Source organism: Aquarana catesbeiana, linkage group LG13 (genome assembly GCF_042186555.1).
Source record: "Aquarana catesbeiana isolate 2022-GZ linkage group LG13, ASM4218655v1, whole genome shotgun sequence".
Classification (NCBI taxonomy): Eukaryota; Metazoa; Chordata; class Amphibia; order Anura; family Ranidae; genus Aquarana; species Aquarana catesbeiana.
In genome coordinates, this window is record NC_133336.1 from 30,054,048 (window position 1) to 30,114,995 (window position 60,948).

General features: G+C 46.1%; 1 protein-coding gene across 1 annotated transcript; it reads right to left on the minus strand.

Annotated features, from left to right (window-relative positions):
* Window positions 1–10,938: 10,938 nt before the first annotated feature.
* LOC141117421 (cholesterol 24-hydroxylase-like) lies at window positions 10,939–58,423 on the minus strand. The gene is made up of 15 exons (XM_073610282.1): window positions 58,179–58,423; window positions 54,356–54,433; window positions 46,158–46,239; window positions 41,848–41,918; window positions 39,536–39,622; window positions 34,508–34,646; window positions 33,613–33,723; window positions 32,256–32,412; window positions 29,215–29,277; window positions 29,065–29,137; window positions 27,493–27,577; window positions 22,741–22,851; window positions 15,274–15,362; window positions 15,102–15,168; window positions 10,939–11,178 (listed from the first exon to the last, which is right to left on the minus strand). The coding sequence occupies exons 1-15, from the start codon at window positions 58,313–58,315 to the stop codon at window positions 11,032–11,034; spliced, it is 1,497 nt and encodes a 498-aa protein (XP_073466383.1). The 5' UTR covers window positions 58,316–58,423; the 3' UTR covers window positions 10,939–11,031.
* Window positions 58,424–60,948: the final 2,525 nt, after the last annotated feature.

The window sequence follows — 60,948 nt, forward strand, 5'->3', positions numbered from 1 at the left end:
CTGTAAAAAGGCTGGGAGAGCGGTGCGGGATTCAGGAACAGCCCAGGATTTTGTGACACCTGGCAAATTGTCATTCGACCCCCAGGTTGAGAACCACCGCCATAGACACACTCCTAAACCTTGTGGACGGCCTTCCCAGAAGAGTTAAAAGCTGTTATAGCTGCAAAGGGTGGGCCAACTCAATATTGAACCCTACAGACTAAGACTGGGAGGCCATTAAAGGTCATGTGTGTGTAAAGGCAGGTGTCCCAATACTTTTGACAATATATGTATATAATGTATAGTAAATGTCAAGAATGTATTTGCTTTAGGTACATCTAAGTTCACTATAGCATTGCTTATCTTTTTAACTAGGACAAATGAAAAGTAATGGTACTCTTTATATATATATAAAAACAATTTACACAATACAGAGGATATATGTGTTGTGGATGTTGACCATTAATGTTTTGGGCCCCTTTAAGACATATGTACCTCCTGTTATGTTGGAAATATAGAAGACCTCTTAGGGAGTTTTGATATATATTCCATATCTAATATACGGGTAAATACATTAAGATATTAATGGTTTGGATCCCTTCATGGTAATGGGTATTCCCAGGCAGGTTGTAAGTTTTGAATGTATCATAGTAAGTTATGATAATAAATAGATATTGTTCATGTACTTATGTGGATGTTTAGTTTTTATTATACCTATGTGTATGTATAATTCCTAACTGCTTACATGTTCTGTATTGCCCCGTACACACGGTCGGATTTTCCGACGGAAAATGTGTGATAGGACCTTGTTGTCGGAAATTCCGACCGTGTGTAGGCTCCATCACACATTTTCCATCGGATTTTCCGACACACAAAGTTTGAGAGCAGGATATAAAATTTTCCGACAACAAAATCCGTTGTCGGAAATTCCGATCGTGTGTACACAAATTCGACGCACAAAGTGCCCCGCATGCTCAGAATAAATAAAGAGATGAAAGCTATTGGCCACTGCCCCGTTTATAGTCCCGACGTACGTGTTTTACGTCACCACGTTCAGAATGATCGGATTTTCCAACAACTTTGTGTGACCGTGTGTATGCAAGACAAGTTTGAGCCAACATCCGTCAGAAAAAATCCTAGGATTTTGTTGTCGGAATGTCTGAACAAAGTCCGACCGTGTGTACGGGGCATAAAAGTAATGTGATGCTAGTTTTCATCTATTGTCACTTTTTCATGGGTTTGATGAACATGTGACCTGCTTTTAATCATAAGATACAGAGGCATTGATAACTGAGGTGACCTCTCCGCTCCGGCGCCATCTTGGCCAGCCTGCCGGAAACGGCCATGAACAATTAGCGATTATCCAAACACAGGTTACAATGATTATTGGGGGTCACAATTCTTTATTTAAATGAAATGACCACTAGGGGCTCCCACCCTAGATTATGTCTAAGTAGACGAAACACGTCGAGTCCTGCCCAAGCCATTGCTTACTACATGCTGGTTTGCATTTGGATTCATTGTTAAGTGCTTTATTACCAGCTGAATGTAAGTGTTCTGACTTTTTAAATAAATCCTCGTTGCTACTGTTTTACATTATGTGGAGGTGTTCTGTTCTTTTTTCGGATGGGATACAGTTGATGTGCCACTAAGAGAGAGGTGACTCGTTTTTATGGTGGAGTTGTTGCCCCTGCAAGTCGCTATTTGGAATGTGCCTTTGGAAGTGTCCCATGGAAGTCGCTATTGAAATATTCTCCTATTGATACACATCTGCCTGTCTGACCCAGCACTGACTGGTTCTGGGTGACTGGGTCCTCGAGTTTTGGTAAGCGCATTTAACCCCTTAAGGTGGTGGATAATCTTCACTGCGGCTATCTGTATATGAAGCTTATGATTACCAATCGCTACCATAGGAGTATGGTCTAATTTGGCATTGGGACTTTCTACACCTTATACAGTAAGTGGAGTATTTTCTTTGTATATTTTATCTGCATATGGCACTTTGTTTATTATCACAAAAAATTATTTATTTCCTTTATTATGATTTTTGCACTACTTAAGCGGACTGTTAGTCTGTTCTTGCACTTCACTATTGCACATATCACTTTGTTATATTAATTTATTGGTACACTTTCATAAGTTTATGTAAGAGGTGTACTGATAACACCTTGTATATGTATTAGTAGTGCAGTATGTTTATTATACAGTATAATGGTACTGTGACGGACCCCCGTACTCAAGAGGAGTATGTCTGCCGTATAAGCTTCCTTTGTCCGGTACCAGCACAATCCAAGGTCCCTTAGACCACCCAGTCAGAGGCGACTCTAGGCATTGTGAGGCCTTAGGCAAAACTTCGACATGAGGCCCCACTGATGCCCTTGAACTATGCAGCAGGCCTTCCCAGATTGAGATGCTCGTGCGGTGGATGGGAAAAGTGACGTGCGCAGACGCAACATCACTCCTCATTGGCTGGTAGGCAGAACATCAGGAGTCTTAGGTTACGCGAGAAGTGAGTGTAACAGGGCTTTTAACGTTGCCTGCATACAGAGGCATTAAGATGTCCTGTCATCTCTAAAATAAAGGGCGCAGATCAGATGTTCGGCACACTTAAGTGAGACAGGGCTCTTAATGCTGCCTGAGCACAGCAGTGTTAAGGTCCCCTGTCAATCAAAACTGGGGTAATGTGTGTTGCACTACCCCTGAAGGAGCCGCTTGGTAATTTTGGGTTCCCTGTTCTGCGCCTCAACTCCAAGAACACCTTCAGCCCCTCTGACACACCTGGTTGATTGAATCACTACAGACACACATAGCGTATAGTACCTTTCACCTTACCGTAGGATATAGGCAATAAACAATTACACACGTGTTTAGTGGTAGACACTATTTGTCTAGAATTAGGAACTTGCATAAATGATAAAAAAAATCCAGTTCACAAAGCAGAGTAGAACTACCCTCAGGTAATAAAGGTAAACAAATATATCTATAAAAGCAGCTCTATATCAATAGCAAAAAAACAAATACGAGAAAAGGTAAATCAATATTTAGCAACACAACTGTAATCTAAACATGTTTAAAGAAATAGCAGTTTCCTAATTGTTTTCAAGTGCACTCGAAAAAATGAGAGAAGGTGGGGTCCCCCTTTAAATGGCAACAACAAACTGTACAGGGCCAGTGCAAGGATTTTTGTTTACTTATCCCTGGTCCAAGAAGTGATGTCATACAGGGGAGGGCTGGCAGCCTGTCCAGTCAAGTGGCCCATTGAACCACCAAATCAGCTCATCCATGCTCACCTGGTTTTTCAATGCAGCCTCACCAGTGCCGCCTCATCAGTGCCCATCAATGCCGCCTCATCAGTGCCCATCAATGCCGCCTCATCAGTGCCCATCAATGCAGACTCACCAGAGTTGTAGTTTCCTCTGCCCTGTTCGGGAGCTTGAGCGCGGACTACAACTCCCGGAATACAACAGCAGCCGGATGGGCCGCCGGCCCAATTTCCTACAGAAGAAAAAAAAAGGCAGCGGGCAGCAGCTACCAGCTGTTTTCAACATAGATTAGAGTGGCCTAGGGGGCACTCTGCCCCCCCCCGGCCCAGCCTGCCCCTGACGTCATACATGACACTTCACGGTCTGTGTACAGGAGGGTGGCTGAGTGGATGAAGGTCTGCTGAGTTACAGCCGCCCTTCCCAGTGCCACCCATCATGACAGCACTGGGCCCGCAGGTGGGACAGTGGTGCCCGGTAAACATGGTGAAGGGGGTTGCACATTGTGTCAGTGGTGGAAGTGATAGGCGGCTTCCCAGCCACTTGTAACACTTCCAGATGAAAGGCGACAGTCAGGATTACTATAGTACACACACTTCGAGCTGCTATAGGGGCTGGGGATTAGGATTTTACTGCCCCTCTATCCTGGTGCCCTGAAGTGTCATTAACTTTGTATTGACACTTTCAGCGGTTCGCATAAGGCAGTGTGAACCGAGTCAGGTGCGATGCAGGAACCGGCAGTGGATTCACAGGGTTCTCGCATCGCACCAGTGTGAACCGAGCCTAAGTGTTGGTTCACACTACAGCGATGTGGGATCCCGGTGGCAGTTCACACTGCCCTATGCGAACTGCTTGGAGGGTCAATACAAAGTTAATGACACCCCCAAATCAGTTTGCATATCGCAGTGTAAACTGCAAATTCGGACAGGAATCAGATCACAAGGATGTGAACACCCATGCGTTGCGATTCTGCTGCAGATCAGAAAAGAGGTCCTGTGCGAGTTTGGTCCGAATGCGATAAAAAATCAGGCATACAATGTGTATGGCTGAAATCACATAGAAGTCGCATGTGATTTGCACTGCAGTGTGGTACAAATCACATCCGATGTTGAACATCGCTGCAGTGTGAACTAGCACTAAGTCCTAAATCTTCATCTCTTGCAGCTGTGAATAGGGCCTGCGGGCAGTATTAGGGCCAAAGAATACCAGGGTGGGAAGTTCCTATAGATGGCAGAAGATAATGGCCGACTGGCTTTTTTACCTGACCTGGGGATACAGCAACAATGGTTCCTCTGATCAGGAGTCAGCTCATTCTGGGTTGCTTGTGGCGACTCCGCTGGGTGGTGCCCAGATCTGTATTCTGGAAATAACTTCATGCCTTTCTTCAGAAGTGATGGTGATAGGCAGTGTGGATTTCTCTGTGGTGGTGCAGTGCAGTGGGATTCTCTCTCTCTCTGATGGAGTTCTGGGTGCACTTCCCCAAAATTCCCCCGGCATTCTGGATCTCTCTCCCTCCTCTTCAGCTGGGCATGCTGGGGGCTGCAGTTTCTTCCCTTAGTTTTGCAATGTCCACCACTCGAGACTACATTTCCCACAATCCTCCTCTGTTTCATTTTAGTGTTTTTTCCCCCTTGTCCAATAAGAAGGAGGGGGAAGAAACACAGTACAGTGCTGAGAGGAGGAGAGGGGGGAGAAGAGCCCACAGCAGCTTCTCTCTCCACACAGACACAGACAGCTGCTCTGTTTTTCTGCTGCTCTGCCCAACTCTGACAGGAGGAAGGAGGGGGGATGGGCAGGAAGCAGAGAGAGAGAGAGAGAGAATGCCCTCCAGTCTTTTAGTGGCGGCTCGAGCAGGGGGGTGAAGGAGGTCTCCTCGGACCCGCTCCTGTCATTTGCCGGCGGCATATATCAGGCAAATTCGGCGATGGCGAGGCCCCTATGATGGCGAGGCCTGAGGCGATCGCCTAATTTGCCTAATTGGAGAGCAGCCTCTGCACCCAGTCACTTGTGGAGACATCAGTGTAGGGTGAAGAGAAGCATAAGAATGTTCATTCAAACACAAGCACAGAGATATGCACTCAGGGGACAATCCCCCTTTCTGGGCATAATGACACAGGGCGGGTAAACTACACTCAGTAACAAGAGACACACAGACAGGAGGGGCTTCTGGAGAAATCCACCCTCCCCTCTCCCAGCTAATCCACATACATATATACATCCCATAATACTTTGCTCCCAAGGCAGACAGAAACAATAGAACAATAGGATACAGCCACACCTAAAACGATCTAGTAAAAAGTAGGGACACTCAGTCTAGGAGAACAAGCTAATACAATATTCCAGCAGTCGGAAAGGTGGAATTCATTTATCTTCATATATTTCTTGAGGAATATTGTTCAGAAATATGACTGTCCCAAGTGAAAGAGCCCCTTCAATCTTTCAACACAAACCACACATATAGAACCCTGGATAACAGGTAAAAGGAAATGCTGAGTGCGGTGTGGTTGTACGGTGAGTCTGGTTAGTGCAGACCCGACTGGAGTTCTCGGTCACCCTGTGCCCCTAATAGACACAGGATGATTTACACATAGGAGGGGCCGGTGGAACTGGACAAGGAGTTTCCAGAGCTCTCCAAGGTAAGTTGGGTTCCACAAGCCCCCCGCCCAAAGTGACTCCCGTCACAGGTACTCTTTATAGAAAGTGGTGAAATGTTTATTTTCAGTTTTTTAGTCACTTTGGGAATATTCTAAAATGCGATGACCCTTTTATAAAGGTAAATAAAGCAACTGGACCAGATTGCATAAACCCACGAATCCTTAAAGAATTGAGCTCTGTCCTTCCAAGCCATTGTTTCTAATATTTAGGGACTCTGACGGGAATGGTACCACTGGAAAGAAATCAAAGTCTTTACCAAGTAACTATAGACCTGTTAGTTTAACTTCTATAGTCGGGAAGATGCTGGAGAGTTTAATAAAAGACCACATAGATGAGTTCTTGCTGGAAAAAAATATTTTAAGCAACAGACAGCATGGATTCATGAAAGACAGAAGTTTTCAGACAAACCTGATTTCTTTTTATGAGGAGGTAAGGAAAACCTTGGACAGAGGGGTGACTGTGGATGTGGAATACTTGGATTTTGCAAAAGCGTTTTAACACAGTTCCCCACACACGGCTCATGTGTAAGGTAAAGTCTACAGGCTTGGAAAGATGAATTTGTAAATGGATAGAAAACTGATGTAGCACCCTGGTGTTTAGGCAGGGTTGCTCCTAAATTTACCTGCCAGGTATAGCTACCTGGTCCATTGTTAGGGATCAAATGATTTCACTCAAAGTCTGTGATTGCTGCACTTCTCTCTTTTGCCACTAGGTGGCTGGGCACTTAGTGGCATTAGATAAGACAAGGGCAATGCAAGGTCAGATTATGAGTATATGGGGTATCTCAGCCAATGGGAAGGAGTTTTTCTTAAATCCCTTGGCCTGCTGGAAGAACCTATATATTTGGGTGGAGTCAGGTGATCGGTGTTCTGTGCCACCTGGACGGCTGTCTGGGTGGACGTGTGTTGTACTGCCCGGGCTGCTAGGTCGGAGCTTGGGCCTATCCCGGGCACATCTGGCTGCTTAGCTGTCTGAGGGCCTATCCAGAAGCAAGAGAAAGCAGCGCAGGGTTGGGATTGAGGGTTGCAGTCCAACCAGAAGTGACGGTTCTGCCGGCCGGAGGTAGAGGGGAAGCACTAAGGGACCAACCACCTTTACCAGGGACCACAGTGAGAAGCTGAAGCAAGTACCGGAGCAGTATTCTCACCAACCGGGGATGGTGAAGAATCAGGAAACTTCAGCAGGTGTCAAGCCAGGGACCCAGCCAGCAGAGATGACGCTTGCTCCAATTTACAAGCCAACCTCAATACACTGTCTAATTGGGCAACTACATTTACAATAAAAAGTATGTGAACCTTTTGGAATGATATGGATTTCTGCACAAATTGGTCATAAAATTTGATCTGATCTTCATTTAAGTCACAACAATAGACAATCCGACAATGGTCAAGAATTACTCCTGACCGTTGTGCATGTCTGATCTGCAACTACAGGAAATGTTTGGTTGAAGTTATTGCTGCCAAAGGAGGTTCAACCAGTTATTAAATCCAAGGATTCACATACTTTTTCCACCTGCACTGTGAATGTTTACATGGTGTGTTCAATAAAAACATGGTAACATTTAACTCTTTGTGTGTTATTAGTTTAAGCAGACTGTGATTGTCTATTGTTGTGACTTAGTTGAAGATCAGATCACATTGACTGACCAATTTGTGCAGAAATCCATATTATTCCAAAAGGATTCACATACTTTTTATTGCAACTGTAAGTGGCAAATGAGGTTTAATGTAGATAAGTGTAAAGTTATGCACTTGGAGGCTAAGAATATGCATACATCATACATACTAGGGGAGTACAACTTGTTGTGCAGAGTATTGAAATAATGTATTTTACATTAATCTGTTTGTTGTTCTTTCAACACAACTGGGGGAATCCATAGTGGAGAAGGATCTGGGGGTTTTGGTAGATCATAAGCTCAATAATAGAATGCAATGCCAAGCTTAGGTTTCCAAAGCGAGCAAAGTCCTTTCTTGTATTAAGAGAGGTATGGACTCCAGAGAGAGAGAGATAGCATTTTGCCCCCCTGTACAAATCATTAGTAAGACTTCATCTGGAATATGCATTTCAGTTTTGGGCATCAGTTCTAAAAAAGGATATTGGGGAACTGGAGAAAGTGCAGAGAAGGGCAACCAAACTAATAAGAGGCATGGAGGAGCTCAGCTATGAGGAAAGATTAGAGGAACTGAATTTATTCTCTCTTGAGAAGAGGAGACTAAGAGGGAATATGATCAACATGTACAAAAACATAAGTGGTCCATATAATGAACTTGGTGTTGAGTTATTTACTAAGGTCATCACAGAGGACAAGGGGGCACTCTTTGTCCTCTGAGATCGAGAGAGCATGCACATTAGGGTGACTACACTGGGGATCCAGGGAGACCCCAAATGGCAGTGTAGTCACCCTATAGGAGTAAGTACAGCAGTCATCAATTTGGATGGAAGATTTTTTTCTGAAAAGAAAGGAAGCATAGAAAAACCCAACAGCAATATTTAGAAGCATGTGAAATATCATTTTACATTTATACTTTCATTTTGAGGGTTAAATAACACTTCAAAACCTAAAGTGGTTGTAAACCTCAGACATGAAATATGAACAAAACATATCCCTCTATAGTGTGTACTTGTCTTAATTCACTCAGGCCGGGTTCACACTGGTACAACACAACCACTTTGGATCTGACTTTGCCCTGTGACTTGAAGTCCGACTTCAATGAACTAGGATCCAACTTTGATCCCCGACAATACCAGGCACTGTGTCTGGTATGAATCTTTAGGGGGAACTCCACGCACAATGTAAAAAAAAAAAAATAGCATGGATTCCCCCTCCAGAAGCATACCAGGCCCTTCAGTCTGGTATTGATTTTCAGGGGAACCCCCACGCCCAAATAAGGCATTGGGGTCCCCCCGTAATCCATACCAGACCCTTATCCGAGCACACAGCCCTGCAGGTCAGGAAAGGGGGTAGGGATGAGCGAGCGCCCGAACCGTACCAGGCTGCATTCCCTCAACATAGGGGGCGTGGGTGCTTTGGGGCAGGGGGGCCCTGCGCCTGTCCCCCCACCCCAAAGCACCTTGTCCCCATGTTGATGAGGACAAGAGCCTCTTTCTAACAACCCTGGCTGTTGGGTGTTGGGGTCTGCGGGCAGGGGGCTTATCGGAATCTGGAAGCCCCCTTTAACAAGTGGGCCCCCAGATCCCAGCCCCCCACCCTATTTGAATGAGTATGGAGTACATTGTACCCCTTCCCATTCACTTAAAAAAAAGTGTAAAAAGTAAAACAAAATAAAATAAAAATATGTGTAAAGTAATTTATTAAGGCAGCTCAGTCTCTTCCAATCTCTTCTCCCCTCTCCGGCTCTTCTGCCTGCTCCACTGACGTCTTCTGCCTCTGCCGGTTCTTCTCCCCTCTCCGGCTCTTCTGCCTGCTCCACTGACATCTTCTGCCTCTGCCGGTTCTTCTCCCCTCTCCGGGTCTTCTCCGCTGATGTCTTTTAGCCCTGTCCGTTTATTCTCCCTCTGCCCGCTGTCTTCTCCGCCATCTTCTTGCTCTTTTGCTGGGTCTTCTCTCTCTGTTCTTCTTCCGATTTTGACTCGACGCTCTCTCTAATGCTGGGTGCGCAGTGTGCCACTACTTATATTGGCATGGGGTGGGGTCACCGGTTATGTAATCTGGAGACCCCGCCCCTTATGACGTCACTGCCACATCATGCCCTGAGCGGTGATGTCATAAGGGGAGGGCCTCTGGTGACCCCGCACCATGCCAATATAAGTAGTGGCACACCGCGCACCCGGCATTAGAGAGGGAGAGAGCATCGAGTCAACATCAGAAGAAGAACAGAGGGAGAAGACAGCGGAGAAGACCCAGCAAAAGAGCAAGAAGATAGCGGAAAAGGCCAAGGCAGAAGACTGTGGACAGAGTGAGAAGAACCGGAGAGGGCTAGAAGACATCAGCGGAGAGCAGAGAAGACCAGGAGAGGGGAGAAGAGATCGGAAGAGACAATGGAGCTGCCTTATTAAATTAATTTAAAAACCTGTGTAATGTGTTTTATTTTTAACACTTTTTTTTAGGTGAATGGGTAGGGGTACAATGTACCCCATACTCATTCACATAGGGTGGGGGGCTGGGATCTGGAGGCCCCCTTGTTAAAGCCCCCTAAGTGACTCACCATGAGTCACTTCTCACAAGTATTCCTGAAACCAAGAGAAAAAAGGTGCCAGGGGAGAAAGCTCCAGCAGAGTGACAACCTCAGCTCTGTTCCAGAGTACTGTGAGAAGTGGGATGTGTCTCTTCCCTCCAATCAGCAATCAAACATCTCCTCACTGAACTCTGCAGAGTGTAAATTCAGCTCTTTGCCCCCCCTTTTCTAACAGCTCAGACAAGCTTAATAAATCCTGGACTTTGAATGGCTGTAGAGGAGAGAAGACTGCAGATAAACAGGTACAACTTATGAAACAAATGCTCCTACATCTCTGTGTATCACCTGAGGCCAGTCACTTCAATGGGTATACATAAGGATTTACAACCGCCTTAATATCACTTTATTTATAAAACATTTGTTGCACGAATGTCAGAAGCATTTGTGCAGGCAGAACGAAATGTCCCATAATTTAAGAGATGAATGCCCGCATCTCCAGCTCCACCCAGTGGCCAAAATGCAGCATAGCTCCCAGTGAGAAAACCATTCCGTATTTTGGCCACTGGAGGAAGCTGAAGATACAGGCATTAAATCTCTTACAAAAATTACGGGACATTACATTCGGCACATGCACAAATGCTTCTGACATTCGAGCAGCGAATGTTTTATAAGTAGAACTCAAAGTGTTTTGTGATTTTTGTAATATTGCCACAGTGTTGACTCATGCAGATGCCTGAAAACAGATTATAAACAGGACTATGGCTTCTCCCTCCTTCCCTGCACTGGCCCACAGATTGTCTCACACCTCCCTGGATATTGATGGCACCTTCACTACCATTCATTAGCTTTGCAGAAGAAGAAACTCGTTGTACCAAAGTTTAAAAAATACTTCAAAAAGCAGGAAAGGATTCTTTAAAATATCTATATTTCTGCATTTATAAAAACACATCTATGAATGCTAGTAATGACTAAATGACACAATAACGGAATAAAAGTTTCAATTATTTATGTCCTCGGGGCCGTAGCCTACAGATGACGCCATCCTTGGGGCGAAGAGTCGCGTTGTCTACTATGTCAAAGCTCTGTCTCTCCACCAACTCAAATTCAAACCTCTGGAGTAGTTTTGACATGACCACTTTGGCTTCCATCTGTGATAGAACAAAGACAGGGGTTAGACCCAGGGCTCCCGCAGATGAGTGGAGCAGAGGAGCACAGGAGGGGGAGCGTCAGTGGGTGGGGTGACCTATTAGGAGAACCTGTCACTTCACCCAGATTCTCTTTCAAGGCAAATTAACATAGTTTATATTGTAATGGAAGGACATATGAAGTGAAAGTCTTTGACTTCTTTATATCCCGCAGTCAGCTTCTCACAGTCCAGTATACAGAGGAATTTTCACACACACAGCTTTTGTGGATTCGCCATGCCCAACCTTAAAGTTCAGCTCCAGCTTACATTTTTATTTCTTTTTGGGCAGTGTATAAAAAACAAAACAAAAAGGAGTACTGGCTGCAATAACAACCTTAGATCCGGAGTTGCTCCCTGTAGTATCTCTTTTTGGCCACATGATGCCCTCAGTCTTCCAGGTTAATACTGATACCTATTGTGGCTCCCTGCAGTACCTCTCATTGACCACTTGATGCCCTCAGTCTTCCAGGTTAATACTGATACCTATTGTGGCTCCTTGCAGTACCTCTCAGTGGCCACTTGATGCCCTCAGTCTTCCAGGATAACACTGACACCTATTGTGGCTCCCTGCAGTACCTCTCATTGGCCACTTGATGCCCTCAGTCTTCCAGGTTAACACTGACACCTATTATGGCTCCCTGCAGTACCTCTCATTGGCCACTTGATGCCCTCAGTCTTCCAGGATAACACTGACACCTATTGTGGCTCCCTGCAGTACCTCTCATTGGCCACTTGATGCCCTCAGTCTTCCAGGTTAACTGATACCTATTGTGGCTCCCTGCAGTACCTCTCATTGGCCACTTGATGCCCTCGGTCCTCCAGGTTTAATGCTACCTATCTGGGAATACCAGGCAGACTGCACTGAGATGAAGAGGACCTTGCAGCATCACATAACTGGTCCAAAGACATTGAAACAGTTATTAAAACATAAAAAGGGTAACATATGGCCACTAGGGGGGAGGGGACACATTTTGAATGGGGGGGTGATTTTTAAAGCGGACCTTTAGTCATTTTTCCAAATTTCCATCTATTAAATCTTCTACCGTATTAAAACATTTTTTTTCTGCTAGTAAATACCTTATACAGCCCACTTCCTGTTGCTTGTCTGGTTATTAGCCTAGGCTTATGACATCATGCACAGCTCTCTCACTCTTGTGAGAGTTTGCCAGGAAGGGAGGGGGGGGGATGAGTCATAAAAGGGCCAATGAGAGCTGCAGAGCTGGAGGTGTGCCCCTGTGTAAATCCAGGAAGTGAACAGGCAGCAGCTTCAGCTGCCCACAGTTAAAATGGATGCAGCCAGACTCAGTGGAGGGAGATTTCTGCTGCATATTTGGCAAGCACAGAATCACAGTATATATAAAATAACATGCAAAGTGGTTGGAGGGAAGCTTCAGAATGGCAAAGATGTTTTTATTGCAAATTATGTGAGCAGACTGCAGTTCCTCTTTAAGCTGGCCATACCACAATACACTGGCATTGCTGACACCCCGGCATCTCTGCCTTGCGGCTGTATTCTTGACAGCTTTGGGTGGAAAGGAAGATGCTGGGTGGCACAGGGGCTCACTGGATAAGTTGAAGCCACTTACAGTGTGCATTAAAAGCTGCAGCTATTCGAATACAGCCCGCCTCATTAAATCCAGCATCATCTAGCTCTTTCCTCCCCAGCCTGATCATCTCTGACCCATCCCTTTCATTCATTGGATTTCAGTTCTTGCAATCATAGAGGCCCAGCGTGACATGTGGGTGTTGCTTAGGGTGGCGTGCATGGAAATACAGCCTGTCGAGGAAAGCCTACACCTCCACTTATGGAGGCATTTTGATATTTGCATGAAAGAGCCAGCCCACTGCTTGCATAAGGGCCGAGGGTTCTTGAAAGGACTACTAAGGGACAAGTGCTGTGATGTTTTCAGGAACCACCCTGCAGGCCCCTCCCACCAGCGATGATCTGCCTGCATTGCAGAGAGAGGCACAGAGATCCAGTGATGACATTAATGGGTCTAATATAAGGTATGCAATCAAATTGGAATTTTTTAATTGACTGGCATGACTTTTTTTTTGGGGGGGGGGGGGGGGGGAGTATAGGCTGGGGCGTACCTACAGCGAGGTAAACAAGGCGTTTGCCTTGGGCCGTATTTTCCAGGAGGGGGGGGAGGGGCTTCCTCTCCCTGCCACTTCACCTTACTGCACTGATTTTCCCCCCCGTCACAAACCTGAGTGCCCCCCACCTCCCTGATTGCTGGGCGCCCCCTTCAGTACGATTCATCCAGTGCAGCTCAGGCTGCAGAGAAAGAGACTGTCTTCAGTCCCTTTCTTGCTCTCAAAAAAGAGACATTAATTAGAGGCAGGGGGCAGCCCTCCCCCGTCCATCGCCACCCCCCCATCCATGCGTCCGGTCCCTTTCAGGACACCGGTGCATGGATTCCAATGCGGGCGGGGGGGGGGGGGGGTCTGTTTTTTTGAAGCACCGATTAAAGCCAGAGGCTCTAATAGGCTTCAATATAGGGTGGTCTCTGGTCGCAGAGAGTGCGCTCCGATCCCAACCAGGTGTGTTACAACAGCGAATTAATAATATTCACTGTTGTAACACTGATCCTCTTCCCGGCCAATCAGGAAGCGGGTTTTGACACCAGTCACCCAATTGGTTGAAAGGACAGGTGATCCTATTGGATGTGTACGAGGAGGAGGGGAGGAGCTGGAAGCCACCGTGGAGAAGAGGACACGGAGCTGCTGCACCACGCTGCCTGCTGCCTGTCACCCGCCACGATTGGGTAAGTGCCGGACAGACCAGCAAACGGGGGGGGTGCCACTCGGGGCGGGGGGGGGGGGAGGTGATGGGTGGTTGTTTGCCGCCCCCCCCAAAAAAAAAAAAACACCAGCCGCCACTGATTAGAGGTCTGTTTAGACCCCTGATGCCTCTCCATAGCCCCCCTAATCACCAAGAAAAAAAAAAAATATGAAAGAAATAGAATTTTACCTGTACAAAAAAATATTAAAATAAACATAGTAGGAGCCTTTTTACACAGGTGGGCTCTGTAAAGTGGATCCGCCTGCTCAGTGGGGGGATCTGTCTGCTATGCAGAGCGGACATGGACACAGCCCGCTCTCATCTATGGGGATAGGTGGTCCGTTTCCATCAGACTGCCATCCGTACCGCCAGACAGATGGGGAATAGATCCCCCCCATCTGTCTGGTTTTGGCGGACAGGATTGGATCAGATGGTGGTGGATGCCAACGGACAGGAAGGGGATGGACAAACTTAGCTTGGGGGAGGGGGGAGGGGGCGCGATTTTAGTCTCACCTAGGGCAGCACAAAACCAAAATACACCACTGAGTATAAGAAACTGGGAATGCAAAATGTAACCGGATGAAAGGATATGTAAACGTTCCTTTTTTTTTTTTTTTAAACATACATGTCATACTTACCTCCTCTGTGCAGTTGGTTTTGCACAGAGTTGCCCTGATCCTCCTCTTCTGGGGTCCCTCAGCAGCACTCCTGGCTCCTCCTCTTCTCGGAAAAACGCTCTCCCTCGGGGCACCCGTGCGAGCGCGCTCCCGTGTCCTGCTGCTGCGTTCATTGATACAGACAGCAGGACTCGACTCCCCCCCCCCTAGCTCCCACGTCATTGGATTTGAATGACAGCAGCGGGAGCCAATGGCTGCGCTGCTATCAATCTCTCCAATCAGGACCCAAGACACCGGCTGGAGCAGGTGTGCTCGTCCCCGGCGCAGGAACGATCGGGCTCAGGTAAGTAAAAGGCGGGTCTCTGGGGGGCTGGTGCACTACAAGAGGTTTTTCACCTCAATGCATAGAATGCATTAAGGTGAAAAACCGCAAGGGTTTACAACTCCTTTAAAACATCCACTTTAAGCTTGGCCTGCTCTTACCTGAGAAAATACTTGTCCAATGCAGGATCGAGGCCCCAGAGAAAACGGAAAGTATGTGAAGTTTTTCCTAGATAGAATGAAGAACAGTATCACCAACACATTTCAAAGTATAGCAAGAAAACTCTTGTTACCTTTTAAAGCACACATACCATGTGACAGGTAACACTCTTACCTCTGGGAACCCGGACCAAATCTTTCCGGGTCAAACTTCAGTGGATCGTTAAAGAATTGCTCCGTCCTCCCATAGGCATAGAAGTTAAACTACAAAATAACGCAAGAAAAAAAAGAAAACGGTGATGTTGGCTTTCAAGAACCCTTCTTAGATAATGGAAATGCATGGCAGCAAAGCACAGCCAAGGAAAAGTAGGAAAAAATGGGTATATTCAGCAAAAATGTCATGCATGTGAACACTGCATTGCAACAACCCAAATTCATCTTTTATAATAAATACCATCATTCCTTCCTTCATTCCTAACTATTAAATTATAAGTATTGGAATTTCCTTTAAAATTTGCCTGTTAGTGAACCTAACGAATACGAACTTATCGGAAGTTACGAATTATCCGAAATAACGAATGCCTCATCTAAAGAAATGGAACAAAACGAATTAATAATAAATAATATTGAATAAAACGTTTCTAATTATTATTATTGTTTATTATTATTAATGTGTTACATTACGTTCCTATAGATTCGGTATTTCGGAATAATTTGTAACTTTGGATGTATTCGTTAGTTATTTCCAATTTTCGGATTTTCAAATTTACAAATATTTACGAACGTATGAATTTACGAATTTTCAAATATTTGAATTTACGAATATTCGGAAAAAATCATTTAACGGGTTTTTCGCTAATTCTGATATTTCCGAATTAACACATTTTGTTAAAAAATTGGTTGATAAAAAAGGAATTCGGAAAGAAACAGGGTACATGGTACAGATTTACTATATCGTAATTAATACCGTGAAAAATTACCAAAATTATTTATAACCACTATTGAATAAGTGTATAAAATTAATAGTGTCAAATGAACCAAAAAGAACACATAAAGAGTCCCATCACAAATAGTGCTAAAAAAAAAAAATCAAAAATAAAGTTCATAAACGTAGAAAGGAAGAAAAGCTGATACAAAATCCGTGATAAAGGAAATCCAATCTTCCAAACAGTGAATACACCCAAGTGAATATGAGGCTCCTTACCGACTTAAAAGACCAACAAAGGTCTATCCAGGCAAATGGGAGATTACAGGTTTCCCAATAACCTATATCAGCATCTGGGTCTGTGGCTGAGGCTGTATGGCTCCGGAAATAAAAGCAAGAAAGGCTCCCATAGTGTAATCGTTCCAATCAATAATATTTAATGAATAAAAAGATGCACTTACAAAAGGTTCCAATAGACAAATGTCAGAGTAATCTCAGTGTAAAAGCGTCTCCGCAGGCTTCCCGCTGTGCATACACTTCCCATCCAATTCAGCAAAAAGGAACAGCGTAGTGACGTCAGCGTCATAGGCCACACCCTACGCGTTTCGTCACGATAGGACTTCGTCTGGGGGTTGGGCCAAGTACCGCTCGTCACCACGCTCTGGATATAAATAGACCCGCGGCGCCATTTTAAGTACTGGCCGCTGTAGAAAATAAACCCGCGATGCCATCTTAAGTACTGGCCGCTGTAGAGAATAAACCCGCGGCGCCATATTAAGTACTGGCCGCTATAGAAATAAGATGGGAAATAAAAAATGGCGCCGAACTAACGACACACCATCCAGAGCAAAGAAATAAAATTTAAAAAAAGGGAAGCCATAAACCAATATTACAATTACCGCCATCTAGCGGCCAAAAATCATACCATCGGGATGAAAGGATATCCTGAGGCTGAGATAGATGATACTATTGTGCAGGTGGGTAATCTAGATAGAAATACTATGCTCAGTGGGGATAGGATGGTGAATCATGTTCCTGATAATCGACTTACCTGCTCTTTGGTAACAAGATACTCTAACCAACATTTCTTGGTCAAAAAGATACTGAATAGACATTGGGGCCTGTTGAAGAATGATAAGGTACTTGGCCCTACTTTGCCGGATCATCCAGTAGTCATTTTTAGAGGGGCACCTACTTTACGGCATATGATTGCTCCCAATATTGTAGATCCACCTAAACCTATTTCTTTTTTTCCATCTTTGAATGGCTTCCATCCCTGTAGAAAATGCGAAATTTGCCAGCTTAATGCATTCAGAGGCCGGAGATGTGAGAGTTTTCAATCAACCCAAACTAATCAAATATATAGGATTGAGTCATTTATCACGTGCACTACTGAGTATGTAGTGTACATGATACAGTGCCCCTGTTCAAAGTAATATATTGGGCGCACAAAGCGGGCTCTCCATGTGCGGTTATCTGAACATGTGGGCAACATTAGGCGTGGATTTACTAAACATAACCTGTCTAGGCATTATGCCAAATACCACGATAAGAAGGTAAACTCGACATTTTTTGTAGCACTAGCCAAACCCCAGTGTCATTGGAGGGGTAGTAATAAAATCAGAGCCATTTCTAGGCTCGAAACGAGATGGATATTCGATATGATGAGTTATGTGCCCTTTGGGCTTAATGTAGACTGGGACATCAATTCTTTTATTAATAATTCTTAATTAGTTTAGATGCTTTTTTAATTAATTTTTTTGCATATGTTTGCATTTTTTATTTTTTATTTTTTTTATTTTTTTTTGTTTTTATTCTTATTTTTTATATTCATTTGGATGTTTTATCAATTATGTATTTTTTATGTGGGGTTAATTACTCAGATGTACTTCTTTGCTTACTCTGTAGAGGTTTTTAAATAATTTATTTAATTATTGATATGTTTATTATGTGGCGTTCTCTCTGGAATTCCTGGCTGTTGCATTCACCTTTCATCCTGATGGTATGATTTTTGGCCGCTAGATGGCGGTAATTGTAATATTGGTTTATGGCTTCCCTTTTTTTTTAATTTTATTTCTTTGCTCTGGATGGTGTGTTGTTAGTTCGGCGCCATTTTTTATTTCCCATCTTATTTCTATAGCGGCCAGTACTTAATATGGCGCCGCGGGTTTATTCTCTACAGCGGCCAGTACTTAAGATGGCATTGCGGGTTTATTTTCTACAGCGGCCAGTACTTAAAATGGCGCAGCGGGTCTATTTATATCCAGAGCGTGGTGACGAGCGGTACTTGGCCCAACCCCCAGACGACGTCCTATCGTGACGAAACGCGTAGGGTGTGGACTATGACGCTGACGTCACTACGCTGTTCCTTTTTGCTGAATTGGATGGGAAGTGTATGCACAGCGGGAAGCCTGCGGAGACGCTTTTACACTGAGATTACTCTGACATTTGTCTATTGGAACCTTTTGTAAGTGCATCTTTTTATTCATTAAATATTATTGATTGGAACGATTACACTATGGGAGCCTTTCTTGCTTTTATTTCCGGAGCCATACAGCCTCAGCCACAGACCCAGATGCTGATATAGGTTATTGGGAAACCTGTAATCTCCCATTTGCCTGGATAGACCTTTGTTGGTCTTTTAAGTCGGTAAGGAGCCTCATATTCACTTGGGTGTATTCACTGTTTGGAAGATTGGATTTCCTTTATCACGGATTTTGGATCAGCTTTTCTTCCTTTCTACGTTTATGAACTTTATTTTTGATTTTTTTTTTTTAGCACTATTTGTGATGGGACTCTTTATGTGTTCTTTTTGGTTCATTTGACACTATTAATTTTATACACTTATTCAATAGTGGTTATAAATAATTTTGGTAATTTTTCACGGTATTAATTACAATATAGTAATTTTGGTATTTTCATTTATTGGCTGTCCTTAGCGCTGCATAATACTGTTACTAATATCTGGAGTATGTGTCTGACTCTTTTATGCTGGCTGCTTTGGTAATTTGGGTTAAAAACTCTGTGTTTCACTAATGTGTTTTTTAGTCTGTGAGGATTAACCCCTTATAGTTACCAATCATTTATTGGGTTTCTAGCGCAGCGTTAGCCCTTTTTGGGTTTTTTATATATACATGGTACAGATACAGGGAAGGAGCAGTCAGCAAGCACACCGGTAATTTGTCTATCAGGCAATAAAATAAAGCCCCAGGAAATAGAGAAGGAACTATATACCCTAAATACCCTCCCAGCAGCCAGCATCAGGTGGAGACTGCTTACTGGGATCTGCTGGCTGCTGGGAGACACCCGCTGGTGTACATCGGAACTACAATCTTCTGCTCTGTGAACTACAGTGCCACCAGCAGGGGATCCAGGTCCTGGCAGCTAGCCGTAGACAGCAGCTAGGAAGATGGGACAAAAACAAACGTAGTCCTGGGGAGCAGGACATAATAAAAATCCAAGTAAGCTTTCTTCTTTAAATGTCAGAGGGGCAGAATGGATTATTGCCACAAACCTTAAAAACCTTTTCAAGCTGCAGCTCCAACAGAGTGATGTTTCATGTACTGGGAATGAGTATGAGAGAGGTTTAGAAAGGGGTTTATGACTCCATAAAGAAACAACTCAGAAAGAAAACTGTTTCTAAAGGAACAAACAATTAAAAAACATAGAATGCTCTACTCTGCCCCATCTACAGTGGACAAGTTATAGAGTAACCCATGAAAGGCATACAGCATGGACATTGTACAAAGCTATTGCAATCAATTTATTAAAAAGGGAAAAAAAAAAAAGAGTGTCTGTGCAGCTTCCACCGTCCAATCAGGGGCAGATTCTGTTTTCCAGCCTGTACTAGAATAATGAAATCTGTAATCTGATTGATTGCTCTGTGCCAGGGGCGGACTGACCAGTCGGTCCATTCGGACATGGACCGAGGGCCCGGCCGCTAAAGGGGGCCCGCCAGCGCCACCTGCTGGAGCCTTTAGGGCTGGTGATCATCTTTTCGGGCCCGCACGGGCCCCAGCGCTGCCTCGGAGGGTAAGTGGGAGGAGGGCAGGCGCCGCCGCATCACATAGAGCGGGGATCTCCCGCTTACCGATGTCATCCGATGTCCCACCTCCTTTGATGAATATCTCACTGGTCCAATGCCGGGACGTGTGATGTCTAACAAAGGAGGCGGGACATCCGATGACAGCGGTCGCCAGGTGTCACAGCGGGGAGTTACCCGCTCTGTGTGATCCGGCGGCTATTCCCCATGCACTGATCAGGCTGCATAGAGGGGGGAGGGGGCATTCTGAGGCTGCATAGAGGGGGGAGGGGGCACTCTGAGGCTGCATAGAGGGGGGAGGGGGCACTCTGAGGCTGCATGGAGGGGGCACTCTGAGGCTGCATGGAGGGGGCACTCTGAGGCTGCATGGAGGGGGCACTCTGAGGCTGCATGGAGGGGGCACTCTGAGGCTGCATGGAGGGGGCACTCTGAGGCTGCATGGAGGGGGCACTCTGAGGCTGCATGGAGGGGGCACTCTGAGGCTGCATGGAGGGGGCACTCTGAGGCTGCATGGAGGGGGCACTCTGAGGCTGCATGGAGGGGGCACTCTGAGGCTGCATGGAGGGGGCACTCTAAGGCTGCATGGAGGGGGCACTCTAAGGCTGCATGGAGGGGGCACTCTGAGGCTGCATGGAGGGGGCACTCTGAGGCTGCATGGAGCGGGCACTCTGAGGCTGCATGGAGGGGGCACTCTGAGGCTGCATGGAGGGGGCACTCTGAGGCCGCATGGAGGGGGCACTCTGAGGCCGCATGGAGGGGGCACTCTGAGGCCGCATGGAGGGGGCACTCTGAGGCCGCATGGAGGGGGCACTCTGAGGCCTCATGGAGGGGGCACTCTGAGGCCGCATGGAGGGGGCACTCTGAGGCCGCATGGAGGGGGCACTCTGAGGCCGCATGGAGGGGGCACTCTGAGGCTGCATGGAGGGGGCACTCTGAGGCTGCATGGAGGGGGCACTCTGGTGAGGCTGCATGGAGGGGGCACTCTGGTGAGGCTGCATGGAGGGGGCACTCTGGTGAGGCTGCATGGAGGGGGCACTCTGGTGAGGCTGCATGGAGGGGGCACTCTGGTGAGGCTGCATGGAGGGGGCACTCTGGTGAGGCTGCATGGAGGGGGCACTCTGGTGAGGCTGCATGGAGGGGGCACTCTGGTGAGGCTGCATGGAGGGGGCACTCTAGGTGAGGCTGCATTGAGGGGGCACTCTAGGTGAGGCTGCATGGAGGGGGCACTCTAGGTGAGGCTGCATGGAGGGGGCACTCTAGGTGAGGCTGCATGGAGGGGGCACTCTGGTGAGGCTGCATGGAGGGGGCACTCTGGTGAGGCTGCATGGAGGGGGCACTCTGGTGAGAAGGCACTCTGGTGAGGCTGCATGGAGGGAGTACTCTGGTGAGGCTGCATGGAGGGAGTACTCTGGTGAGGCTGCATGGAGGGGGCACTCTGGTGAGGCTGCATGGAGGGGGCACTCTGGTGAGGCTGCATGGAGGGGGCACTCTGGTGAGGCTGCATGGAGGGGGCACTCTGGTGAGGCTGCATGGAGGGGCACACTGGTAAAACTGTATTGAGGCTGCATTGAGGGGCACTGGTGAGGCTGCATTAAGGGGCACTGGTGAGGCTGCATTGATGGGCACTTTTCAGGCTGCATTAATGGGCACTGATCAGGCTGTATTTATGGGCACTGGTGAAGCTGCATTCATGGTGAGGCTGCACTGATTGGCACTGGTGAGGCTGCACTGATTGGTACTGGTGAGGCTGCACTGATTGGTACTGGTGAGGCTGCATTGATGGGTACTGATGAGGGCTTTTTCTAACATAGACTCTCAAATGGGCACAGAGAGGACCCGCACACGCAGGCAACGTCATTATGTGTTGCGCCACGTGTCTCCGCGCACAGGGCCTGCTGCAAAACCTTCTAGATCTACCGTCCCGGATAGGGCAAAGGTCACCAGCCAGCCAGGGTGCCAGCCAGCCACCCACCCACAGCAGGGCCAGGGTGCCAGCCAACCACCCACGGTGACCCACCCACAGTGGGGCCAGGGTGCGTGCCACCCAACCACCCAAGGTGACCCACCCACAGCAAAGCCAGGGTACCAGCCACCCACCCACAGTGACCCACCCACACCAGAGAGCCAGCCAGCCACCCACAGGAGCCAGCCACAGAGGATGCGGGAGCCAGCCAACCACAGAGGATGTGGGAACCAGCCACAGCTACAGTACACATAGTTAAGGTAAGAAGAGCTCTACACAGTGCCAATTTTATTTCTACTTTGTGAGAGGTTGGGGCAGGGGTGAGAGTCATGGCACAAGGAGGGGGTCCTATGAGGACCAGAGTGAATGAAGGTGTTCACTGTACACTCTGTTAGAAAGAGGCCCCCCTCCAGTTCCCATTATACTCCTTTGTAGTCTCTAATAGGTCCTGGAGGGGGGTCTCTCTCTCTAACAGAGATTCTCTAATGGACACTGTTAGAGAGACCCCCCTCCAGGTCCCATTAAAAAAAAAGGCAGAAGTTGTACTTTGTGCAAAATGTAGGGGCGAGGTCAAGGGCAGGCCATGGGCGGGGTTAGGGTGAGTCATGGGCGGGGCCTGACAGGGGGCCCTTGCTTTATTTGGTCCGGGGGCCCTGAGTGTTGTCAGTCCGCCCCTGCTCTGTGCAGTATTTTTCTCAAGCATTTCACTTACCACTAAAGTGGCGTTTGCAGGAACAGGAATCCCTTCAATGACCATTTCCTTTTCCAGCATGCGGGAGGTGCCGGGTGCTGAGGGATATAAACGCAAAGTCTCTTTCAGGACCTGAGAAATGAAGTGTAAATACCATGAAGTGTTTTTTTATTGTACAAAGTAGGGCACTGAAAAGGAGGAACCACAGCGTGTGGTGAGTATCTGACACATTCGACACATGGATATCTCTATCCATGGCAAAGCGACAACACAGCTAGCAAGGAGACAGCCAATTCGATAAATGCCACTTTTCTTGGTGGCAGAGAACAGTGTCATCTTTTAAAGTAGCCACCTCCCTATTAGCTGTGTGGTCGGACAACTGTGGAAGGAGGGAGGACGCCCTGTCTGACTATGCAGCTAGCAAGGAGACAACGGCTTTAAAAGATGGCACTTTTCTCTGTCTCAAAGAACTCATGAGGAACTTATCTAAGGCAAGTGCTTGGAGACCGAGAAAAGTGCCATCTATTGAAGCAGCCGTCTCCTTGCTAGATGTGTTGTCAGATGGCCATACAGAGATAAGGGTTGGACAGGGCGTCTCTTCTCCCTCCATGGCCATCCAATTACACAAGTAGCAAGGAGACAGCTGCTTTAAAACATGACACTTTTCTCTGCCTCCAATAACTCGTGAGGAGCTTACCTAAGGCAAGTGCTTGGAGACAGAGAAGAAAAGTGCCATCTATTGAAGCAACCGTCTCCTTGCTAGCTGAGTTGTCAGACGACCATGGAGGGAGAAGGGACGCCCCGTCTGAACTCACAGCTAGCTTTACACAGCATATAGGAAGATGGGACAAAGTACTACATGTACTTGTCCCTGGGGAGCAGATCACTTTAATAAAAATTGAAGAGAGGGTTGCACTAGCAAACACTGATAAAATTTTTTGCATTACCTCTAAAAACCATTGTCCATTTTTTAGATACATGTCATGTTACACCCATATTTAGGGTGCAAGTAACATGAAGCATGGTCGCATACACCAGCCCCCAAACCCCAAACCACCCTCCCTTACTCGAATTCCAGGAGGATTCCTGCTCTTGGTAGTTGCTGTATTTTGGGTTTAGCATGATAGTGCATGGCTTCACCCGCAGAGGAATGGGTGAATAAAAATACTACAAGTCCCATATGCCACCGCGGAAGATAAATACCTCTGTGTGAACCTGGGGCTGGGGGGTACAAAAGCCTGTGCATTGCACCTGTAAGACAACTGATACAATGCACTGCCGGCCTGAATGCAAAAAATGTAATACATGCACATTCATCATTTTCCTTGTTCAAACATTTTATTAACCACTTCAATACCGGGCACTTACCCCTTTTCCTGCCCAAGCCAATTTTCAGCTTTCTGCGCTGTCGCTGTTTAAATGACAATTGCGCGGTCATGCCACACTGTACCCAAACAGAATTTTTATCATTTTGTTCCCACATATAGAGCTTTCTTTTGGTGGTATTTGATCACCTCTGCGTTTTTTATTTTTTGCTAAACAAATAAAAAAAGACCGAAAATTTTGAAGAAAAAATAAAAGTTTTACATTTGTTTCTGTTATAAAATTTTGTAATTAAGTAAGTTTTCTCCTTCACTGATGGGCACTGATAAGGCGGTAATGATGAGGGGGCACCAATGAGCGGGCACTGACGGGCACCAACGGGCACTGAGGATGGGCACTGATAGGCGACACTGGGCACTGAAAGGCCGCAAAGATGGGTACTTATGGGTGGCACTGATAGACGGCACTGATGGGCATTGATACGTGACATTGATGGGCACTGATAGACATCCCTGGTGGCACTGGCAGTGCTAGGCATTGTGAGTGGGCACTGACTGGCAGCTGCCTGGGCATTGATTGGCAGCTGCCTTGGCACAGATTTGCATTTCCCTGGTGGTCCAGTGTGGATGGCCATCCTGGTGGTCCTGGGCGGCATGATGGTGGTCCTGGGCGGGATCCGGGGGGGCTGTGCTGATAAACAATCAGCGCAGACCCCCCCTGTCAGGAGAGCAGCCAAACGGCTCTCCTCTACTCACGTCTACACCTCACTCGAGGTGAGGAAAAGCCGATCAATGGCTCTTCCTGTTTACATCGTGATCAGCCGTGATTGGACACGGCTGATCACGTGGTAAAGAGCCTCCGACGGATCACGTGGTAAAGAGCCTCTTTACCGAGATCAGTGTAGCGGTGTGTCAGACTGACACACCGCACCACAGATCGCTGCGATGCGCGCCCCCACGGGCGCGAGGCGGCTGTTATCCTGCTGGATGTCATATGACGCCCAGTCAGGATAACTGAACCACCGCCCGGCCGTCATTTTGCTATAGGCCGGACAGGAAGTGGTTAAAGAATAGAATAAGTTGTGGAGATGCGACCCCATGTCACAGGTGCATATGAGCAGTGTATGCCTGATTGTGGTAGGCTTGCTAATTGCACACCTGTGCTCATCCTTGGAGACAGCTCTGCCCGGCAGACAGGAGGTCTGGCCTAGGAGTCAGGAGGGAGCCAGTGCAGCACGAAGCTGCAAGCACAGAGGTGCTGAACGTCAGGTCTAGGGAGGGCAGACCAAGGCCTAAGGTGAAAGGCCTGAGCAGGAGTGCTGTGTTTTTAGTCAGGAAGGCTGAATGCTGTTTGTTCTGAAGCAGGACTGTAATGCTGAATACCCCTGCGAGGGAATCTGCTGTTTATTGTTGAACTTTCTGTTTCTTTTGAATAAAAATGGGCTGCCATGCCCTAGAAAATGCAGTCGGGACTGACACGATTTCTTCAACTCGTATGCACCACTAGAGCTTAATCACCCCGGATCGTTACAAAGTATACAGAGGTAGTGAACAAAAAGGAAAAATCCCCATGGTAGAAGGGGTAAGACAGAATGTACGATGACAGGGATGCAGCCCACATAGGAATAGGGTAAGTGAAGGGATACATACAGGTGGACTATCAAACATCATACTTTACACTGTTACCTATATCGTTTCGCATCTATATAATCAGTGGCGACTGGTGCTCCTTTTTTTTTTTTTTTTATGGGCAAAAAAAACCCCTCCCCCCTGGTTCAGTCTATCCGTCAGTACTCTGCGCCCCGAGCTCCACCCTTTTTTTTAAGCCAATTAGAGGCTCAGGCTCTAATCATGTGCTTCAAAAAATAAAAACCCCATTGAAATCCATATGTCCGGCACCATGCATGTAACTTAGGGGCCGGGCGCATGGATTAGGGGGGCGGCGCCCCTGCGGATGAGTGGAATGTTTTTACAAATAAGTGTGGTGCACATTTATCATTTTTAATTGTTGGGGCATATATAAAATTTTGAGAAAAAAAAAAAAGTGAACTGTGACTTAGGCTCGGTTCACACACTGGTGCGATGTGAGAACCCGTGCAAATCCAGCACGGTTTCCCGCATCGCACCCGACTCGCAGGCAGTTCACACTGCCATATGTGAACTGCTGGGAGTGTCAATACAAAGTTAATGACACCCCCAGATCGGTTTGCATATCGTAGTGCGAACTGTCAGTTCCGACATGAATCGGATCGCATGGGTGTGAACACCCATGCGATTTGATTCTGGTGTGGACCAAAAAAGGTCCGAATGCGATGTGAATTCAGCCATACAATCTGTATACCAGTGTGAACCCATCCTTACAGTATAATAATAATAATGCAGGGGCAGACTGACAACTCATGGGGCCCCCGGGCAATAGGAGATCATGGCCCCCCCCCCCCCCCTGTCCCTGCCACACTGCCCACATTACATACAATGGTCTCTACCCCCTTTAGCTGCAGAGGATGTACACATGCTGCGGCAGGAATTATACCCCCCTGTTGCTTTTGGTGGGTAATCATGACCCAATCAAGTGAATAGGGCCACTCTGCAAACACCCAGCAACCATGTGTAATGCACGCAGTAGCAGCATGCTAGTGTGGGACCCGAGGGGTTAAAACAGGTTATGTGATAAGGCAATACAATGCCTCCTTATAGCCTGCTTTAGCCACTTGGTCGCTGTACTGCATAAGGTTGCACAACCTTTGCAGAGCAGCCCCATGCCAAGCATGACAGTGTATAATTTCTGCTGAGGCTGCAACATGTGTACACCCATGGACCCCTAGGATGGGGGCAGGAGGGGCCCCTGGGCTGGAAGCAGAGAGGGGCCCCTGGGCTGGAAGCAGAGAGGGACCCCTGGGATGGAGGCAGAGAGGGGCCCCTGGGCTGGAAGCAGAGAGGGGCCCCTGGGCTGGAAGCAGAGAGGGGCCCCTGGGCTGGAAGCAGAGAGGGGCCCCTGAGCTGGAAGCAGAGAGGGGCCCCTGGGCTGGGGGCAGAGAGCTCCTCCCCTCCTGTCTGTGTACTGTGGAGCCGAGGAGGAGAATCCTCAGTGAGCTGTGTTCAGGCTCAGGAGGGAGAGATGTCAGCTCAGCTGCCACAAAGGGGAATCACTGCCCGGGCATAGAAGATATCCTGACTCACTGCCCGACACTAGCGAGCCCCTGTCAGCCTAGTTACTGGAGCTCAGTGCTGGGCCTTGTTTTGGCACTTGGCTCTGGGATAAGCAGAGGTTGGGACGGACAGGGGTAGTCTCATGGGGCCCCCTGCTGGCCCACCGGGCCCTTTGGCGGCACCCAAGTGCCCTAATGGTCAGTCCGCCCCTGTAATAATGTATTCCAGCCCTATATAACGTTGTAACCAACATTGCAGCAAAGCATTAAACTACTTAAATATAGAAGAGGTTCTTATATACCTGGGAAAGATAATTCAGTTTGCTCAGGTCTTCATATTGAATGTCCCTTTTGGAACCAATCACCTCTTCCACTTCCGCCTGAACTCTGACAAGTAAAAGAAATTTTATCATTAATTTTCCTTACAAAAAAAAAGAGATAACAGTGCAGCAATAAAATGTATACCTTAAATGTATAAATTTTAGCTAGAAGTGCATTTTGGAAATGCTTGGTTTGGATTAATTTAGAATTAATTTTATTTCCTTTAGAGTAGCATTTCTTTTTTGTTTTAGTTTGCTTTTTAAGCTTTATTATGCACATAGATCTCAAGTGTACTGACGCATTTCTCCACTGGCCGTCAATAACATAGTTACATAGTAAGTCTGGTTGAAAAAAAGACACGTTCATCCAGTTCAACCAATAAAAGGGGAAAAAAATATATGTAGCACCCTCTAGTGTGCTAGAAGAATATTGTAGTTTTTTTCCAGAGTAGGTAAATTTCCAGGCTTGGCTGCCTATCAAATGCAGCCCCTGTGCCCATCAAATGCAGCCCCTGTGCCCACCAAATAAAGCCATTGTGCCAATCATGTGCAGCCACTATGTATATTCCTAGCCCCCAAGTGCATAACTACATTTATCAACATTACACCTCATTTGCCACTTAGTCGCCCAATTATACAGTGCTTTCAGGTCAGCTTGTAAATTGGATTTTTCCAACCCTGTAGACTTTACCTTACACATGAGCCGTGTGTGGGGAACTGTGTTAAACGCTTTGGCAAAATCTAAATATACTGCATCCACAGCCACTTCTTTGTCAATGTACCGGTACATACAGTATACGTCTCCACTGACCACCACTGTGCTGATGCTGTTCTCCATTGACCACCACTGTACTGATGCTATTCTCCACTGACCACCACTGGGCTGATGCTGTTCTCCACTGTACCATGACCACTTCCATTGTAATAACACACTTCTCCAATGCCTGCTACCTGTGCAACAGCACACCACGTACCATAAATTACCAGGGCCGCTGATAAGGGGGGAGCACCCATCCTCCTGTCCCGAGCCCGGGCCAGCAGAGGGGCCTAGGAAGCAGAAGAATCGGGTACGAGCAAGAGAGGGCAATTATAGGAACTGATCCCTGTGTGTCTCTCCCTGAAGCAGCTAAAAGCCGGTTTCTCCACCTCTCCTTCTTGCCAGCTTTTAGCTGCTGCAGCGACCTCCCTCTCTGTGCACCATCCTTTTTCCCTGGTTGTCCCCACCCTGCGGGCTTGTCTGCTCGCCTGCCAGCTGTTGCTACTGCTTTCAGGATGGAGAGTGGGGAAGGGGCTGAGAAATAAGTCATATTTACCAGCCCCTTGCTTTTGTGAATGAACACCCCTTGCTTTTGTGAATTATTGGTACCTAATTTTTCTCTACATGTGATATAATACATAAGCAAAAAAATAAAAAGGCAGAAGTTGACAACATTTTCCTCCTAAGAGAGACAAATCTAAAAGCAAGAACATTTTAAAGGATGGTATGGGGTACCCAAGGCTCTGCTATGTACTGCCACCTTGTTTGCACCTTCTTAAGGCTCCTCAGTGACTTACCTCTCTAATATTTCTGGGTTTCGTGCCAGTTCCATCACGGCAAATGATAGCTGGTTGGCTGTCGTCTCTTGTCCTAGAAATTAATAAACAATAACTACAGCAGAAGACTGGTTAATGGAGTGTTATTTGTAAGATAAACCTTTTACTTACCAGCGATGAAGAAGGTGAGAAAATTATCCAACAAATTTTCCATATCACACGTTTTTTCCAGAGCTGTGAGGACAAAAACATGTGATGTTAAGTGGGTATCATGGATCTTTTACATGCTGCCATAATGTTATGCTATTTGGCTTATTAGGGTTTGGCACATGCCTTAGGCGCCATTTGAAGGGGTGTCGCTTAGGGTGGAGTCCTATCCATTTTATATTTGGATTTCAAGATAAAAAGCTACGTCTCACATTGCTTCCATACAGGATACAGTTTTTTTTTTTTTTTCCTTAAGGTTGCGGTGGTGCAAAAACCTGAAACGGAAAAACCATTAAGTGAACAAAAAACGTGCATGTGAAACGCACACTAAAAAGTGCACTTAAGGGTGTGCATTAGTCCACTGCCTGAAGGGGTAGGACCTCTCCCTGATCCCCCTGGGGTGCAAGGCTCCTGACAGGAACAAAGGGTTTCCATGGTCTGCCTAGCCAGAAGGCCTGGCAGACCCCGTTCTTCTAGGTCAGCCGAAGCCGACCATCGAATACTTGGTCAAGGGGCTCTCCTGAATAGAGACCCCCCACAGTGGCAGGGGAGGAAGGAACCTAAGGGCCACACATCCTCCCCCTAGACGTCAGGGCAAGCGGAAGCCCGAGGACCCGCACCCTTAATCCAGTGAGAAAACACACACAAAAGTGAAAGTGAGACATAACCTGGGAGAAAATAAAATAAATAGATGGCCCTGCAAAAATGCAAAGGCAGGGCCCTGATACAGTTTATCCCATAAAATAGTGCCACCAGGCCTCATGTATTTGCAAGGTGCAGGCAGGCCAGCTCACCCACACCATGAAAATGCATTATGTTGAGCTAGGGTGGGCTATATCCAGAGCTACCCCCAGCATTAAGAGGATGATTTAAGAAGTCTGCTTCTGTCTAGCACTGCTCTGCCACCATCCAGTACTGCTCTGCCTCTTTCCAGCACTGCTCTGCCCCCTTCCAGCACTGCTCTGCCCCCTTCCAGAACCGCTCTGCCCCCTTCCAGCAGCACTACTCTGCCACCATCCAGCAGCATTGCTATGCCTCCTTCCAGCACTGCTCTACCACCATCCAGCACTGCTCTGCCAACTTCCAGCAGTGGTCTGTCTCCATCCAGCAGCACTACTCTGCCTCCTTTCAGCAGTGCTCCACCACCATCCAGCACTGCTCTGTCACCATCCAGAACTGTTCTACCACTATCCAGCACTGCTTTGCCTCTGTACAGCCTTGCTCCTCCCCCCACCTCTGCCATGCTGGCACAGCTGTGCTGTGGTGAATATTTCAAGGGGGGATTCTGATGTAAAGTGGTGCTTTAATGGAAGAAGAAAACTGCTGTAAAGGGAGACTCTGATGGAAAGTGGACACACACGTGCTAATCTGAGTGTAAATTCATCCAGAAATGTACTTACAAAAGGTAAGTCAAATTGTAAATAGTTGTGCGTCAAGCAAAACTCAGTTGCCTCCACTACGAATTGTGCCTGTCGGGGATTGAGCGTTGGGTCATCCATTAGGAATTGTGTGGCGGCTTGGAGACCTATTGAGTGGGGGATGGATGTATATAAGGAGTTGATGTCCAATGAAGCCCACATGTAAGTGGATTCCCATGTATAATACTTAAGAAGTTCCAGGAGGTGTACCCCATCCCTTACATATGAAGGAAGGCTTTGTGCAAATGGCTGAAGGAACTGGTCAATGTATTGCGAGAAAGGACTGGTGATGCTTTCCGGTGCTGCCACTATTGGTCTACCAGGTGGATTATCTGAGTTTTTTTGTATTTTCAGTATGTGGTAAAAAATAGGGTGTGGAATAGAAATCTGTTGAAGAAAGCCAATTCTTGTTTAGTAATAATACCAGCCTCTTTTGCCCACTTTGTAAGATTGGTGGCCTCCGTGGTGAAAGCTGGTAGTTGGTCTGCACATAATTTTTTGTATGTAGCTGTAGTTTTTCACTTCTATTCATTGTTTTCATCGAACATTGGTTTAGTATATACATATGGTTCATTTAGTATTTGTTTCTGTATATGATTGTGAAATGGAATTGTGTGTCCCGCACCCTCTTTTTAAAATCCCACATCAAAGATGGTGCAGCTTAGGCCTGAAGAAGGAGCGCATGCTCCGCAAACGCGTCGCCTTGGTAACTCCCCACATCCCGGAAGTGAAGTCAGGATCTGTCGCCCTTGCGTTCCACAGCCCCAGGAAGCGCCAGAATCCACCGGCCATGTCCCCCGGAGCCTACAGCCGCATAGGACTCTCAGTACATGCCACTACATGGATGGGGAAACCCTGCAGTGCAACATGCCTTTTTATAATTCACCTTTCTGAGTAAATTTCTGGATAAATGTATTTATTAAATTACAAAATGCTACACTCAGATGGACGCATGTGAGTTTTCTCCCTAGCTTACTCCAAGTCACTTCTTGCTTGCTCACAGAGCTGCCACAAAGTGTACAGCCCATGGATTTTATGGACATTCTCTTGTTTTTATTTCATTAGCTATTGGCATTTACAGGATCCCAGTGACACTTTGGCGTCCACCCTGATGGAAAGCGGGGCTCTGATGGAAGGAGAACACTGCCGTAAAGAAGGATTCAGATGCAAGGGAGATTCTGATTTAAAGGGGGACTCTGATGTCATGGAGGATTTCTCACGTAAAGGGGGTTCTCTGATGTAATGGGGGGGGGGGACTTCTGATGTGAAGCTAAACTCATCAAGAGTGAGCAGACTGACAGAGAGATGAGCTCATCACGGTATTGCTTAGACTTTCACTGTCCAATCACAGGCTGGGGGCGGATCCAGGACAGTCTGGGCTCAGAGGAAGCAAGTTTAATGATGCTGGCCATTAGGCTGTGGACATCTAGTGGCCAAAAACAAAAGTACCGCAGAGGAAATCTCTGTAATGAAGGTACATTTTGCACATCTACAATGTGTTACAGTAAAAAAACAACATTCCAAATCTCAAATATGTTTCTTACTTTGTTGGCAAAGTAAATGATCTTTTGCAAACATTTCACTTACATGCGCCTTTGAGGATCTGTGATAATATGTCTGTAGGTATCTCCTCCCCATCCTCTATGGCCTTCTGTCTCTTCTCTATGCATTCCTTGCCTGTCTGGCGGAGGAGCCGAACACTGTCCTGGACGTCTCTGATAAAACCTCGTTTTCCTGGGCTGTACTGTTTGGAAAATAATAAAACATTTACATCAGTTCATAAAACATCAGTTCACCAAAAACTGATATTTGGTAGATCCTGGAGAGTTAAACATCCTGACCGTCTTCATTATCTCTCATGAACACCATTGGTGAGATCTCTGTGCTGAGCTCCCTGGTCTGCACGTCTGATGTGCCCATTATGAGGGGTTTTACCATCCCTGCACTGTGCTTTCAGGTTTGCACACCTGCTGTGCCCATTATGAGGGGTCCCACCATCCATGTGCTGAGACACCTGCTGTGCCCATTATGAGGGGTCCCACCATCCATGTGCTGAGCTCCCAGGTTTGCACACCTGCTGTGCCCATTATGAGGGGTCCCACCATGCCTACACTGTGCTTCCAGGTTTGCACACCTGCTGTGCCCATAATGAGGGGTCTCACTGAGGCCGGAACCAAAATGGCTGAATTTAGAATAGGATGGATAGATATTCATGATATTGATGCTGTTATTATCTCCCGCTTTATCACCATCCCTACACTGAGCTCCCAGGTTATCACACATGCTGTGCCCATTATGAGGGGTCCCACCATCCCCGAGCTGAGCGTCATGGTTTGCACACTTGCTGTGCCCATTATGAGGAGTTCCCACCATCCCTGCACTGAGCTCCCAGGTTTGCACACCTGCTGTGCCCATTATGATGAGCTCTCACCATCCCTACACTGAGCTTCCAGGACTGCACACCTGCTGTGCCCATTATGAGGGGTTGCCACCATCCCTGCTCTTAGCTCCCTGGTCTGCATACCTGCTCTGCCCATTATGAGGGGCTCCCACCATCCCAGCTCTTAGCTCCATTGTCTGTAGACCTGCTGTGCCCATTATGAGGAGTTCCCACCAACCCTGGGCTGAGTGTCATGGTCTGCACACCTGTTGTTCCCATTATGAAGGGTTCCCTACATCACAGTGCTGAGTTCCCAGGTCTATACACCTGCTGTGCCTATTATGAGGCGTTCCCACCATCCCTGTACTGGCCTCTCCGGTCTGCACACCTGCGGTGCCTATTATCAGGCAGGAAGAGTAGAAGGTAAGTGCACGCTGCTTATGTTTCATATAGTAGAGTGAACCTGTTACTTCTTCCAGCTTTGCCCAAAATGCAGGTTTATTTTTATTTTTTTTATAGCACAACAGGCCACAATTTCAAACAGAACACCAAAAACACACCAACCTTTATCAAAGGATTCCGGGTCTCGCCCACACCTCTCATGACCATGGAAATTGCTCGAGGGAAGGGGGTCTGGTCATCATGCATAGAGTTCATTTCCATTCCAAAAGCGACCTGCAAATACCAAACTAAATCATTGGATCTGGTGACATCTGGTCCCTTCTAATGAAAATCTTGAAAATGCACTAAAATATATTTTATCTCAATGATATTGTTTAGTTATCTGTGAATTTCTCCATAGTACGGATTTCACCAGAATATAAATCAGCAATATGGCATAATTAACCCGCTAGACAAGTGTAGCACCATACTAGCATAGGATGCTAGGAAAATACAATTTTTGGATTTCTTCTGTAGTCAAGGGAGCAGTGATTGGTCTGGTCTGTTTAGGGTTTCACAGGCTGGGAGTTTGATTGCTTCCCCCTGCCTCTGGAAGAAGCTTCCAGAACATAGGAAGGGAGATTAAAATGACCAGCCTGAATATTTATCATGGCCTGGTTAATCCCTGGAGAAGAGTGCCCAGAAGGTGGCTGGGGAGGTGATAAATTGTCTGGAGCTTTGGAGAGATTCTTTTCTCAGGGGGGTGCCAAGCTTTGGGGTGGGAGGGGGGAAGAGAGGGGCTGCTGCCCCTCTGATGTAGCTTGTGTAGCTGCCCTTGGGGTCTCAGCGGTGTCAGGGCTGAGGGCCTGCAGTGATCTCCCTGAGGAGCTGGTTGTGGGACTTCACCATAGAGACAAACATGAAGAATGGCAGTTTACTTTTTTTTTTAGTTACTAGCTACTTGCTCATTCCAGATGAGCAGATTTCTATGTAAGAAGCCAGGATGAGCATGACAGTCCAGGGTTTACAACTTTAACCCCTTAGCATTCCGAACAACTTTTTAATACTTCTCAGATACCTTTGCAATGACATCCAGTGTTACTTTACTCATCATCTCATGCATTGAAAACTCTGCTTTCCCATCTGCTTTCTCTGACAATTGCTCCATCAGCTCCTCTGCTTTTTCATTGAAAGTCCCCATCAATCCCATCAGATACCTGCAAAAAAGGAGACACAGGTTTCCAGCAATGATAAACTCTTACCTGTAGACTGTAGTGAAATATATACTATGAAAGATAGAGGTGCATTGTGCATAGCTGTTTGTTCATCAAAACTGCGAAAAAGAGCATATTCAGATGTTTCCAGGCTATAGTCTTTGCATTTCAAATACGTGAAAGCTGAAAATACTGTATTATAGCCACTAGATGACTAGATAACACAGAAAGGTCACTAGATTTTTGTCCCATTTCCACAGAACAAGCAATTTTGATAGACAAACATCGATGCAATTTAAATTTATATATATATATATATATATATTTAAATTGCATCGATGTTTGTCTATCAAAATTGCTTGTATATAAACTGCTTCTATATATATATATATATATATATATATATATATATATATATATATATATATATGTGTGTGTGTGTGTGTGTGTGTGTGTGTGTATGTGTATATACATATACATATATACATTTTTGTAAATATTTTCTTCCATCTTTTCATGTGACAACACTGAAGAAATGACACTTTGCTACAATGTAAAGTAGTGGGTGTACAGCTTGTATAACAGTGTAAATTTGCTGTCCCTTCAAAATAACTCAACACACAGCCATTAATGTCTAAACCGCTGGCAACAAAAGTGAGTACACCCCTAAGTAAAAATGTCCAAACTGGGCCAAAAGTGTCAATATTTTGTGTGGCCACCATTATTTTCCAGCACTGCCTTAACCCTCTTGGGCATGGAGTTCACCAGAGCTTCACAGGTTGTCACTGGAGTCCTCTTCCCCTCCTCCATGACGACATCACAGAGCTGGTGGATGGTAGAGACCTTGCGCTCCTCCACCTTCCATTTGAGGATGCCCCACAGATGCTTAATAGGGTTTAGGTCTGGAGACATGCTTGGCCAGTCCATCACCTTTACCCTCAGCTTCTTTAGCAAGGCAGTGGTCGTCCTTTGCCGCGTACACACGAGCGGACTTTACGGCAGACTTTGCCCGACGGACTTTACAATGGACTTTCTGAATGGACGGACTTGCCTACACACAATCAACCAAAGTCCGTCGAATTCGTACGTGATGACGTACGACCGGACTAAAATAAGGAAGTTCATAGCCAATAGCTGCCCTCAGGGGCGGACTGATAACTCATGGGGCCCCCGGGCAATAGGAGATTATGGGGCCCCCAGGCAATCAGAGATTATGGGGCCACACAGTATACACACACACAGTATACGATCACACAGTATACACATACATGTACACACAGTATACACAGACAGATGTAAAAAAACACAGATTTACACATACTGACCCTGGTTTTACTGAGGCTGGCGACCCTGATGGGGCCCCCTAGTGGCCCAGGGCCCTCGGGCAGCGCCCGAGTGGCTCAATGGTCAGTCCGCCCCTGGCTGCCCTAGCGTGGCTTTTTGTCCGTCGAACTAGCATACAGACGAGCGGACTTTTCGACCGGACTCGAGTCTGTCGGATAGATTTGAAACATGTTTCAAATCTAAGTCCTTCTAACTTTTGAGAAAACAAAAGTCCGCCGGGCAAAGTCTGCCGTAAAGTCCGCTCGTGTGTATGCGGCATTAGAGGTGTGTTTGGGGTTGTTATCATGTTGGAATACTGCGCTATGGCCCAGTCTCCAAAGGGAGGAAATCATGCTCTGCTTCAGTATGTCACAGTACATGTTGGCATTCATGGTTCCCTCAATGATCTGTAGCTCCCCAGTCCCGGCAGCACTCATGCAGCCCCAGACCATGACACTCCCACCACCATGCTTGCCTGTAGGTAAGACACACTTGTCTTTGTACTCCTCACCTGGTTGCCGCCACACACGCTTGACACCATCTGAACCAAATAAGTTTATCTTGGTCTCATCAGACCACAGGACATGGTTCCAGTAATCCATGTCCTTAGTCTCTTGTGCATCATCTTTAGAAGAGGCTTCCTTCTGGGACCACAGCCATGTAGACCAATGTGATGCAGTGTGCGGCGTATGGTCTGAGCACTGACAGGCTGACCCCCCACCCCTTCAACCTCTGCAGCAATGCTGGCAGCACTCATACGTCTATTTACCAAAGACAACCTCTGGATATGACGCTGAGCACGTGCACTCAACTTCTTTGGTTGACCATGGTGAGGCCTGTTCTGAGTGGAACCTGTCCTGTTAAACCGCTGTATGGTCTTGGCCACCGTGCTCCAGCTCCGTTTCAGGGTCTTGGCAATCTTCTTATAGCCTAGGCCATCTTTATGTAGAGCAACAATTCTTTTTTTCAGATCCTCAGAGAGTTCTTTGCCATGAGGTGCCACGTTGAACTTCCAGTGACCAGTATGAGAGAGTGAGAGCGATAACACCAAATTTACCACACCTGCTCTCCATTCACACCTGAGACCTGGAACACTGAGTTACATGACACCAGGAAGGGAAAATGGCTAATTGGGCCCAATTTGAACATTTTCACTTAGAGGTGTACTCACTTTTGTTGCCAGCGGTTTAGGCATTAATGGCTGTGTGTTGAGTTATTTTGAGGGGACAGCAAATTTACACTGTTATACAAGCTGTACACTCACTACTTTACATTGTAGCAAAGTGTCATTTCTTCAGTGTTGTCACATGTAAAGATATAATAAAATAATTTTACAAAAATGTTAGGGGTGTACTCACTTTTGTGAGATACTGTGTATGTGTGTGTGTGTGTGTGTGTGTGTGTGTGTGTGTGTGTGTGTGTGTATGTGTATATATATATATACACACACATATAAATACATACATACACACACACACACACAATGAATGTACTGAAAATTCTTAGTCTGATTTCACTGCACATTATGAGCGTCTCACAATGAGCAATACATGCTGTTGCAAGTCAGATACAGCCCGCCCTATTTCAAAGCTGGAGGATGTGCAGCATCATCTAGATTTTTTTTTCCTCTCCAGCCTGACGCCACCCAACCTTTTTCATTCATTTGATTTCACTTCTCTTAATCTCTTCATGCCGGCGCCTCTCGGCCCTTTAAGAGGTTTAGGAAGTCGGGAGGCGGGGCTTAAGATCACGTGACCACCATGTTTTGCTGTCATGTGATCCGAAAACTCTCAATCGCGAGCTTTCAGGCCTCACAGACCACTAACCTCACAACTTTCAATCCCAGGGACCGCTAACATGAATTTTACATGCCTTATGCACACACAATGCCCTGGCTCTCTGCCCCCTACCCCTGGATCACACTGCTGCCTTATACACACACAATACTCAGGCTCTCTGCCCCCCCCCCCCCCCCCGAGGGGAGGTTAATTACCAATGGTATTTGTAATATGCAGCATGAAGGGGTTAAATCATTTGGTGGAGGGGGGATTATGGTGTGGGGTTGTTTTTCAGGGGGTTGGGCTTGCCCTCTTATTTCTAGTGAAGGGAACTCTTAAAAGGTTTGTTAAGTCTTTTTTAAAACTGCCAGCCGCTCTTTTAGAGGCTGGCATAGAACACTGTAAATCCTTTCTAAAAACGAGCAGTGTAAATAGCCATTTGGAGCTGTATTCAGGCCGGTCACGTGACTTGCGGCCGCTTTTCAGCTCCGATACACGGCTACTGCAGGAGGGACCTTGATCTCCCTCTGAAGTCAGCCCGGGGAGATCACGTGGCCGTTCGTCTCCTCCCACAGAAGCAATGTCTCGGAGCTGTAAAGCGGCCGCGAGTCACGTGACCGGCCTGAAGACAGCTCTAAATAGCTATTTAGAATGCTCGTTTTTAGAAAGGATTTACACAGTGTTGTATGCCAGCCTCTAATAGAGCGGCTGGAAGTTTTAAAAAAAAAAGGCTTAACAAACCCTTTAAGAGTTCCCTTCACTGGAACTAAGGGGCCAAGCCCAACCCCTGAAGAGTGACAATTTTAGTTTTTTTTATTTTCAATAATGGCGGCGGAGCGGAGACAGAGATGGCGCTGACAGGCAGGAAGGAGGGGGTGAGGGGTGAGAGAGGAGAGCAGAGCAGAGCAGGGCAGCATACAACAGAGGAACGCACTTTGACCACGGTGATCAGGACTGAGTAGCCCTGGTTATCGTGGTCAGTTTAGAGAGGGGCAAACAGGAAGTGGCAGGTTCAGGGAGATTTTTTTTTACAGCTTAGAGGGGCGGCAGATTACACAGCACAAGCACTGTGCTGTTTAATCTACTTTAAAGCAGATGGGTTAACAAACCAAGACGTTTTGGACAATTTCATGCTCCCAACTTTGTGAGAACAGTTTGGGGATGGCCCCTTCCTGTTCCAACATGACTGCACACCAGTGCACAAAGCAAGGTCCATAAAGACATGGATGAGCGAGTTTGGGGTGGAGGAACTTGACTGGCCTGCACAGAGTCCTGACCTTAACCCGATAGAACACCTTTGGGATGAATTAGAGCGGAGACTGCGAGCCAGGCCTTCTTGTCCAACATCAGTGCCTGACCTCACAAATGCTCTTCTGGAAGAATGGTCAAACATTCCCATAGACACACTCCTAAACCTTGTGGACGGCCTTCCCAGAAGAGTTGAAGCTGTTATAGCTGCAAAGGGTGGGCCAACTCAGTATTGAACCCTACGGACTAAGACTGGGGTGCCATTAAAGGTCATGTGCATGTAAAAGCAGGTGTCCCAATACTTTTGACAATATAGTGTAGCTTGTGTAGGGGCCCCATCAGCCTCCACCCACTACAGTCTGCCTGCAGAAAACGACAGGAGGGGGGCGGAGACAAGACCAGTCACACTGCACAAGGAGAGAAAGCAGCAGTGAGTGGTCTTTATTACAGGAAGCTCCTTCACAGAAGCAAAGTACAGCTGTTATCTCATGCAGGATAGAAAATGATATGGAAATTCTAGCCCAGAATTCAGCTTTATCTTACGTCCTGCTAAAGGCGGGGTCCATCATCCTCCTCTGCTTGTGCCAATGCTCATTATCACGATCTGTCACCAGGCCGTTCCCCAAAAACCTGCAAGACATGTATCGGTAAAACAATTGCGGCTGAATTACTTAGGCGCTGGTTGCGTTAAGCTAGCCATAGACGGAGTGGATTTCCACTGCTTCCCTGTCAGGACCCCACAACTCCCCCCTTCCCACCTCAATGTCAGTTCTTAAAGGGTAACTCCTCTTTTGGGGGGGAAAAAATAGCAAAAAAAAAATTATATTGTAATTAATTGTTATTAAAAAAATCACTTTTTGTTTTCAATCTATAGCTGCTGTAATTTTCTGTAAAATGCAATATGGAAACCTGGAGACATCCTGTACACAGATGGTGTATGGAACACCCCCCAGAAATGTAATTTCCTGCTTGTATGATCGGCTCACTGATTTTCCCAGAAGTCTGTATTAAGATACAAGTCAGATTTTGGGCATCCCCTGCAATGAAAAAAAAAGTAATTTTTTTGGTGAGACACTCCCAAAGGAAAATCATGTCTAAAGGGATACAGACCCTGCCACTGTCCTTATTAGAACTCTGCAAGTGCAGCAGCTGATCGATAAATATAAAATCATTCCCATTCACATTCACTTCGCACAGAGAAACAAACAGCTATTTCTTCAGAATCAGAAAAGGTGGGAATCTGCAACAAAAGTTTGTTAAAATCCTTTACGATTAAAGCTCATTATCAGAATTTATTTGACCTATATACACTCTACTTGTAAACAATATATATAGTAGGTATAAATCATTTAAATACCTACAAAAGTAACTAAGGAAATGATATATATCTTTAATTTAGGTTTACGTAAACCCAATGTTTAATATTTGAAATTTCATTATATTTACCTATAGAAACCCTACTGTAAAACAATGAGCTTACTTTATAGATCCTTGTAAACTTACTTTATGTATCTTTATAACATTGTATACTCAATAAACTTCTTTTGACAAGGAAAATCCCTGCAATGTACAGAGATCATCCAGAGGGGAAAGTTTTTTTTTTTCTCAACAAAAGTGGAGTTACTCTTTAAAAAACACTTCAGGGCCCAGCCTATCTTTTACACTTGGTGTTTACAAGTTAAATATTTTTTTTTTGCTAGAAAATTACTTATAAACCTCAAACATTATATATATATATATATATATATATATATATATATATATATATATTTTATTTTTTGGAAAACCTAGAGAATAAAATGGCGGTCGTTTCAATACTTTATATAACACCGAATTTGCGCAGCGGTCTTAAACACATTTTTTTGGGGGGAAAAGATACACTTTTTGAATGAAAAATATAAGAAAACAGTAAAGTTAGCCCAATTTTTTTAATAAAAAAAAAATGGCGGCGCTTTACCGCCGACGGTGCCGACATCCCAGTGTGAAAAGGGGCCTAAAGGACAAAATCATTAAATGTTTATATTTAAAGTGGGATTCCGGCCAGGAAATTTTTTTTTAAAAGTCAGCAGCTACAAACACTGTAGCTGCTGACTTTAAATAATTACACTTACCTGTCCTGGGTGCCCGCGATGTCGGCCGCCCGAGGCCGACCCGTCCCTCGGCTCTCGGGTCCCGGCACTGCCATCCTAACTAAGGGAAACAGGCAGTGGAGCCTTGCGGCTTCACTGCCAGTTTCCTAATGGCCCCGTGGTTTTCTGGGAACACACACAGTTCCCAGAAGGCAACGGGGGGCCGCTCACCGAGGAGCAAGACACGCCGCGGAAAAGGAAGAGGCAGATTAGGAAGACTGCCTAGCAACAAGGGTTCAGGTAAGTTTAAAAATTTTTTTTTTTTCAAATGTTTTTTTTTTTAATTCTGTTAACGATTTTTCAGGATATTTTTTTATTTTAGGGTGGCCCTCCACTTTAAGTTCCACCGCTAAAGAATGTTGTGATTCTTGGCAGACTGACTGTTGTTTTTTTTCCCCTTTTCTTTTGAGGGTTGTCGGCTTCAGCAGAGCAGAGAGAATTCTCTGCATAGAAAGAATCGGGAAATACTTTGTCAAGATCGCAAGGGGGGAAAAAAACTAAAAAAAAAAAAAAAAAAAAAAAAAATTGCAATAACGATTCTTAACGATTAATCGTGCAGCTCTTGCTGCAATATATTACATTTTTAGTTTTGGGTTTATTATTAGCTGTGCGGATATTTAAAGAGGAATAATGAATAGAGAATCACAAGCCTTTCAACAAAGAGAAGAAAACTGTCTATTAGGAAAGGATTAGAGGGACTTTATAGATTGTAAATCCAGTACTTACCTTACACCAAAGAGATTGAAAGCGTTCTTGTAGACCTCGTCCTTTGTGAATGTGGGTGACAACAGAACTTCCTGAATGGTATTTAAAAACATAAAGTAGAACAGTGGAACCTCAGATTGTAAATAACATGATTAACAAGTGTTTCACAATACGAGCAATTATTTTTTTTTTTTTTCCTGACTTGGTTTGCGAGTGTTGTTTCGAAAAAAACGAGCAGTATTCAAGCCTCTGCGGTGTGCAGTACTGCATTTAGTCAGAGGTGGGGGGGCGCCGGTGACATTCGGAATGGTTTGGAGCCATTCAGGGATACTTGGAGATACTCTGTTCCCAAGTGTTTCCGAGCCTTTCCAAGGGTTTCCGAATACAGCCGAGCGGTCTCTGAGTATTTCCGAGTCTCTCCAGCGCCCCCCCACCTCTGGCCACATGCGGTATTGCATGCAATAGAAGTAAATGTGGAACAAATTATCTTTGTTTCCATTGATTTCTATGGGGAAACTCGCTTGATATACAAGTGCTTTGGATTACAAGCATTCTCCTGGAATGGATTATGCTCGTAATCCAAGGTTCCACTGTATAGGCAAAACTTTTTCCTGACGCCAATCCATGGCAGCATACTAGTGATAGGCTTCGCCTTTCTTCCACTCCCTCAGGACCAATGAATAGCATAAATAAAAGCTTAGTTAGGCTCCACCCCATTCTTTTTTTCCACATACCTCCACGCACCAGTGAAGAGTAAGCAGTTCTGTGTCCCCACCTCTGCTTCCGGGCAGCATCCATCTGGGCTAAGCCTCTCCCAGTGCGAAGTCCCACCGTCAGGCTGCTAAATGTGCCAGGGTAGCTTGGGAGCACCTTCTGCGGGTTTCAGGGCTGGGCTCAGCCCTTCCCTCTCAAAGCTGGCCGCTCAGCTGTCGGCTAATTGCCAGCTCCCATCTCTTCACAGTGACTCACCTGTTGATGATATCCTGCTCGTCAGTCCTGCCTACTTAAGCCGTCCAGCCCAGATGATCTCTGCCTTCGCCTTGGTCACATCTCTAGAGACGCTCTCCTGTCTTCCTGTTAAAGACTTGCTTGGCTGACATTCCTTCTGGCTCCAGATCCTGCTTGCTGTTCTACTACGCTCATCTCTGGCTCCCTGACGTTTTGGCTTGTCTGACTATCCGTTCCCGTTCCTGAACTCTGGCTATGTTTTGACTATGTTTACCTTTTGTTATTATTATTATTATTATTATTATTATTATTAAGCAAGTGTGATTTAACTGTACTTCTGTCTCAGTCTGATTCATGGTTTCTGACAGTGGGTCTCGATGAGGCCCTGCAGTGTTTCCTCTTTAGTGACTGCAACGCTTGTGGGGGGGGCCAGCTATGCATCCTTTCTTTATCTTTGCCCATGTCTCCTGTTATATCTCTTACTTCCTGCACCTTCTGTTTGCTTTCCTCCTGCAGTACCTCATTTCTAGGCACATTACCCTCCCAAAAAGCGGGATCTCTGTTCCTTGCTGTCCAAGCATCCCTTTAGGGTGAGCACGGCTGCCCAGCTCTGTTTTTCTAGGCTTGGACGCGCTCTGTGACATTATCGGTGTGCACCGGCACGCTCACTGGCCGGCCGGGAGAATGGGCGCCATTTTGGCTGTGGGCAAATTATGCCTTTTGCCAATAATGGAGAGGAAAGTCCAGGAAAGAGTCTCTCTCTCGATCTCTCTCGATCGTTTAGTGGCCTCGATAGGTATAGGTGCGAGTGGTGCTTTAATTATGGATGAGTTATGCCAGCAGGGGAGTCGGTGGAAGATGGAGTGCTGAGGAGACTGTCAGTGACCTTGGAGGAGAGCCCCTGGTTTGGGGGGGGGGGGGCTCTGCCTCAGGCTGGCTTGGGAAGATCCTGACAGCAGTGCGGTTTGAAAGGAATCTTGCCTAAGTACATCGGCACACATAGGAATACACAAGGGAGAGACTTCCACATGTAGCAAGCCTTTCTAGAAGAGAGCGTTGTGCTTAAAGGGCAAGTTCACCTTTACAGAAAGATCTGTAAGGTGAACTTACACTGGACCTCCTCCTCAACCCCCCCAGTCCCGTTGACCTAGAGCGCGGTGATCACCCGCTAGCAGACCTCGTAATGTAAACCTCATTGTCTGGGGCTTAGAAATCCCCCACAGCTTAAGCTCCTAAAACATACCTCATAAGGAAGTACGTATAGGAGCATTCCAAAAAAAAAAACGAAGCTCAAAGACTGTTCCTTGTGTATGGAGAAAGTGTAGAAAATGCTTGTTGACTGGGTTCTCCACTTCTGCACAGCCAGGCATCTGCAACCCTTGCGGAGTAGTGATACATTTAGTTATACTTTAACCAGTTCCCGATTGCCCACTGCAGATATACTGAGGCAGGGTGGCCGCTCTGTGCCGGATCATGTACCTTCTACGTGATCCGAAACTTACGGGTCTGGGGCACGCATGCTCACCGCCGGTGACCTCCCACCGTGATTAGAAACAGCGGGAGCCGATCTGCGGGTACCGCGGACTCGATGTTCGCTGACACCTGCCAATCATTAGGCAGGAAGCCACAACAACGCTCTTCCTATGTAAACAAGGCAGATCGCCGTTCTGTCAGTTCTGTCAGTAGGGAAAGCATTGATCCTGTGTTCCTGCAAAGCAGAGGCACGGATCAATGCCTTCCTCTAGCAAAAGGACCTCCCCCACAGTGAGAAAACACTGGTTAGGCATACAGTTAACCCTTTGATCGCCCCCCCAATGTTTAACCCCTTCCCAGTCAGTGTTATTAATACAGTGACAGTGCATATTTTTAGCACTGATCACTGTATTAGTGTCACTGGTCCCCAGTGTCTAAAGTGCCCTAGGTGATACCTTTGTTAAAAAAAAAAAGCGTCCAAAGAGTTAGTGTGCCGACTGTCCGCCGCAATATCGCAGTCACGCTATAAGTCACTGATCGCCACCATTACTATTTAAAAAAAAATTAAAAATTCTCATAGGTTGTAAACGCTATAACTTTTGCGGAAACAAATCAATATTACGGTTACTATATTCACCAAAAATGTGTAACAGAATACATATTGGCCTAAATTGATGAAGATAATTAGATTTTTTTCATTTTTTTTTATTGGATGTGGTCTGTAGCAAAAAGTAAAAAATATTGTTTTTTTTTCAAAATTGTCGGTCTTGTTTTTTTTTATAGCGCAAAAAATAAAAAAACACGCAGAGGTGATCATATACCACCAACAGAGAGCTCTATTTGTGGTAAAAAAGCACATACATTTTGTTTAAGTACAGCGTCGCACAACCGCGCAATTGACAGTTAAATTAACTCAGTGCCGTATCGTAAAAAAACGGCCTGGTCATGAAAGGGGGGGGGGGGTAAATCTTCCGGATTCCAAGTAGTGGTTTTGTGTGGAATCCAACAAGGTTCCAAACTTTGTGTGCCATAAGAAACAAGGTAGAAAATTGCCAACCAACCGGCTCCTGCATCCAATCAGAAGCAGGCACTGTTTGGGTATTCTGACAGCTGCTGAAGCTAGCTGTCAGAATAGAATACCCAGCAGGGGAGAGTCGTCCATCCACACTATTAACCATGCATCTATTTTCATTTATTGAGCATTGCTCGGCTTTGAGAGTAATGGGTAGAATTACTTTAATTGTTTTAGCTCATCATACAGTTACTAGTATTGGGATTTTACGTTCCCAGTGATTTTTGACGTTCAATTTCCATTTGTGGATGTTTTATGCTGACAAGATAGCTGTATGTGTGTTAACTGTATGTCACTCAGATATGACTCCGGCTAATGTCTTTTATCTACATATGTTATTGTTACACAATGTCTGATTGATGTGTTTTATCATAGATGGTGAGACCTGTTCCTTCCAACAACCCCTGAATTGTGTCCTGACGAAGCAAAGCGGCGAAACGCGTTGACGCACAGGGGCTCACTGTTGTCTGTATGGTGCTAACATTTTGTTACATCGTGTGTCAATTGTTTGTGTTTTTTAATTCTTTTGATACCTGCTCTATGGATAACTAATTGTCGTCAATAAAAAGTTTTTTCACATACTTTCGTCCGTTTTGCCTCTAGGGCCATCTTTGGTCCTCCCCTTCTTTAAAAATGGACCCCTTAATACGGATGTGGCCTTAGGAGTGTTTCTCTAATTCTAACCAAAAACATGCATGGAGGAATTTTTCAGAATTCCTTTGCTCAGCCTGAAGTGTAAGGTCAGCTTTAGTGACCCTCGCTACAGATATACTGCATACTAGTGGCCACCGTAATCATTACATATTGCAGCTTCCCCTTATAGTACAAGTAACGTTACCTTAACAGCGTCTGGGCTGGTGACTATTATCATAACCCTATGTAGACCATAAACACGAACAACTGGACCGTAGATCTGTGACCTAAAAACAAAAAAAATACAAATAAATACAAACATTTTGCCTATAATTATCAGATTATCAAGTAATCAGTATTTATGAAGGATGGAACACATTTAATACACTGTAATCATTTAAAGTATAACTAAAAAGGCAAAACTTTTTTTCTAGTTTTGGATAGCATGGGGAGGGATTAGACCCCCTATCAGTTTTTATTACTGTCTGTGCCCCCTCATTAGTGAGATTCACTCTCTCTATTTCTCCTGTTTACCATTATCATTGCAAGTGAACGTAAAAGAAAATCCCAAATTTTGGGCTGTCCCCAGAAAAGTAATAGGAGGGGGAATTCTTCCAATGAGGACACTAGTTCTGGTGACCCAAAATTCCCTTAATTTCCAGGGATTTCCTCTCACTTCCTGTTTGGCTTTGGGACAGGAAGTAAAAGGAAATCTGCGTAAATCGGACACAGATGGTGAGAAACTAAAAAATCAGACAGGGGTTATAACCCTCCCTTACTCTATTCAAAATATAAAAAAAAAAAAGTTTTGCCTATAGTTCTGCTTTAAAGAGGAACTGCAGCCTGCTCACATAATTTGTAATAAAAAACATCTTTGCCATTCTGAAGCTTCCCTCCAACCACTTTGCAAGTTATTTTATATATACAGTGCAACCTTGGTTTACGAGTAACGCGATTAACGAGCGTTTTGAAAGACGAGCAACTTTTTAAAAAGAATTCTGACTCGGTTTGCGAGTGTTGTCTTGCAAAACGAGCAGAATTCAAGCTAATGGGCGGTGCAGTACCGCATTTGGCCAGAGGTGCGGGGGCGCCAGGGACACTCGGAACGGTTCGGAAATACTCGGAAATACTCGGAAACACCTTGTTCCCGAGTGTTTCCGAGGCTTTCCGAGCTGTCCCCGAGTATTTCCGAGGCTCTCCGGCGCCCCCCACCTCTGGCCACATGCGGTATTGCATGTAATAGAAGTCAGTGTGGAATGAATTATCTTCGTTTCCATTGACTTCTATGGGGAAACTCGCTTTACTATGCGAGTGATTTGGATTACCAGCATTCTCCTGGAATGGATTAAGCTCGTAATCCAAGGTTGCACTGTACTGTGATTCCGTACTTGCCAAATATGCTCCAGAAATCTCCCTCCACTAAGTCTGGCTGCATCCATTTTAACTGTGGGCAGCTGAAGCTGCTGCCTGTTCACTTCCTGAATTTACAGACACAGAGTCACACCTCCAGCTCTGTAGCTCTCATTGGCCCTCTTATGACTCATTACCCCCTCCCTTCCTGGCAAACTCTCACAAGAGTAAGTAAATAAATTAAAAAGCCCAATCCGTGCCGAAGACCGGAGGAGGGGTAGAGAGGAGGGATCATGTAGTAGAGGGTGAAGATCCATTTTAAAAAGGAAGTCAGCTAAATAATATTTCCTTCTAAATTGGTCTTACAAGCAACCCCAACGTGATTTTAGAAACAGTCTAGTGGCGGCTGGTGCTCAACATTTTTTGGGGGGTGCAAACAAACTGAAAAGTACTGAAACCCCCCCCATCAATTGCAGCCTCACTGTACCCATCATATACAGCCTCACTGTGTCCATCATATACAGCCTCACTGTGTCCATCATATACAGCCTCACTGTGCCCATCATATACAGCCTCACTGTGCCCATCATATACAGCCTCACTGTGCCCATCATATACAGCCTCACTGTGTCCATCATATACAGCCTCACTGTGTCCATCATATACAGCCTCACTGTGTCCATCATATACAGCCTCACTGTGCCCATCATATACAGCCTCACTGTGCCCATCATATACAGCCTCACTGTGCCCATCATATACAGCCTCACTGTGTCCATCATATACAGCCTCACTGTGTCCATCATATACAGCCTCACTGTGTCCATCATATACAGCCTCACTGTGCCCATCATATACAGCCTCACTGTGCCCATCATATACAGCCTCACTGTGCCCATCATATACAGCCTCACTGTGCCCATCATATACAGCCTCACTGTGTCCATCATATGCAGCCCCACTGTGCCCATCATATGCAGCCCCACTGTGCCCATCATATGCAGCCTCACTGTGTCCATCATATGCAGCCTCACTGTGTCCATCATATGCAGCCTCACTGTGTCCATCATATGCAGCCTCACTGTGTCCATCATATGCAGCCTCACTGTGTCCATCATATGCAGCCTCACTGTGTCCATCATATGCAGCCTCACTGTGTCCATCATATGCAGCCTCACTGTGTCCATCATATACAGCCTCACTGTGTCCATCATATGCAGCCTCACTGTGTCCATCATATGCAGCCTCACTGTGTCCATCATATGCAGCCTCACTGTGCCCATCATATGCAGCCTCACTGTGCCCATCATATGCAGCCTCACTGTGCCCATCATATGCAGCCTCACTGTGCCCATCATATGCAGCCTCACTGTGCCCATCATATGCAGCCACTTCTTTGCTGCACCCCTCCTCCTTCCCCCAATAGGCACCCCATTCACAGTGCGCAGTGCGTTCCGCGCAGTAGGAAACCGGCTGTGACGCTGCAAGGCCTCACTGCCAGTTTCCCTTGGTGAAGATGCCGGTGTTCTGACAAGAAGTGTCCTCCTATCATATAGTGTCCGCCCCGTACTGCGCAGGCGCAGCGCCTGCGTAGTACGGAGGAGAAGGAGATGCCGAAAGTGTCCGAAGTTGATCAGCTGACCATCAGCTGTACACGGCGCTCGGGCACTTATTAGTGATGGCTTTGCAAGAGGGCCCCTCGCGGGCTCGCTTCGCTCGCCACACTTCGGGCACGGCCTCGCTGCGCTCGGCATCTATTTATTCGTACTCTATGTTCACTTGGATAGTAGGGAATGAACCTGGACACAGGGTAAGAATAAAAGTGTAGGCGCCGTGTACAGCTGACGATCAGCTGTTGAACTTCTGAGACTTTGGGCTCTCGTTTGTCCTCCGTACTGCGCCTGCGCAGTACAGGGCGGACACTTTTGGATAGGGGACAGTATTCGACAAGACACCGGCAGCAGCACCCGAGAGCCGATTGAAAAAGGGGACACAGCTGGATTCCTGGACAGGTAAGTGCCCTAATATTAAAAGTCAGCAGCTACAGTATTTGTAGCTGCTGACTCCTTTTTTCTGAAAGAGCCAAGAGCTCCTCTTTAAGTTAGGAGCTGATTGTGAGGACTCTGCCTCTTCAGGATGTCATAACTGAGCAGCTCCGAAACAGGAAAAAATAAAAAACTGCTACGATGAATGATGGTGGGTGGAACAAATATAACATGGCTGCCAGTGATCAGGAGGATAAATTATTAAGGGAGAAGTGTCACTTGTTATTAGTGCATTCTGTTCCCCAGGGGACAAAGTAGGTGTAGTACTTTATCCCATCTTCCTAGGTGCTGTCTATGGCTAGCTATGAGGTCAAACAAGAGGAAGGAGAGGTGCCCTGGCCGACCTCACAGCTAGTCTTAGTCCGCAGGGAGCCGATTGTTCCTTCCAGGTTCTTGCAGCTGACACCCTGATGACACAACGCAACGTCCTTCCTTTGCCTGTCATGCTTTAACCACTTCAGCCCCGGAATATTTTACCCCCTTCCTGACCAAAGCACTTTTTGCGATTCGGCACTGCGTCGCTTTAACTGACAATTGCGCGGTCGTGCGACATTGCACCCAAACAATATTGACATCCTTTTTTTTCCCACAAATAGAACTTTTACTGGTATTTTATCGATCTGTGGTTTTTATTTTTTGCGCTATAAACAAAAAAAGAGCGACGATTTTAAAAAACAAAAACGCATTATTTTTTACTTTTTGCTATAATAAATATCCCCCAAAAATATATAAAAAATTTTTTTTTTTCCTCAGTTTAGGCCGATATGCATTCTTCTACATATTTTTGGTAAAAAAAAAAAAAAAAATCGCAATAAGCGTATATTGATTGGTTTGCGCAAAAGTTATAGCGTCTGCAAAATAGGGGATAGTTTTATGGCATTTTTGTTTTTCATTTTTTTTTTCATTAGTAATGGCGGCGATCTGCGATTTTTATCGGGACTGCGACATTATGGTGGACACATCGGACACTTTTGACACTATTTTGGGACCATTGTCATTTATACAGCAATCAGTGCTATACAAAATGCACTGATTACTGTGTAAATGACACTGGCAATGAAGGGGTTAACCACTAGGGGGTGATGAAGGGGTTAAGTGTGGCCTAGGGAGTGATTCTAATTGTGGGAGGGATGGGCTTCAAGTCACATGACAGCAATCACCACTCCTGATGACAGGGAGCGGTGATCTCTGTCATGACACAAGGCAGAACAGGGAAATTCCTTGTTTACATAGGCACTTCCCCGTTCTGAGGCTCCGTGACACGATCGCGGGCACGGTCACGCTGTACATGGCAATCCCCGGCTCCTAAAGGGGACGTAGAGGGACGCCCATTTGCCCACTGCTGCCATTGTGCCGACGTATATCGGTGTGCGGCGGTCGGCAAGTGGTTAACTGAATGCTTCCTGAGATATCTGATGTGGATCTCCCAGGAGGCTGCAGAAGAAGTGTGATGTCATTCTCACCTAGGCAAGAATTAAGGCAGTGGGTGAAGTGGACTGAAAAAAATAAACACACATACTAAAGAAAGAGCTGGCTTTTTTTAGAAGGAAGAAAACAATTGGGGCAAAAGGATATTTTGAAGTGAAGGTCTGCTTTAATTCAGGGAGTGCTTTTTTTTTCCAGATCTGTGCAGTAATCCAGTGTGAGACTTCCTGTAATAAAGACCGCTCACTGCTGCCCTCTTTCCTTGTGCAGGGGGACTGGTCTGGTCTCCGCCCCCTCCTGTAGTTTTCTGCAGGCGTTCCGTCAGATTAGGCGACCCGTCAGAATTGGTAACGGAAGTGACGTTCCGTCGCCGACATCTTGCTACTCCCCGCACTCCTCCACAGTAATGATACACCGAAAAGGGGGCAAGCGGACATCTTGTTACACCCACCGGAGTTTTGCATTTCACAATTTTTTACAGGAAACGGAGCATATATGGTGAAATACAGTATATAGAAATCCATCGGACTGTTTACATGTTGAAATATAAAAGCAGCATGTTTTTCTGTTCTGTCAGATTAGCAAACCTGTGAGATCAGCAGGTTTGCCGCTGCTTTGAAAATTCAACATCTAAACAGTCCGTCGGATTTCTATATACTGTAATTCACCTTATAAGCTGCGTTTCCTGTTAAACATAACTGTGCAATGCAAAACTCCGGTGGGTGTAACAAGATGTCCGCTTGGCCCTTTCTCTGTGTATAGTTACTGTGGAGGAGCGCGAGGTGTAGCAAGATGGTGGCGACGGAACGTCACTTCCGTTACCAATTCTGACAAGTCACCTAATCTGACGGAACACAGGCAGCCTGTAGTGGGTGGAGCCTGCTCTCACAGCCCTGCCCTGTACACAGGCTATGTGCAGCAGAGCGGTGATGTCACTGCTACATTAACAGGCAGTATCTGGGTTTGCAAAGATGCAAAAAAAAAAGAAATAAAGAAATAAAAAATGTATATCTTTTCTAGCTATCGAGCAAAATATTTAAAGTGTTTGTAAAGGATGAAGGTTTTCTACCTTCTCTCCTCATTGGCTAAGACTGCAGAGGGAGCCATTGGCTTTCAATTACAGCCAGTGAGCCAATGAGGAGAGAATAGAGGCGGGGCCGAGCCACGGCTCTGTGTGTGAAAGAACACGCAAAGCCCGTGACTCGGGAGCAAGCCTGCCTGGGTGCCCCTATTGCAAGCTGCTTCCTCTGGGGGCACTCGGCAGGAGGGAGGGACCAGGAGTGCCGGCAAGGGACCGAAGAAGAAGAGGATCGGGGCTGCTCTGTGCAAAACCATTACACAGAGCAGGTAAGTATGACATGTTTGGTTTTTTTTGTTTTTTTACTTTCATTTCACTTTCAATAAAAGTTTTTGTTCCTGGAGGTTATCGGTTATAGGCACAACATGATAGATTCCCAATAAGGGCAGTTCCTACTGGAGTGGACCACTAAAATTACACTGCAACGCATGTAAAACATGTTCAAAACTTTCCTTAAAACATGCATTAAAAACACACATACACTATATTGTCAAAAGTATTGGGATGTCTGCCTTTACACGCACATCAACCCAAAGGTGTTCTATTGGGTTGAGGTCAGGACTCCGTGCAGGCCATTCAATTCACTCCACCCCATGCATTTTGCTTTGTGCACTGGTACAAATCATTTGGTGGAAGGGGGATTATGGCGTGGGGTTGTTTTTCAGGGGTTGGGCTTGGCCCCTCAGTTCCAGTGAAGGGAACTCTTATAGGGCGTACACACGGTCGGACTTTGTTCGGACATTCCGACAACAAAATCCATGGATCTTTTCCAACGGATGTTGGCTCAAACTTGTCTGGCATACACACGGTCACACAAAGTTGTCGGAAAATCCGATCGTTCTGAACGCGGTGACGTAAAACACGTACGTCGGGACTATAAACGGGGCAGTGGCCAATAGCTTTCATCTCTTTATTTATTCTGAGCATGCGTGGCACTTTGTCCGTCGGATTTGTGTACACACGATCGGAATTTCCGACAACAGATTTTGTTGTCGGAAAATTTTATCTCCTGCTCTCCAACTTCCGATGGAAAATGTCCGATGGAGCCCACACACGGTGGGAATTTCCGACAACACGCTCCGATCGGACATTTTCCAGTGGAAAATCCGACCGTGTGTACGGGCCATTAAAGCGTTTGTTACCCTAAAAAAAAAACATAAATAAATCCTGTTCCCAGTGCTTGTGCTGTGTCATTTGGCACCATGTATCGCATAAAATACCTGGCTGATCCTGCCGGTTTCTGCCTCTCCCCCTCTGTAAATTGAAAATGGTTAATCATGGCTGCTAAGCCCTAAACTAATGGACAGTATACGTGCTTCCATCATCCACAGCTCTCCTGTCTCTCCTCTGATCTCCTCTCCCCCTCCCCTCCCTGCCTGTCAGCTCTGTGTGTGATCAGCTCCTCCCCTCCCCTTGTAGCACTGTTCTGAGCAGTGCAAACATTACTGCTCACAATCACTGCCAGCCCCACTGCTAGTATAACCTGTAGTATATAATGCATGCCGTTTTTTAAAATTCATCTTTTAAATACCCTTATTTCTGCTCCCCGGTCAGCGGTCACGTGACCACCCGTCGCTCTCTTTCTCCAATGTATACACTACAGAGGGAGGTCACATGACTGCCTGTGCTCTCTTCCCGTGATGTATACACTACAGAGGGAGGTCACATGACCAGCCGGAAGATGTCAGAGGGAGATCTCGGCCCCTCCCTCTCTAGTGTATACATCAAAGGGAGAGAGCAAAGGGCGGTCACGTGACCACTGATCGGGGAGAAAAAATAAGATATTTTGAAGATGAATTTTAAAAACGGCATGCAGTATATACTACAGGTTATACTAGCAGTGGGGTTCGCAGTGATTGTGTGCACTGCCTTAACAACCCCTTTAAGGCATCAGCATACCAAGACATTCTGGACAATTTCATGCTCCCAACTTTGTGGGAACAGTTTGGGGATGGCCCCTTCCTGTTCCAACATGACTGCGCACCAGTGCACAAGGCAAGGTCCATAAAGACATGGATGAGCGAGTTTGGGGTGGAGGACTTCGACTGGCCTTCACAGAGTCCTGACCTCAACCCGATAGAACACCTTTGGGATGAATAAGAGTGGAGACTGCGAGCCGGGCCTTCTCATCCAACATCAGTGCCTGGCCCCACAAATGTGCTTCTAGAAGAATGGTCAAACATTCCCAAAGACACACTCCTAAACCTTGTGGACAGCCTTCCCAGAAGAGTTGACGCTGTTATAGCTGCAAAGGGTGGGCCAACTCAATTTTGAACCCTACGGACTAAGACTGGGATGCCATTAAAGTTCATGAGGGTGTAAAGGCAGGCGTCACAAAACTTTTGACAATATAGTGTATTTTCCAATGCAGGTGTAAACACTTCTTTGCAAAACAGCGGGTTCTCTCCATTCTGTGACTAGTACAACTACACCAACAGGTTTCCACCTTCCACCATTCACCTTTGACAGCAGACATATTGTTTTCAGTAATCACAGCAAACTTACCACTGAAGGAAAAGCTCATGCACTAGGCTGTCTGCCTTCATCGCTTTCATTAGTGTGGGTGTGTGACCCAGAAGAAAGCTGCAAAAATAAACAAATAAATATAAGTATAACATTTATCTAGCATAACATATTTTATGCAATAAACATAAAAAAACTGCATTCATAGATCAATGTTTAACCACTTCAGCGCCGGAAGGTTTTACCCCCGCCCCCCCCTCATGACCAGGCCATGTTTTGCTATTTAGCACTGCGTCATTTTAACTGGCAATTGCGCGGTAATGCAACACTGTACCTAAACAAAATTTATATTATTTTTTCTTCCACAAATAGAGCTTTCTTTTGGTGGAATTTGATCACCACTTTTTTTTTTTTTTTTTTTTATTTGTTTTTATGTAAACGAAAAAAGACCAAAAATTTTGAAAAAAAATAAATAAAAATGTTTTACTTTCTGATATAAAAGATATTATTTTTTTTTTATTTTTATCAAATGTCTTCATAAATTTAGGCAAAAATGCATTCTGCTACATGTCTTTGGTAAAAAAACTAAAAAATCACAATAAGTGTATATTGATAAGCAGCTTTCTAGCTTTCTGATAGGAGACAGGCATTGTTAAAAAGTGCCTAAAGCCGCGGCGTATTTCAACCTGTGCACCTGAAATCACACAGGGGCCCGTTGTTGTAATATGTTGGCTGATTTATGTAGGATATTATATTAATATATATACAGTATCTCACAAAAGTGAGTAACCCCTCACATTTTTGTAAATATTTTATTCTATCTTTTCATCCGACAACACTGAAGAAATGACACTTTGCTACAATGTAAAGTAGTGAGTGTACAGCTTGTATAACAGTGTAAATGTGCTGTCCCCTCAAAATAACTCAACACACAGCCATTAATGTCTAAACCGCTGGCAACAAAAGTGAGTACACCCCTAAGTGAAAATGTCCAAATTGGGCCAAAGTGTCAATATTTTGTGTGGCCGCCATTATTTTCCAGCACTGCCTTAACCCTCTTGGGCATGGAGTTCACCAGAGCTTCACAGGTTGTCACTGGAGTCCTCTTCCACTCCTCCATGATGACATCACGGAGCTGGTGGATGTTAGAGACCTTGCGCTCCTCCACCTTCCATTTGAGGATGCCCCTCCGGCTCTCCTCTCCTCACACAGAAGTTGTCAGTGAGGAGAGCGGATCGCTAAAGCCAGCCGGTGATCAGTGAGTATGAGCTGTTTTTTACACAATGATCAACGGCCCAGTGTCCCCACTAAGGATGAGCTCCGGCGTCTTCGCAAACAGCACGTGCAGAGCCCGCCAGGAAGTCGGCACTGCACAGCGCTAATCACAGGCAGTGAGTCATTTCCCGATCTCTGCAGCCGCACATCGGGACAATGTCTCACTGCTTGTGATTAGCGCTCCGCAGTGCCGACTTCCTGGTGGGCTCTGCACGTGCTGTTTGCGAACACGCCGGAGCTCATCCTTAGTCCCCACACAATGTCCCCAAAACACTGTCACCACACACATGTCCCCACACAGTAAAAACACCTGTCCCCCCCACATATGTAACAGTAAAATCATATGTCCGTGATCACCTGCGCAGATCTGTACCTGATCATCTGCGTACATCTGTCCGTGATCACACAAACCAATTATTATACACTTAACGGGATTTTTTTTTTTACCAAAGACATGTAGCAGAATACATTTTGGCTTAAATTTATGACAAAATTAGATTTTATTGGATTTCTTTTAAAACGGAAAGTAGAGTCGTGAATAAATACCACCAAAAGAAAGCTCTATTTGTGTGAACAAAATGATAAAAATTTCATTTGGGTACAGTGTTGCATGACCGCGCAATTCTCATTGAAAGTGCGAGAGCGCTGAAAGCTGAAAATTGGGCTGGGAAGGAAAGGGGGGAAAGTGCCCGGTATTGAAGTGGATAATGACCCTGCACACCTGTGTAGTGAGTAAGGATGAGCTCCGGCGTGTTCGCACAGCCCATGTGCAGAGCCCGCCAGGAAGTCGGCACTGCGCTGTGATAATCACAAGCAGTGAGACGATGCGCGGCTGCAGAGATCGGGAAATGTCTCACTGCCTGTGATTAGCGCAGCGCCGTGCCGACTTCCCGGCGGGCTCGGCACGTGGGCTAAGCAAAAACGCCGGAGCTCATCCTTACTGGAGAGATGCTAGTTCTGAACCTTGCATTAACCCTTAAAGTGGTTCTAAACCCTTACAGACCACTTTGACCTACAGGTAAGCCTAGATTATGGCTTACCTGTAGGTGCAAGAAATATCTCCTTAACCTACACAGTTTAGGAGATATTTGCAAAAAGACAGGCACCGCTGTCTGCGGCGCATGCGCCGTAGACAGCGGCGCGCAGACGCACTAAGCATGCCACTGCTAACGGCGATATGCCGTTAGCGGCGGCTCTAGGGTTGCCACCTTTTGTTCAAACCGAACCTGAACACTTTAAGGGCCTGGGACACCTATGGGTGCCCCAAGGACAGTAGTAATGTGTTGTGCGCATAGCATGCCACAGCAAACAGTGGGTGTGGCCAAATTGCTCACATCATCGCTCTGCCCCCCAGTAATGCCAGACCTGCCCCCAGACAGCCATCTGCAGCTGCCTGGCAGCAACAGATTTGTGTCTGACTATCTGGGTTACTTGGGGAGCCACAGCCTGGTCTGAATAATGTGTCCAGGTTTCAGTCCACCTGAAACCCGGACACAAGATTCAAAACCCGGACTGTCCAGGTGAATCCTGTACAGGTGGCAACCCTAGGCGGCGGGAGTGACGTCATTGCGGCTCCGGCCAATCACAGCGCCGTAGCCACGATACCCAGAAAGAAGATGGACGCCCCGAAGCAGAGGGGACAGCGGTGACATCGCAGGCTCCTGTGTCAGGTAAGTGACACATAATGAAAAAAACAAAAGGAGAGGAGCGCGCTAAGTAGGTTGATTTATTAACAAATGACAAATAAAAAGTATCCACTTACATGTAAATACGGTATGTGCAGCAAGAGGGTACATTCCAAAGTGGGAAGGTAAGAGGACTTGCTGCACATACCGTATTTACATGTAAGTGGATACTTTTATTTGTCAATTGTTAATAAATCCACCTACTTAGCGGCGCTCCTCTCCTTTTGTTTTTTGTCTTTGATGGATCTGAGCTGACTTCACTCCAGAGAAGAGCTGCCCTTCGTGAACTTTGGATACAGTGTCCCACAAGATAAATTTCATATCCAGTGTCTTCCACATACTGTTTATTCCTTATGGTTTTTTCCCTGAACTATGGACTGCTTCCCAGCACCTGTCAATGTCGATTAACATCTCTCATGCTACACCGGTATTGATTCAGCATATGACTTTTTTATGACTTTTTAATTATATATTTTTTTTATTTTAATTGCTTCACTGCCTCTGAGCGCCAGTTTATCTTGTTTTAGTGACACATAATGGGCTGCTATGCGATGTATAGTAGCCCATTATGCTTTACCCTTGCAGGGAAACAAAGAGGAAGTAAACCCATCAGGGTTTACTTCCTCTTTAAAGAGACTCCTGGGTCACCTTTTCCTATAAACTTCTAGCGACAGAGCCTCTCTGTCACAATACACATATGCACACATACGCAAATATGTTTGAGCTTTGGGGTGCACAACCTAATGCAACAGGCTGCGCACACCTATGATAATTACTGCACTTGTTGAAGGTTTATAAACATTATGCTATTTATACAACAGTATGGATGGATACAAAGTTGCATGTTTGATACATTTGTAGCCTTTATATCTTCAACAAAGCAATAGAAAGTACTGAGTGCTCACCTGTCCCTGGGGGGTCCCGGGATGTGGTCATACTTCAGGTGGATGTAGTGGATGTAGGCACAGTAGAGGAGGAAGAAGACTAGGAATAGCCCCAGTATAAGCAGGATAGCCCAGGAGATCAGATCCCATAGTGTCATGATAATGGTCACCTAATTGTCACTTGCACTTTGTGTTGTCTGTATCTGGGAGGTGAACATGGGGCTGGGTCTTCTCTCTGAGCAGGAAGTGTCATCCAGGGGGAGGGTTTGCTATGTTCATTGAGTAGGCTGGAGAGGCAGTACAGACCCTACAGGATTAGATTTCCTCCATTGAGCCCCCACCAAGAAACTGCAAAGACTTTATACGTCACAAGACCAGCAGTGTTACAACTATGGTACTCTTTAATTGTAACAAATAGCTCCCAACTGTCCTTGATTTTGAGGGACTGTCCCTGATTTGGAACAAATTCACTCTGTCCCTCTCTTCTCCTCATTTGTCCCTCATTTTGGCCTGATCTATATAGTTGTATATACAGTCGACCCCCCCCCTGAAATTGCGGTTCAGAGTTTTGCGGTCTAAGTCGTTCGTGGATTTTTCCTCTGTGGCAGATGCAGTCCGGCATTCCCACATAATAACAGTTTACCGCTTGTAGCTATCTCGAGTGTTTCAGTGAGTGTTCTCGTGTTTTTCATTTTGTTCTTCTTGAAGCCCTAGTGCCCTGTACACATGGGCGGACTTTTCGGCAACAAAGGTCAGGCAACAAAGGACAGTCTTTCCGACGGACTTTTGACAGACTTCCGACGGACTTTCTAACAAACGGACTTGCCTACACACGATCACACCAAAGTCCGAAGGATTCGTACGCGATGACGTACGACCGGACTAAAATAAGGAAGTTGATAGCCAGTAGTCAATAGCTGCCCTAGCGTTGGTTTTCATCCGTCGGACTAGCATACAGACGAGCGGATTTTTCGACCGGACTCGAGTCCGTCGGACAAATTTGAAACATGTTCCAAATCTAAAGTCCGTCAGATTTTCCTCCGAAAAAGTCCACTGCAGGTCCGATGGAGCCCACACATGGTTGGATTGTCAGTCCGGTCGAAAAGTCCGCTCGTGTGTACGCGGCATGAGATGTCGCCCAAACGCCCTGCACCTTCTAAGGCTTCAGGCAATGAACCTAAGTGCCAGAAGAATTTTACAAATAGGCATGTATAGGCACTTTTTTGACCACATCCAATATTCGCGTTTTTTCACAATTCGCGGGTGCTCTACGAATGTAACCCCCGCGAATTTCAGGGGTTCACTGTAAAATGCACTAATTATCTTTCAAAAAGTGTTTCCCAAGGCTAAACCTTTTATCCCATTTTTAAACTGCTGCATTTGTAAATTTCATAGCCAATATAAAGGAATAGTAGTGGTAAAAAAAACAACACTTGTGGGTTTAACTAACCTTTTTTTTTTTTTTTGTATAATTCTCCTTTAACCACTTGCCTACCGGGCACTTTTACCCTCTTCCTGCCCAGGCCAATTTTTAGCTTTCAGAGCTGTCACACTTTGAATGACAATTGCGCGGTCATGCAACACTGTACCTATATTAAATTTTATTCATTTTTTTTACACAAATAGAGCTTTCTTTTGGTGGTATTTAATCGCCACTGGGGTTTTTATTTTTTGCTAAACAATAAAAAAAAAAAAAAAAAAAAAAAAAAAGTTTTGAAAAACAAAACTAAACGTTTTTAATATTTTGTTATATAGTTTTGAAAACAGGTCATTTTTCTCCCTCACTAATGGGCACTGAAAGGCAGCACTGGTGGGCACTGATCAGGAGGCACTAATGAGGCGGCACTGATAGGTGGCAATAATAGGCGGCACAAAGAGGTGGCACTGATGGGCACTGAGAGGCAGCACTGATGGGCACTAATAGGTGGCACTGGTGGGCACTGATTAGCAGTACTGATGGGCACTGCTAGATGGCACTGGTGGGCACTAATTAGCAGCACTGGATGGCACTAAGGGGACTGATGTCCCTGTAACAAAAGCCGATAAATGGCTTTCTTCTTTTCTTCACGCTGACAGCCGATAACCGCTTCTGTTTACTTCCACGATCAGCTTTCCTTAGCTGACAACTGATAACGTGGTAAAGGGCCTGCTGTGATTGGCCCTTTACCTCTTTCAGTTTTCAGACGAGTCCCAAAGACTCGGAGATCACAGAGCGCAAAAATAGGAGGACATCCATGTACGCCCTCCCGGGATTTTAAGCCCGTGCTGTAGCTGTCTTTCGGCTATAGCGCGGGTGCGAAGTTGTTAAGAGGGCATGGCAGAGGGATTGTACTATACAAACATACGTTTGCTAATAGGTGCCCCTCGTTCCCATCTAAAAAAGTTGGGAGTTGGGGGGGCGTGGCATGGGTAGACATGCTGATTGAGTGTGTTGTGATCCCCGGGCTCCAGGAGATCAGGTGGTGGGCTCTCTATTCACCTGCATGAAGCATGTCCACGCGCCACCGTGCAGCTGCTCAGATGCCAGGCGGGAGCAGGAGCCAATCAGATGGGCTTCGGGTGTATCAGACGGCGCAGAGCGTAGAAGCAGGATGTGCAATGGAGATGGCGGTGGCTCAGGGGGGAACGAGGCGCGGTTCTCCCGATCTGAGGAAAGGGACCGCAGCACCGGAATGTGGCTCACTAGAGCAGTGATTCTATGACCAAGGATCAAGGCAGGAGTCCAATGACAAACCACAGCCCTGCAGTATCCAGGAGCGGACCCCAACTGAGCGGATGCAGTCCTCTGGAG

Excerpts from the sequence above, each read along its gene's own strand:
- LOC141117421 (XM_073610282.1), bottom strand. The coding sequence starts at position 58,315 with ATGACACTATGGGATCTGATCTCCTGGGCTATCCTGCTTATACTGGGG. Across the intron at positions 41,919-46,157 it reads CCAGCCCAGACGCTGTTAAG|GAAGTTCTGTTGTCACCCAC; the intron begins GTAACGTTACTT and ends AATACCATTCAG. Across the intron at positions 11,179-15,101 it reads TTGGACAAGTATTTTCTCAG|ATGGAAGCCAAAGTGGTCAT; the intron begins GTAAGAGCAGGC and ends GTTCTATCACAG.